The sequence below is a fragment of the Triticum aestivum genome, chromosome 5A, assembly GCF_018294505.1.
Source record: "Triticum aestivum cultivar Chinese Spring chromosome 5A, IWGSC CS RefSeq v2.1, whole genome shotgun sequence".
In the NCBI taxonomy this organism is placed as follows: Eukaryota; Viridiplantae; Streptophyta; class Magnoliopsida; order Poales; family Poaceae; genus Triticum; species Triticum aestivum.
The window spans coordinates 43,287,990-43,360,078 of NC_057806.1; the positions used below are offsets into that span (position 1 = coordinate 43,287,990).

A 72,089-nucleotide genomic window follows, 5' to 3' on the forward strand; every position below is an offset into this window, starting at 1 on the left:
TTTGATTTGGGCACCCATCTCCATTCTTAGAACTAACTGTTAAATATGGAAGTCCAATAACTATTGTTCCGTCCTCAATTTCTAGGATGATTTCTAGTATGACAAGGAGATGAGAGCTGGCAAAATTGTACTGTATAAATTAAAGGTGCATTGGCGACTTGCCTTAAGATCTTATTACATGTTGCCTCACATCCTGAAGCATCATCTGTTGAAATATATTGCCCACATTCCTCCATCAGTTCGGATTTTTGGATTAGTTCGCTGAAGCATGAATTCAATATGGTATCCGAACTAAGAGGTCTTGAGTTCAAGACCCTGCCAACGCAGTATTAAATAAAACGATTCTGCGGCCTACATATATCCCATGTCTAAGGACTAAAATAGCCTAGACGTGAGGGGAAGTTTTAAAATATATTGCCCACCTCCTTCCATCAGTTCAGACTTTTGAATAAGTTGACTGGAGCATGAGTTCAATATCATCAACAGGGTTTCCCACAGATGCAACCCCCCAAGTCAGGGTCATATTCAATATCATATTTGTCACAGAACCCTTCATTGAAACCATCGTCACGACTGTGCTGGTCGCATTGGTCCTAGCTCCATGCATTTAGGATCAGTGTAGGTTTTGCTATACCACCTGCGAGCCCACACATTCTCGCCTTTAGATCCTGTAGTAAAAATAAGAGTTATTTACCTAAAACCACCATACTTGGGGCTAGGGTAACCACTTAGTATCACATTGAAGGCAGGTCATAAAAAACCACCGGAAATGTGCCTAATGCGTAACGCAGAGCACTGATAGTCGTATAACCTCGCGAAAACAGTCAAACTGACTGGTTGGGCCCACCTGTAAGGCTGACGTGGATGCCTATGTGGAAATTTTGCTGAGTTGGACCTAGGTCCCACCTATCAATGACTAAAGTGTTTATTTTTTTCCACCTATTCTTTTTTATTTCTCTCTCTTTTCCTCTGTGGGCATTTGACCGAACAGGTTGTGGGCGAGCACTGGACACGGACATCGCCGGCGCCGCCGCCACAGAGGACATGTGCAGCGGTAATGCCTGGCCAACACCACTCCTGGCTGTTGCCGGCGAGCTCCTCCGGGAGACCTGCTCGCGTCCGCGGGCCGCGTCGTGGAAGTGGACGCTCTTCCTCCGGTGGACGCGGACATGGCCGGGGCGGGATCTCGCCCGAGCTCAACGTACGGCCCCGCTCGGCATGGATAGCAAAATGGAGGCGCCTTCTTACTTCGCCGTCAATGGCTGCGCGGCAAGGAATGAAGGAAGGAGGCAGGGACGCATAGAGCGGGAGCAGCGCTAGGAGCAGGCCGTGCGACTCCGCAACCGCACCATGCCCTCCCCTGTCGCGCGACCCCGCCTCCTTGCTCCCACTCAGGAGCGCCACCGCTGTATTCTGCCGCCACCGCGGAGCTCCACGCCGCCAACTCCGACCGCCGCCGCCGTTCAGCAACCCGGTCGCCGCAGCCACGCACTTGCCCTCCCTTTTTTCTCTTCCGGCCAAGTAGGGCGTGCGACACGGAGGAGCACCTCTCCACCACCGGAGCGTGGTGTCCTCCTTTTCTCTTACGGGAGCATGGTGGCCTGCACCGCTCCTGGCGCCGCCGGCGAGCTCGTCTGCAACTTCCCTGCCCCGCTCCTGTGTGCGTGACCTGTCGAAGAGATAAGGAAGAAGGTAGTGGGTGGATGACAGGTGGGACCTAGGTCCATCTTAGCAAAACTTCCACATAGGCATGCCACGTCAGCCTTACATGTGGGCCCAACCGGTCAGTTTGGCTGTTTTCGTGAGGTTATTCGACTATCAGTGCTCCGTGTTATTAGTTAGGCACAAAAACGGTGGTTTTTGTGCCCTGCCTTTAATGTGGTACTAAGTGGTTACCCTAGCCACAAATGTGGTGGTTTTGGGTAAATAACTCTAAAAATAAGGATATTATTTTGCATAACAACATCAGAAAAAAGTATAACATGACTGAATTATTATGTTTAGTTAATTATATCACATTCTCGCCTTCAGATCATGTAGTAAAAATTAAGGACATTATTTTGCATAACAACATCAAAAAAGTATAACAAGACTGAATTATTATGTTTAGTTAATTATATCACATTCTCGCCTTCAGATCCTGTAGTAAAAATAAGGATATTATTTTGCATAACAACATCAAAAAAAGTATAACACGACTGAATTATTATGTTTAGTTAATTATATCAGGCAAGGCTTACCATGAAGCAGCGGAAGTGCCATGAGCAATAGCAAGCACACACCCGTCATCTTGACCTTGAGGATCTCCATGCCTCCAGGAATAAACAATCAAGAAAATGAAATAAGGAAATCCAAATATGTTAACTTGGTAGTGCCACTAATTCCTTCTTATAGCCATGGAGGCTGAAACCTTGCAAAAAAAAATGTCATATTTATCTTGATGATGCATTGATGTGTTGTGAATTGCTACAAGACAGCCTAAGGCATGATATAAGACAGGATAGGTTGTTGATACATGCATGTGCTTTTGTCTGGGTGAGGTGTGGCATGATGTTTGTTTGTACTGCTCAAAATGGCGCATTTTTTGCTTAGATGGAAATCCTACAAAAAAACAAATAGAAAATGCCATACTAGGGTGCAAGGGCCACTTGGCCTACGGCAAGAGGGGCAAGCCATACCTGCAACATCATAAAAAAGAGACAGATTGCCAAAATCAGATTAAATAAATTTGATTATTGAGTTGAAAGTTGTGATTTGATATAGTTGAAAGCTATGGTGCCCCCTCCCTTTTTTACCCCATAAAACTCCCTCTCTCATGAATACAATGGGAAAAAGAAAGTGAAAAAGTGAAACATAGGGAGGCGACAAACTAACCACAACCGCCTACAGAGTAGGGACCCACGGAGAAGATGGTCGAAGCACAAGAAGAAATGAGCCAGCGATCGCGATCGTCGGAGGATGGAGGTGGAGGAGGTGATGGTCGCACAAAGGGCATCAACAAGGGTAAGGAAACATAAATCAAGCGGCGGAGGCACCATGAGGGAGGAACACCGATGAAGAAACACAAAAAGGAAAGTTAAGAAACCTAAAGGGTACTTCCTCCATTCCAGAATATAAGGTGTATTGATTTCTGTGCAAGTCAACCATTTAAATGTTTAATCAAGATTATAAAGTAAAATAACAACACCTGCAATACCTAATAGATAAAATATTAAACTACTTTTCATGATGGATCAAGTGATATAGATTTCATATTGCAGATACTGATATATTTTTCTAAAAACTCGGTCAGACATGCACTCGTTTGACTTTTGAAAAACGAATACATCTTATATAAAGGAACACATCTTATATAAAGAAACGAAGGGAGTACTTAAAATGAAAAAAAAGAAGAGAAAACCGGAAATATGGAAAGACGGAAACCGGAAACCGGGAAAGGCAAGTCTGGTTCCACGACGTGTCGAACCCGGACCCGGATGGCACCCCGTAGAAACCCTAAGCGCTCGGCCGGTAAGCCAAAATAAAAGAGCGATGGCGTATGGCGGCGCGGAAGAAGGCGTGGGCACGGCAGGTGAGGTCGAGGAAGAGTGTCCCTAGAGCCCAGAAGGGAGGTGGCCATGGACATGACCGAGCCTGAGCAGCAGATTTAGACGATCCGTGTGCAGATGCAGGAGGTGGCATCGTTCTTGATGAACAAGATGAACGCATCTCAGACCGTGCAACTCATGGAGAGGCAAGACATCTCGAACCACTTCTCAATTATGTGCGACAACTTGGCCAAATTCAGAGCATCACTCGTCGAGGTCGGATTCGATGCCGCGGGCAGCCGATCATCCATGAAGAAGAATGCTCAGAACTTTATGAAGGAGCATTCTGCCCGCATGCGCGAGATCCAGGAGCAGATTGCCGAGGAAAAGAAGGTCCGGCTCCGCGACAAGCTGCAGCTGATCCCTTTCCAGGAGCCCGAGGAGTACATGCATGAGTACTACAGGCTTCACCCTCTCCAGGAGGAGGAGGAGGAGACGGAGCTGACGAGATCTGTCGAGCAGCAGATTGCAATGGAGGAGAGACTGTATGCCACCTACCGCAGAGGCAGGAACGGTTTATCGGCGGGCTGGACCTTCGAAGCCAAGAGTAATGTTGATTCCTCACAGCTCCTTGCTTGATTTGCTTGCTGCCGCAGCCACGTTGAGCCCCATGTACTTTACACACTGCACGCCAGACAACCTTGATTATGCCACCGGGACCAGCTTGCAGATCTTCTCCGTCAAGATCGCCGGGATCAAAGGCGACTTGAAGTGGCCTCTCTATGTGTATGGCGTGGTCGCTGCCAGGGACAGAGTCGATTTCAAATGCAACATTCTCTTCCATCGAACAAGGGAAAATGCCCAACAAGTCACACAAGATGTATGTATGCTTTTGGTTTCCTGTTTTCTCTCCATTTTCCTTTTCTTTTCTTTTCTTTTCTTGACGTATGTTGCATGTCTCATTGTTGATTCGTTCGTTGCAATTAAGTGTATATAACCATGCTTGCAGGATCCTTTTTTGCGCTTGACTGGCCCAGCTCGGGCAATTTTGCCCGAGCTTGACCTTGAAGTCGAACTAAGGGTTAAGGGCAGAACAGAGTCTCGCGACAGAGCATTGATCAATCAAGCATACCCTTACACCCATTGCTGTGCTCGCCTCTACACTATTGGCTTTCACAACTGCCATTACAGAATCGAGTTAAGTCTGGAGCAACTTGAAAATTCAGTTCAGGCCACTATCTTGAGTGTCCGCGTCGTTAAGGGCGACCCGTGCACATTCAAATATGGGGGTCGAGTTGCGTGCTCGTCGCCACCTCATGAAGTTGTGATCATGGATAGTCAAGGCTCTGTTCTGGAGGTTACTGACCCCCCATCGATGCAAGTTGTGTTGCTTGATTCTCATTACTGCAATGGTGGAGAAATGCCAATGGATACTGATGGTTACTTTTTTTTGAAAGATCCAGGGATTCCTGGCTTTGCATTGATTTAGCAGAGAGCAATGGGGAAAACAAACATGGGGTGGGTGACCCGTAGGTCAAGGATTAAAGAGAAGAGAAAATAGAGAGAAAGAGGAAAAAGCTAGGGTTTAAACATGTTACATATCTCCCAACGTATCCCCGAACGGGGGCTCCAAGTTCGTCACGCCCGCAGCGCGCCACATCTCGATGTCTGTCCTGATGGATGTGACTATCTGAGAGGCGGATGCCACCTTGCCCCTAAAAGTGCAATCGTTTCTTTCTCTCCATATTTCCCATAGAGCCAGGAGGATGAGGGAGTTCACAGCTCTCCTGAATGCTGGGTTGGTGTTGTTGATTATCTTGGTAGCAATGCGCGTGGAGTTCGTCATCGGTTGCCATCTGACCCGGTCGACGACGTCACAACCGGTCCATATCGCCAGCTTCTGCCAAACCGCCATGGCCAGGTTGCATTGCCAGAAGAGATGTGTCGCCGTTTCGAGGTTTCTGAGACATAGTTGGCAGAAATAACCATTTGGCCATCCTCTTCTTTGTAGCCTGTCATTGCACCAGATTCGTTGCTTGCTTAATAACCAACAGAATATCTTGATTTTTCCAGGCGCCCAGGCCTTCCAAATTAGCTTGTGCATAGGAGATTTGATCCTGCCCAGGAGCTGCATGTTAGGCTGAGGCCGCGGTGTAGTTTCCTGATGCCATGAATTTCCAGGTGATCTCGTCCTTTGTCCCCTGTTGCAGCTGCACCTTGGCAAGACGGATGCACCTGGCCAACCGAAGAAATTCCTGGAGCAGGGCATCAGTGTTTCCATGGGCGAGGTCTCGGATCCAAGTGTCAGCCGAGAGGACTTCTTTAACTGTTCTGTTTTTTCTCCTTGCGTGTGCGAACAGAGCTGGGAAGGAAGCTTGTAGGGTCGATGATCCCAGCCACATACAGTTCCAGAATGAAGCAGTTTCCCCGTTGCCAATTGTCACTTTTGTTGCTGCAGCGAAAAGCTTCCTATCAGAGTCGTCGCAGGGCAGCTCCGAGCCCGCCCAGGGCCGATCAGGATTGCGCCAGCTGAACCAGAGCCACCGTAGCCTGAGCGCTCGTGCGAACTGCTGCAGATCAAGAATGCCAGACCCCCGTAGTCCGTCGGGGAGCAAACTGTGGGCCAGTTGATCTTGCATTTGCCCCTGGAGAGCTCATCGTCTTGAACCCAAAGGAAGCGCCGTCTGCACTTGTCTATGTCTTTGAGCAGCTTTTTTGGAGCCTGCAGCACCGTCAGAGCGAAGGTAGGCAGTGCCGTTAGGACGGAGCGGACCAGAACCCTACGACCTGCAATCGACATGAGGCGTCCTTTCCATGCTGCCAGTCTGGGTCTAATGCGATCGAGGATGAATTAAAGATGGACTAGCTGGACGCGGGACGTGGTGATGGGAAGTCCTAGGTAGCGCAGGGGGAAGTCGACGACCAGACAACCAAACCCATGCAGTACGTGTTGAAGATCGATGTCTTCACAGCTAATAGGTGCTACGGACGATTTCTCTAAATTGATGCGGAGTCTCGTGGCCTTTCCGAAGTTGTCTAGCAGCAGGAGCAGGTTGTCGATATCTTGACGAGAGGGGTTGGCGAAGATCATGGCGTCGTCGGCGTAGAGGCAAGTTCTTAGGGTTCCAATTCTACCCAGCAGGGGGGTGAGCAAGCCCTGCTCCTGTGCTCTTTCTAATAGTCGATGCAGAGCGTCGATTGCGAGGATGAACAACAAGGGCGAGAGCGGGTCTCCCTGCCGCAGCCCTCTATGGTGGTCGATAGCGTGTCCAGGGCAGCCGTTTAGAACGAAGGCCGAAGAAGAACTAGCTAGCAACATCGAAATCCAGTCCCTCCATCTAGCACTAAACCCTAACTTAGCTAGGAGTTGCAGCATGTATTCCCAGGAGACGTTGTCGAAGGCCTTGGCTATGTCTAACTTGATCAGCAGAGCGGGTGTTTTGCGACGATGCAGGGAACGGACGGCATTTTGAACATAAAGAAAGCTGTCATGAATGCATTTGGATTTCATGAAGGCTGACTGTGCTGGTGAGATTAGCTAGTTTATTACTGGTGACAACCTCAGCTGCAGCACCTTCGCAATGAGCTTGGCCGTGGAGTGAATTAAGCTGATAGGTCGATAGTCAGCAATAGTTTCAACACCATCCTTCTTTGGCAGGAGAGCAACCAGTGCCTTGTTTAGGGGTTTGAAATCACCAGCCAAGCGGTGGATGTAACGCCTCGATGCGGCTATATCTCCTACGTGTCGGAGCACGACTTAGAGGCATAACCGCATTGAAAGCAATGTCGCAAGTAAGGTAATCTTCACAACAACCCATGTAAATAGATAATAAGGGGAAAGGTACATAGTTGGCTTACACTCGCCGCGTCACACAAAGTACATAAATAGCATTACAATCATCTGATCACTCATGGTCCATCTACGGTACCAAAATAAAAGATCAACCCCAACAAGCGACATGGTCCCGATCGCCCCAACTGGGCACCACTACTGATCATCAGGGAAAGACACATAGTAACGGCGTGAGTCTTCGTCGAACTCCCACTTGAGCTCAAGCGCATCATCTGGAACGGAGTCATCGGGCCCTGCATCTGATTTGGAAGTAATCTGTGAGCCATGGGGACTCAGCAATCTCGCACCCTCGCGATCAAGACTATTTAAGCTTATAGGTAAGACAAGGTTATATGTGGAGCTGCAGCAAGCGACTAGCATATATGGTGGCTAACCTATTCGCAAGAGAGAGAGAGCGAGAAGAGGAGGCAAAGCACGAACGAATAACTAAAGAACAACCTAAGGCAAACATTACTCCAACACCGTGTTCACTTCCCGGACTCTGCCGAGAAGAGACCATCACGGTTACACACACAGTTGATTCATTTTAATTAAGTTAAGGTTCAAGTTATCTACAACCGGACATTAACAAATTCCCATCTGCCCATAACCGCGGGCACGGCTTTCGAAAGTTCAAATCCCTGCAGGGGAGTCCCAAGTTAGCCCATCACAAGCTCTCACGGTCAACGAAGGATAAACCTTCTCCCGAGACATTCCGATCAGACTTGGTATCCCGGTTCTACAAGACAACTTCCACAATGGTAAAACAAGTCCAGCAACACCGCCCGAATGTGCCGACAAATCCCGATAGGAGCTGCACATGTCTCGTTCTCAGGGCACACCGGATAAGCTAAGCGTACGGGAGGCAATGTAACCCAAGTTGCCAAGGGACGTCCCCGCACGGTGCTCTGGGTTGGACCAACGCTTAGAGAAGCACTGGCCCGGGGGTTTAAAATAAAGATGACCCTTGAGTCCGCGAAACCCAAGGGAAAAAGGCTAGGTGGCAAATGGTAAAACCAAGGTTGGGCATTGCTGGAGGAGTTTTATTCAAGGCGAACTGTCAAGGGGTTCCCATTATCACCCAACCACGTAAGGAACGCAAAATCCGGGAACATAACACCGATATGACGGAAACTAGGGCGGCAAGAGTGGAACAAAACACTAGGCACAAGGCCAAGCCTTCCACCCTTTACCAAGTATATAGATGCATTAAGATAATAAGATAATATAATGATATCCCAACAAATAAACAATGTTCCAACAAGGAACGATCTCCAATCTTCACCTGCAACTAGCAACGCTATAAGAGGGGCTGAGCAAAGCGGTAACATAGCCAAACAACGGTTTGCTAGGACATGGTGGGTTAGAGGTTTCACATGGCAATTTGGGAGGCATGATAAGCAAGTGGTAGGCATCGTAGCATAGGCATAGCAAAAGAGCGAGCATCTAGCAAGCAAAGATAGAAGTGATTTCGAGGGTATGATCATCTTGCCTGCAAAGTTGTCAGAGTTGACTGGATCCTCGAAAACAAACTCAACGGGCTCCTCGTTAGCGAACTCGTGTCCCGGCTCTACCCAAATAAGACAAACAAGCAAAAGGAACACAATCAACCACGTGCAAAGCTCAAACAACATGATGCAACCATGGTATGCTATGCGGGATGCGATATGTGATGCATATGCAAGATTTGATAAGGAATGATTGAACCTGGACTCCACTTGGAAATCCAAGAGTGCCGCTGGAAAGATGAGGTGATTTCGGTTGAAATCGATATAAAGAACACCGGAATCGGATGCACGGTTTGGAAATGGCAAGCAAAACAAATATGGCACCGGTCTGCGATAAACAGCAAGTAGCCATCTAAATGCATCAAGATAATTATGCTACAACACTCAAATAAGACAACAAAATACATGGCAGGGATCCACTCATGATGCTTGACAAAAGATGAACACTGAGCTACGGCCAATTCATCCATTAACAGGCTCAAACAAGCATGGCAAAATTGCAATTGATAAACAGGTTTCAGACTTAGAAAAATTAACACAAGCCTGGAATTTCAGATCAAGTAGCACACTTTGGAGCAAGAAAACTATATGCTACAGGAACTTAACATGGCAAAGCAAGGCATGGCATGGAGCTACTAAAGAGCTTAACAAAAGTCCCTTAGTGACCTTGAGCCAAAAGGGATCAGAAAAAACAATTGCAAGCATGTGAACATGGCAAAAACATAATCAGATCTCAGACTTAAAGAAAAACTAGAGCATGTAAATATGTTAACGAGTAGGCATGTTCATGAGCTCGATGCACTCACTACCGAGCAAGGCATGAAAAATTAAGCATACACCCATCAAGAATAAACATTATATAAGCTAGACATGGCAAGAACAACAACATAGCATGCACGGATCAACAATAACATCCTCGGCAAAATCGCTAACAAGTAGACAATCTGCTAGGATTCATGAAATAGCAAAAGTAGAGCTCGATTGACTCAAGCTAGGGTAATCCATAATTGCAATCAAAGACATGGATGGATAGAGAACCACAATATTAACAAATCATCCTTACTGATCATCCTCAAAAGAGGCACGGATCACTAGGAAACAACATGAACATATGGCATATTGATAAAAACAGATCAAGGACTTAGAGAAATTCTAAGTCCCTGAAATCAGCGTTAACGAATGCACTACTTTGTAAGCTTGTGCTAGTCACCACGCATATCACAAAAATACATGGATAGCACCTCTATAAAGATGGCAAAGCATATAACAAAACACATGTAGAGCTCAGGAGCATATCATGCACACAATAATCATGGCAAAAATGACAAATAGCTATTTGGTGCAGCAGATCTGACAATTAACTCAAATAGCTCTCTTCCAATAGCATTTCGGGCATCAAGATGAGCTCAAATGAAAATGATGCAATGAGATGAAATGATGTACTCTCTGAGACGAACATTTTGATATGCTACACGCTCAAATCGGAGCTACGGATGATGAGGTATAGCATGATGAAAAACGCAAAATATTAGGGTTTCGAGAGGAAAGTCAACCCTCTCAGATCTGGATCTGAGAACACTGTGGCAGCGCAGACTTCGAGGATGGTTGGGGGGGCTCGCCGGAGTGGTCGTTCGCCGGAGTTCAAAGCGGGGCGGCCGGAGTTCTCACCGGGGAGGACGCCAGCGTGGAGGAGGAGGCGCGGGGCCGGTGCGGGGCGGCGCCGGAGCCGCGGCGGGGCGGCGCCGGAGCGAGTGCGGTGGCGAGCCGACGCGGTGGCGGATCGGCGAGGCGGGCGGCAAGATGAAGATGGTGGCGCGCGGGCGCGGGGCGCGGCCCGGTTGTCTTGGCGGAGAGGGCCCGCCCTGGGCTGGGACGGGCCAGCGGCGGGAGGAGTGGCCGGTGCCACGTGATGGCCTCTCAGTGGCCGCGGGCGGCGGCGGACGCGGTGTCCGGCGCGGCGGACACGTCCGGCTCGCGACGAGGCGATTTTAGGGTTTCGGGGGAGAAGAACCATGAATTTCGGAGGGGTGCTATTTATAGGCATAGGAGGAGCTAGGAGAGTCCAAATGAGGTGCAGTTTTCGGTCACACGATCGTGATCGAACGCTCTAGATAATGGAGAGGGTTTTGGTGGGTTTTGGGCCAAATTGGAAGGGTGTTGGGCTGCAACACACACGAGGCCTTCTCGGTCCCTCGGTTAACCGTTGGAGTATCAAACGAAGTCCAAATGGTACGAAACTTGACAGGCGGTCTACCGGTAGTAAACCGAGGCCACTTGGCAAGTCTCGGTCCAATCTAGAAATGTTTAACCCCCACACACGAAAAGAAGGTAGAAAGGACCACCGGAGGACATAGGAGTGCCGGAATGCAAAACGGACAATGGGGAAAATGTTCGGATGCATGAGACAAACACGTATGCAGATGCAATGCACATGATGACATGATATGAGATGCATGACAACGACAACAACACACGGAGACAAAAACCCGAACTCGAGAAAATAAAATAACTTAGCGCCGGAAACGGCAAGAGTTGGAGTACAAATAAGGTAAGTTACATCCGGGGTGTTACAGTGGAACTGGTGGAAGGCCGCAAGGATGCCATGTTTGATCGTCGACCAGCAAGCTCTGAAGAAGACGTTGTTGAAGTCGTCAGGGCCCGGAGCTTTTTCCGGGGGCATGGCTTTGATAGCATTCCAAATCTCTTCTTCGGTGAAAGGGTTATCCAGGCCCCCACCCTAAATTGATGGCAGCTGGAGCCCGTTCCAATTGATCGTTTTTGAACAATCTTGCTTGGATCCGAGCAGGTTGTTGAATTGTCTTCATGTGCCGTGAGCACTCCCTCATTTGTTTTCAATGCAGCAACGAAGTTTTTGCTACGCCTTCAGTTTATCTTTGCATTGAAATTTTTTGTATTTGCATCCCCCACTCGCAGCCATGTAACTCTGGATGCCTGTCTCTTTCGGACGCGCTCGATAGCAGCGAGCCCAAGCAGTCTGGTTTTCAGTTTCTTTCTCAGGGCGAGCTCAAGCGAGGTCAGCAACCGAGTCTCTTGAGCGACGTCGAGGCGAAGAATGATTTCATAAGCGATGTGGAACTTCAGTCTTGCATGACTGAAATCTGTCTTGCTCCAAATTTTCAGATCTTTTGCCGTCCTCAAGAGTTTCAGCTTCAGCCTGACGAAAGCACATGAGTGCTTGACTGGTCTATTCCAAGCTCTGTCCACCGTCTCCTGAAAGTGGGGGAATTTGGGCCAGAAAGATTCAAACTGAAACTTTGCTTTTTTCCTTGGGGAGGTGGCGTCCACTAGGAGGAGAGGGCAATGGTCTGAGCAAGCCGTAGAAGCGGCCATCGGGATAACTGTGGGAAAAAGGGCTTCCCAACTGATGTTACAGAAAAACTTGTCGATGCTCTCAAGGGTTGGTCTCTCTCTTTCATTGCTCCATGTAAATCTTCTGTTTTTGCATTTGATTTCTCTGAGTTCAGCCGAGTCAATGGCACTTCTGAATCTGCCCACGATTCTGCGGTTTATTCGGTCGTTGTTCTTGTCTCTGGCTTCATAAATTGTGTTGAAATCTCCGTTAATCAGCCAAGGTTGTCCAGCTTGGGGGGCAGAGCTTCTTATTTCAGTCAGAAAATCTTCTTTCCTCTCATTATCAGTTGGTCCATAGACGGTAGTCAACCAGAAGGATTTGCCCGAAGCTTTGAGCCTAACTTGAGCTGTTGTAGCAAACTGTCCAATTGCATGGGAGTTGATCTCCACAACATCAGGGTCCCAGAAGATGGCAGCACCACCTCTAGTGTCTAGAGCAGGCAGCACAACGCAGTCTCTGAGCTTTGCACCTCCAACTTCTCTGGCCAAATCAGCAGTCCAGGTGGAGATTTTTTTTCCTGCAGACAGAGAATACCAAGGCGATGGCAAGCAGCAATTTCAGCAACAGCAGCTCTTCTTGTTGGCGAATTCAAGCCCCGAACATTCCAAGAGAGAATTGGACAGAGGTTTTCAATCATGAGGACACCATAGTTTCTCCGAAAGGCTTACTGAATTGATGATACTGAAAAACAGGTATACTGCCAATCTACCAGGGGGGCGCCGGCGACCACCAATAGGCCCCAACTCTCGCCGGCGCCAGCTACACAACGAACCACAACTATGATTATAGAGCATCATCGGGAAACTAGATCCTAACTCTAACTGACAGAAGGTCAGCCACCCTCGGAGACTACAACTAACGAAGACTACTAACATATGAACTACTGGCCATCAGTGGCAGCTCCGTCAGGTCCAGCAAGGCCTGCAGCAACAAGGAGAGCCGCCTCGTCCAGGCGAGTGAGCTTGGCAATGCAGGCGATGTCGTCGGCGGTTAGGGGCTCCTTGAAACGGCGGACGAGCGCTTCAGCGGCCTCCAGGGTCATCCTGTCCTTCGGTCCCAGCAGCCCCAGCTCCCGAACGATGCGGAGTGCAGCGCGCTCTGCCACCGGGATCGAGCAGTTCATCATCGCCTATCTAGCGCTCTGACGCACAGGGGCGGAGGGGGGCCCTTGTCCGAGACTTGGGTGGTGCAGACTTGCGCGACGGGGGCGTCTTGATGATTGGCGGCGGCGGGTCGATGAAGAGGGCGTGGTCTGGGGCAGCATTCTCCTTCGGCGCGATCACCATGTCACTAACGCGTCGAGTAACCGCGCCCAGCTGCACCTCCAGCGTCGAGGAAGAGGGCTGCACTTGGAGGGCGAGGGGCGGGCTCGGGGCACTGAAGACGAGCGGCGCGGAGAGCGTGGCCTCGATCGTGGTGTCAAGCTCGAACTGCATGCTGTCGACTCTGGGGGGCGTCTCGATTGGCTGTTTGGCCTTGGCGAAGAAGTCGACGATGGGGTCGACGTCGCAGGGTGGAGGCAGAGGCGGGGTCACGGGGCACGGCGGCAGGGGCGGGGTGGCGCCGGAGGCGGCGAGGTCGTTGGAGCGCTTCTCATGGCGCCGCTCCAGCCTGCGGCCACGCTGCGTTCTGCCGCGGTGACGCGGCGAAGGGGTACGGCTCCTGTGCCTGGACGAGGAGGCGTCCGCCGCTGGTGTCTTGTCGATGGAGGTACGGCCCCTGCCCAGCAGGGTGTTTTTCCAGGAGCGCCGCCCACCGCCCTGGCTCCCGTCTTCGTCGTGGTCGCGGCGCTGTCCGTGGAGAGCCAGGCCATGACAGCCAGACGACTCCACCCTCGGGGCCTGGCGACGGCCGCGCCCCTGGCCGTCTTCCACGCCCTTGTACCAGACGCCTGGGTCGGTGCGAGGAAGGGGGAGCCGTCGTCCGAGTCGGAGGAGGGCAGCCCGCTCTGGCCGGAGTGGGAGGAGCGCGGCGAGTAGGAGGGCGCCCAATCCTCGACGCGGTCGACGTGGATCAGCAGGTCATAGCGCTTGACGTTTGGAGGAGGGGCCACCTTGTGATCGGGCAGCGAGTAGCCAAGCATCTCCACCACCCGCCCGGCGCCGCGCTTGGTCACCCACAGGGTGCGTTTGGTCGGGATGCGAGCGCCATCCCAAACCCACACCCAACAGGCAAACATCTTCGTGTGGTCGCGCTCGTAGGTGCGGCTGTCGAGGCGGTCGACGACGCAGAGGTCACCCAGGGCCTCCTCGGCACCCTCGATGGACCAGAAGTGCATCGGCAGCTTCTCGATGACGACCCGAACGTGCAGGTTGAGCTTCAGGAGTGCGGCGTGGTCGTTGTCGTGCCAGGGAGCGATGTTGAAGCGGACGCCGTCCACCATGACGAAGCCGCGGGCCACTGCGTTGTCTCGCAGCGCCGGCAGGTCGAAGTGGACGAAGAAGTCCTCGGGGTCATGCTCCGTGACCCGCATCAGGTGCGGCGAGACGCGCACCTGCTCCTCGATGGCCTGGCCCACCATGAGCGGGTTGGTGATGCCCTTCCCACCGACGGCGGTGAGGGTGACGGCGTGGTGACTGAGGACGAAGACGGCATGGTCCATGGCTGGCGAGGAGACGACGACCTTGTTGCTTGAACGGGGGCGGCGCGAGGGGTCGACGTGGGAGACGCGACCACTGGAAGCCGTGGCGACGGGTGACGAGGGGGGTCGTGGAGGAGGGGGGGTGTGGGGAAGCAGATGCGGCTGTGGATTGACTTGGGGGGCTGCCGGGGGCCGAGCCGCTCTTTGGCAGAGCCGCCCCGGCCGTTGTTTCTTGGGTTCTGCGGGCACTGCTTGCCGGAGTGGCCTTGACGCTTGCAAATGATGCAGCGAAATGGATCTCTGCAGTCCTTGCGGCGGTGGCGTGTGCTGAGGCACCAGAAGCAGAGGCCGTCGAGCCTCTTTAAGAAGGCGAGCCGGCCAGGGTCGGAATGGGGCGGCCGTCGGTGGGTATGCGCTTGCGCGCGCTGGGGCGAGGCATGGACCGCCGGATCGGAGGAGCAACGCCGGTTCTTCCGGGACGAGACGGTTGTCCATCCACCGTCCATGCCCGAAACGGAAGCGCTGACAGGGGAGGGAGGAGCTACCACAACAGATTTAAGGCGGGGACGCCCCATTTGGGGTGGCACGGCCAGATCCACCGGGCAGGACGGGGCGGCCGCGCAGGATCCCTCGCCCCGGAGCAAAAAACGCGGCGCAGCAGCCGGATCTGGCGCTGCCCGGCACGGGGGCGGGGCCGCAACCGACGCAGCGGACGGACCGCCAGACCGAGCAGGGTCAGGCACGGAGGCAGGCGTGCCCCATCCCGTGCTGCCCGCCGAAGAGGAGCGCGAGGAGGAACGGGAGCGGGCGCGGGAGCGACCCATGGAACAATGGGGTGGCGCCGGTGCCGCGAGCGGGCAGCGACGGGGGCTGGTGGCCGCCGCGGGCCGGAGTGGCCAGCGGCGGGAGCGTAGCGTAGCGGAGCTTTCCCCAAAGCTCGTTGTCCGTTTGCTTCCCCCTAAGCCTCGATGGTTACCTTGACCTCACAAGGAGTGTTGTTTCTGTAGAATTACGACAAAGCAATGTCTTTTATCCAGAAACGTTTGAAGAGACCTTCAAAGTTGTCATCCAAGCGTATTCACAGTCTGGTGATGTTGCGGCACAAGGTCATGTCAAGCTCGCCCCCAAGCTTTGCAACATAAGTCAAGCTGTATGTGACCTTGGCGACTCCAAGGTGGAGATCACCGTTGCTTGGTCGGTCCATGTTGCAAGTATGATGTTCCTTTGAGGCGTGAAACTACACCCTTGTATTACTAGTGTACCGGTTTTTCGTATTTATGTATGGATCGGATACTTAAATATTTGTGCATTGTAACCTGTTTTACAAGTACTGGTTTGTTGATTATCCAACTATTTATGAATGGATCAGATATGTAACTATTTGTGTATCGAAATCAACTCTAATTTGTTATGTTGCATGAAGTATTTCTGTTTTGATTGTGTCCAGCAGCCGTATTAGGCTCTAGACACAATTACTTGGTTTCTCAGAAGATAGATTCCTTCTTCTATAAATAAACCCAGCTGATGGGTATGATGGATCTGCATTCGCAAAAAAAAGGTATGATCGATCTGCTGGTAAATGCTCTGTTTATTGCTGTGTGCGACGCCTAGGCCACCAGAAAAAGGAAGATGGTTTGTGACATCAATTTTCAGTTGTACAGTGTATGCAGGCATGTCAACTTGTTAATGGACTGCTGAGTGAATTGCTTGCTTATTATTATGCAAAAAAAAGGGAGTTCAGACTTAATCAGTGGTATTCAGAAAATTAATTAAATTGGAGCCCTAACAAACAGAACAGAGGCCAACGGTTCATTATTCACCAAACAAATCTGAGTAGAAAATAATGCCAAAAGGTTGATCTTCATATTAAAAACTCCAAGCTGCCATGAAAGAAACAAACCAGAAACATTGAGAATGATCTTACGTGTTTCTTGTATGCGGCCGTTTGAGTACATACAGTCGATTTGGCTATTTTCATTGACACATGAATTTCCCAAAATTTTGATCGATAAACAGCAAAAGTTTCGACAACTTTATTACACATACAACATCCAAATGTCTCAAGACTTAGGTTGCGCTCTAACAAGTAATAGCAACAACTACTCCAATGTATTCTTCCAACAAGGCAATAGTTACAATTCTTTAAGTTGAGCGTGCAGAGTTGTGCGATAATTTCAATCCCCCTCCCACATCAAACTCATCTTCTTCAAAGTCAGCATCATCATCATTTTCATCCCCACTGTCAATACCCTCCTCACCGTCGTTATCACCACCACCACCATCACCATCGTTTTTACCTGGATCGTCGCCGTCGTCCTCCTTCTCTGTGTCCCTGCGTCCTCCGGATCTGAATCATGGTTAAGGGGCCAGAATCACATGCACTAAATACTTAACGATTTATTGCAATTTTAGTATTATTCTCGATATTATGGGGTTTGCTGCTTTGTTTTCTCCAGAAGCATCTAACAAACGGAGCTCAGTTCTTGTTGATTTACTTATTGGTTGCCCAACAGCTTCACTCCTGTGTGTGTGATCGATCTGCTCATGAATAGCAATGCAGTAGTTGTTCACAGTATCATCAGACGCATCATGTGATTCTGGCCCCTTAACCATGCGTTTTTGCAAATAGTGGAGTTGATGAATACCATCACTGCGGATATAGTTTTCTATAAATGGATTCTCTGTACCGCTAGGCAATTGTGTGTGCTCTGCAGTCAAGTATCTTGGCTGTTTGTCAGGCAAAACAATACTACTGTACAATCTTTGTCAATGGAGTAATGCAGAGTAGGTCCGACTTCCAAAGACTGAAGTTCATGGCTTCCCAGCCTCTGGATATTATTTGCCTGGGGCCCTAGAAACGAGAAGCACTGACTGCTACCTATGTTCTTGTGGTAGCCCAGGAGTCCTATTTGGCGCGCGGCCATGCGCGCACCCCCAACTCCCCGCCCGTACATTTTCGTGCTGGCTCAACTAGCGTCCGGTTTTTGGAATGTTCTAGAACCTTCCTACGTGGTGTTTTCTCTATTTATGTGTTTCTTAGTTTCGGTTTTTTGCTTTTTTTTACATTTTTGTTCTTTCTTTTCGTTTTTCTTTTCTTTTTTCATGTTTGTATTCCCTTCCTTTTTTATTTTTTTGTTTTTCATTTTTCGAACATACTCAGCGTTTTTTCAACTAGTATAGTGTCAAAAACACTATTATATTATGGGATGGAGTGTTTTTCAATTTTTATGAACATTTTCTAGAATCATAAAAAGATTGAATTCGTGAACGTTTTCAAATTTGCTAATATTTTGTAAAATTCCGTGAGCATTTTTTAAAATTCTTATCATTTTTATAATACTTGAACATTTTTCTCAAATTCGCAAACATTTGTTTTTATTGTGATTTTTTTTGAAACTTTTGAATATTTTTTGAATTAGCGAAGATGTTTTCAATGAAGAAGGATTTTTTTGGGAATTTTTTTAAGTCATGAACATTTTTTGTTTGATGAAATTTTTTTTGTATTGCAATTTTTTTCCAAATAATGATTTTTAATCAGCAACGTTTTTTAGTTGATGATTTTTTTTGTAATTCACGATCATCTTTTGATTTTTGTGAACAATTTTGAATCTGCGAACATTTGTCAAAATCATGATTTTTTTTATTTGTGATTTTTTTTGGAAATCATGAACATGTTTTACAATACCAAGAATTTTTTTGAATTCAAAAACATTTTTTTGAACTCATGAACATTATTCAAATACAAGAATATTTTCTCAAACTCGTGAACAATTTTTTTGAAATTTGTTTTTTGTTTTGAAATCCCGAGCACTATTTGAAATTCAGAACTGTTTTAAAGCCCCGAACAATTTTGTAGAAGTTAAATAACAGAAAATAGCAAAAATAGGAAAAAAAACAGGGGCGCCCCACCCCCTATATGGGCCGGCCCAAAAGCACGAGCTGGGGCCGGGACCGAGCTCGAAGTCACTACCCAGCGACCCGCGCGTGAAATAGGAGCTCCCGTGGTAACCCTCACGTGTTAGCTGGTAGAGAGCGGTTGTTTCACCTGTGCCCATCCACAAGGTCCCGTGTCGTTTATTTAGGCCTTTAGTGTTTCCTGTTGCTTTGCCTGAGGACACAGGAAAGCCGAGGGAGACTAGTATGGGTCCCACATTAGGTGAGATCAATTATATTATTATTTTTGAAAATACAAAACATGTTCAAGTATTCTCAATTTTTTGTAGACACACATCAATGTCTGATTGACAATGTCAAAAAGTTTCAGCTCTTAATTCGACTTACACAAATAGAAAAAAAAAGACAAAATCAGATGTGAATAGTATCAAAACACTATTCACCCAAAGCTGCCACTATTCACATTCAAATTTGTCTTTTTTGAATCTCCACCTGTACATCGAGTTTTGAGTTGATTTTTTTAGAGTTGTAGACACACCTGGTAGATATGTTGTCAAATAATTTCAGAATTTTAGAAATGTCTAAATATAATTTTTTGTGGTTGTTCTCATTGATCTCACCTAATATGAGATTCTATACTAGTATTCCCCTAGGAAAGCCCATCATCATGAGTGGTGCATGTATGGTGTTGACGGTCTCCTGCAGGTTTAGGTGTGTTTGAAGGTTGAACACTGTGTTGTGGAGGGCTCGATGGTGTATCTGATGACAACTTGGTCGCGCTTCGCTCTGCATTTGTCTTGCCGGTTCTCCGGCTTTGTGTGCCCCTTCTCCCCTCCAATGTACCACATGTAGCAACAACACATCAACTAGGGTGCAAGTGCAAACATAATTTTCAACCTGTGAATCTCTATGTATACTTAGATCTGTTAAATGCGACTCCTTCGTGCCCTTGGTTGGGGTTACCATCTCTATGAACTGTTAAATGCGAAGTCTTATAATTATTGGGTTGTGCGTAGTTTTCAGTTTTAATTAGGAGATGATCAGTTGACAAATTTGTATAAATGAAACTTATTAGAGTTACCGCTTTTTTTGTGAAAAGGGGGGATGAAACCCCTAGCCTCTGCATCACAATAATGCACACAATCATTTTTATTAATTATTAAAAAGAGTATATGAAAAATTAAACCACGATCGAACCATTACAAGATATGAAAAAAAATTCTATCAACTTATTCCGCAATGTCTCCAAGAAGAGATAAACGACCACACACCATCGTCGTCACGTCCGATCGTACACGGCCTAAACAAGGATACTGGTTGCTTAGACGAGCCAATGAAGACCAACTAACCAGCAAGTAGACAACGACTTCAACAAAGTAATGACACAAGTTTGTCTTTGCTGAGACCGACAAATAACAACCAGAACAAGAGTTTTCACCCCAGACATGAAGCAGTATTCCAATCATCATCCCAAAGATGTGTCGGTCGATAGTCATATCTGCTAGTACTCCATGGTCCACGCCAAAGCCAGAAGGCACTAGTAGATGGGTGAGACATCTTCCCACCATGTATCATTCCCACTATCAGGAGATGCCATGTCTCGGCGCAGATGTGACCATTTAGCCATCGGAGCAGCTACCCCAATGCTAGATGATGGTGGGGAACCATCAGTCTGCCACTAGCACCACAAATCTTCTAGGGTGATGGCTACTGCTCTTGCGTCAGGAAGAAAAAAAATTCATTTTGCACCACTAGCGAGCACCCATAGCACCGCACACGATCACCACCGCCGTGTCTATAGGATATAGGTAAGCCAACATGCCTGCAGATGCACGTAGTTGCACCTCTTGATCTCCTTACCGCACTCGCCAAGGCCACTCACTTGGCCCATCGGGCTAGAAGGGAGATGCACGACGGTGCGGTGGCCTAGTGTGATGATCCAACCTTCATAGACATCGGACGCCCATATGTCTCACTTACAGCGAGACGAAGGGAACCTACTTGCGGTAGGGCAGCCCGATGCGCTGGAGGCCACATCCTCGTTTTTTCATGTTTCTTTGCTTTCTTTTTTCTTACTTTTTTTATACTTTCAAATATTCTAAATAATTATATTACAGAAATCACTTAACATAAAATATTTAAAAATGTTGACCAAGCATTTGAAATGTTAAATGTGTATGGAGAAAATGTTTATCACGTATTACAAAAATGTATGCAAAATAATAAAATGTGTAGGAAACAATTTGATCATGTATTTAAAAAATGTTAATCAACCATTTGAAAAAATGTTGAACAAAGTGTTTGAAAATGTTAATCAAGCACTTGGAAAATGTTAGATGTGTATAGAGAAAATGTTGATCATCTATTAAAGAAATGATGAAAAAATTGAACATGTATATAAAAATGTTAATCAAGCATTTGAAAAAATGTTGAAAAAGTATTTGAAAAATGTTAAATGTGTAAAAAAATTGACCATGTATTAAAAATGATGGAAAATTTTGATCATGTATATAAAATTGTGAATCAACCATTTGAAAAAAATGTTGAACAAGTATTTTAAAACGTTAATCAAGCATATGAAAAATGTCAAATGTGTTAAGAGAAAATGTTGACCATGTGTTCAAAAATGTTGATATTACATTAAAAAATATTAATCAAGCATTTGAAAAATGTGCATAAAAAATGTTTACCATGTACTAGAAAATGTAATCAAGCCTTTGAAAAAGTTTAAAAGTGTGTATAGGAAAAATGTTGACCATGTATTAAAAATGTTAACCTTGTCTTTGAAAAGTGTTAATTAAGCATTAAAAAATGTTCAAAATGTGTATAGAATAAATGTTGACCATATATTAAAAGAATATTAAACTCGCATTACAAAACTGTTAAACGTGTATTAAAAAATGTTGTTGACATATAAAAAAATGTAAATTGAAAGCAAAAGAAACAAAGAAAACCATAAAAAAACTGAAAAAGAAAATAGAAAACCCAAATAAACAGATGCAAAAGAATGTAAAAATAGTGAAAACCGATAAAGAAAAAAGAAAAGCAAAAAAACTAAGAAATAAACAAAACCGAAAAAGAAGGAAAAAAAGAAAGAGAAGAAAAATGAATAAAAACCATGAAAGTAACAAAAAGCAACTAAAAGGAAAACGAAAAAAGAAGAAAAAAAACCAAAGTATAATGAAAACATAAAAACCGGAGAAAAACGAGGAAGAACAAAATAAAACGTAAAAACCCAGAAAACCCAAATAAAACAGAAGAAAAAAAAGAAAAAAAACTAGTGAAAAACGAGAAATAAAAAATAAAACCAAATAAAGGGACAAAGAAAAAGAAACAAAAAACCAAAAAATCGTGAAAGAAACAAAGAAAACCGTAGAAAAACACAGAAAAAGGAAATAAAATAAAATTCTGTGAAAATCAAGAAAAATACCAAAAAAATAGTGAAAAACTGAAGTTATAACAAAGAAAAAAGGCAGTGAAAAAAGAAAAGAACCAAAGAAAACAAAAAAGTAAAAAAAATGAAGAAAACCTATAGCAAGCGAACCTACAGCGAGTGTGAGCGAGCGAAGTGATCGAACCTACGCTAATAGGAGGTGCCATATGCTCACACACTTCAGCGAGAGTTTCTTCCGTCTCGCTTAAGGCCAGATATAGCTCTCGCGCCAGACATCCCGGTGATGACGAGTTGAAACTCGGGCCGGCTTCATAGGTGCACAATCCTTGCCCCTTAGGCCGGAGCTGTCGCGAGAGATGCCTCTCCTCCATATTTGGTTGCTTCTCTCCTCGCGGCGGCACGGCTGCGACATCCCTCATCGTCGGCCGGCACCGGCACCCTAATCGGAGTAGCAACTGGACACGATGATGGGGCCTGCCACCACAGCCGCTATCCCCGACGCCTTGCCACGGTCCCGGCCTTCGTTGCGAGAGACGCTGCCCGGAGATCTAACGTACAACTTCTGCAACTAGTTACATGTTGCTTCACATCCTGAAGCATCATTCACACCATGTTATGATGGGGTTGAATGATGCCCTGTCACACTGCCCTTCAGTAGAGCCCTCGCCGTGGCAGTGTTGGAAGTCTTGCCTTCAGATCCCGTAATAAAATAAGGACAACCTTTTGTGTAATAACATCAGAAAAAGAATAGTACATTGAGAAATTGTTATATTCTTCAGATATTTATTTCAAGCACGGTTTTGGTGAGTGGTGTCGAACTATCAGAGCTGCACGCTCTACGGGTATGGACAGACTGAGTCGACCGAAGAGTGCCTAGGGACCCCCTATGGCCCTATCTCTAACAATGGCAGAAATGTTTCTTATATTCCCAGGTGAAACTCGGTAATGTATCGTGTTCCATCTCCTAACAAACGTTTTATTAACATTGATGTGGATCAATATTAATCGGGAGCGTATGATTTTAGGTTAAAACAACCCGTTTACTGGCTGCTTTCTTTCTGCCAAGGAGTGATGTCGCTACTTTGTGTATCACACAACGCCCAAGGTCGATTTCCACTGAGCTTCTGAGTCCGGAATTTCCAACAGGATGGCATCGTTCTCGTTCCAAGATAGAGATTGCGCGGTATGAAACTCAACCATCAACAATTTGTGTGACTGTCTTTTATTTATTTATTTGTGTGACTGTCCACTATGTAAAATTGCGCAGAATGTAACCGCAACTATAAACATCCTCTGTTGTGGTCCGCCATTCCCTGTGTTTGGTGGTTTATGCCTAAATACTATGGAATCTATGTCTGGAGACGTTCGGATTGATCGATAAAGCTTGTTGTTCCCCTCATGAATTAATCTCTGGATATATTACCAGAATTATTAAAAATGTGTAGTGATATTTCAGCTACTACTTTTGCAGCTTACAGAAACAACTTCTGCATCCCCTCAAAAAATTTATATCCCCTAAAAACCAACATTTCCAGCATCTGTATGAGACATTGAATCATTTAGAAGCCAACCTGTGGATATGGCAGATGGTTCAATTTTCCATTTGTGTCGCTACACATAAATTTTTCATAGGATCTGACAGTTTGTTGCAAGCACAACTAATATTTAGGTAAATTTTTTTTAGAAAAGGAGGAAGATCCCCGACCTCTGCATCTGGACGATGCATGTAGTCACTTTATTAATTATTCACATAAGACCTTACAAAGTAATACAACAGTAAGACTAAAGTCACTGTCTAGGCAACATCTGTCGCTACTCCTATCTAATTGATGAAGGAATGCTGATAGTCTGGGTCTAATACCAAACAGACCTCGCAGCCAAACCTAACATCTAAAACCTGAGGTCCCATCCAGGACGCCTGCCGGGTATGGGGCACCCACCGGTCCGGCGCACTCCTCAATCAGGACGCCTGCCGGGTATGAGACCGCCGCAACCACCTGCCACCAATCCATCTTCAGAGCTGTACTGATGCATCTACCTTGCCCGATCTAGCTGCCGTCGACGCCAGACCGCGTCACCCTCCTACGCGAGTCCATCTCCGCGCATTGGACGCCGAGTCACCACAACGCCATGCCGTCGTGATCCGCCGCCATCAATGAGTGAGATGACACACCGCTCCACCAAAGGATCCTTCCTCTGGTCCCTCGATCACGTGTGTACCTCCAAGAATGACGCTCCAAGGGGGGAACGACACCAGAGCGCCGCCGTCATCCGATCATCCGCTTTAGGGTTTCCCCCGGAGGTAGCAGAGAGTGGCCTTGAACTTCTCCACAACGATGCCTTCAAGAAGGGAATGATGCAGATAGCACCGCCACCGCCGGCCTTGACAGTAGCCGAAAGCAAGTTTTCACCCAGATTTGTTTGAAGGAATCTAACTCTCGTGCACGGCCGCCGCCATCCCCAGGCTGAGCACACACCGCCGCCGGCACCTCCACGATGCCCAGAGGCCGCGAGACTCGCCGCCACCACGCCTGACAGGCAGCCACGGCCAGGCCCGAGCACCACCCAGATCCAATCTGGGGTCAAGAGCCCTAGGCCGCAGCCGCTGTCAAGGCGGCACCACCAGACGGGGACAAGCCCTCCAACCTGTCGCAAAGCGAGCCGCCGCCGGAGCTTCGAAGCGTCGCGCCACCAAGCCCACCGGGAGTGACTAAGCCGCCGCGAGGAAGAAGGGAAGTCGGGCCAGGGGAGAAGCCCCGCCGCCGCCGGCACTGCCTGGGCTTTGCGCAACGGTGGCTCTCGGCGGCGGCGAGGGGGGGGGGGAGGGTGGAGGGAGGCCGGCAGCGGGGGCGGCTAGGGTTCCCCCGTGTCGCCTCAGAGAGGGACGCGGGGGACGGGGCTTCAGGTTCAGGACCTTAAAAATTTGGGGAGAATTTAATTTCCCCGGCCACTGCACCGACTAAGGATGCATAGGGCCATTTTAGTATGAGTACCAAGATAAATATGGTCCTCATACTTTTTTTAAATGAGTATCAAGATATTTTGGGATGAGTGGTTTCACCACATACCAAACTTGATTCTCAATAAATGGGGAAAACCCCTGTGCATCACCTGTCAATTCTAGGAATTGAACTCTGATTGTTAGGCTGCACAACCGCATGCCCAACCACTGAGCCAAGGCTCTCTTTGCATAAAAATGGGGGAGAATTTTACTTCTCCGGCCTCTGCACCAACTAGAGATGCATATGGCCATTTTTAGTATGAGTATCAAGATAAACATGGTCCTCAGATTGTTTTTAAATGAGTATTAAGATATTTTTTGATGAGTGGTTCCACTACACACCAAACTTGATCCTTAATAAATGGGGAAAACCCCCTGTGCATCACCTATCAATTCTAGGAATTAAACTCAGGTTGTTAAACTAATATTTAGATTCCTCAGATTATATAGCTTGCAACTGGGAGTTGACAAATTTTTAGAGAAGGAAATTTGTTGCGGTTACAACTTGCGCATCAACACTTTTTTTTTTTGAGAAAATGCACATCAACACTTTGATGCATCTTATTAGTTATTACTCGTTGCATCGCTCGCAACATCCTGAAGCAGCATCGTCACATTCAGCAGGGCCTCTTGCAGAGGCAGCGCAGCCAGTTGCAAAACCCTCCCTCGGCGAAGCCCTCGATGCGGCAGTTGTCGACGCATGCGTGGTGCTCGCAGTAGAGGATGGGGCTCCTCTTGCTCAGCTCCGTGCATGTCCTGTTGTTGCCCTCAGATGGCCCTTGGGTGGGATCAGGACGAGTGGCAGCACATCCTACAAAGAAAATGTGATTAACTTGTGTTAGTTCGATGAACCTTTCAACTATTTTGGCATGCAGTTTATTATAAATTTATAATCCTTTCACTCACATACCAGATCAGCAATAAACTGGTCTCGGAAAGAAAGAATATTAGAACATGGAGGAAGGATGCAGAGTGTCATATTTGTAAGAAAGAAAGAAGGCAAGACTGAGAAAGGAGGCAAATGCTTACCAGGAGGAAGTAGGAGTGGTGGCATGAGCAGTAGAAACAAGCAAAAGCCTGCCGGTGGCACCATGAGCTTGAGCTTGAGTGCCGCCATGTCTCTCTCTGTCTCCCGCTCAACCAAGAAAGGGAGTAAGGAAGATCAGATTCAGAGGAGAGGGTGCAGATGCAGATAGGTTGGTAGTGCCATCATCCATCAACCCCTCCCCTTCTTATAGGCAGCCATGGATGGCTGAGAAGGAAAAAAGAGAGAGAGACAAATGTGAGTGGGATTATAATGCAACTATTATATCTTCAAGACGCGATAATGTGCTCTCATTTGGAAACCCTCTGAAAGAAGATGTGGTGGGAGGCTGCGCGTCTTCCAGAACTGGCGACTGACCAAAATTGTGGCGGCAGCTGCGGTTACGATGCTCTGCTATCTTCTTGCTCTTGTGCAGTCCCAGTGCGCGTTTTGAGCCGGGCCGTTGGACTTTGCACCCATAGATAGCAAGATGGATAGACTTTATTCCTCTGATCCTGAGCAATGACACGCAGATGGATAGATGCATGCATGTGATGTGTGTTCAGCAAAAGAGAGAAAAACAACGGGATCCATTTCCACAGGGTGGATGATCCTTATCTTGGTCTCAAAAAGCATGATTGGTTTGCTGCCAATATTTGGCTAGCCAAATGTTGGAATTGCCAAATATTGGCAATACCAAGGCTTGCCAAATATTAGCAACTTTATGTGAGATAGACAAGACAACTCGGGAATCAATCAAGTAGTAGCGAATATTTGGCACACTGTCAAACATTGGCATGCTTATTTTTGGCATCAAACCAATTATGCTCTAAGTGCTAATGTGAATGGTGGCGTACTATTACGCACATCATTCTTCATGGGCATCTTCTCTAGAAACTTCCCTGGCTAAAGCAGTGTACAACACAACAGATAATTGCAAACCAAGCATTGTTGCTGCAATCCTGAAAATTTGTTCGACGCCACAACCAGTGACTGTTTTTTTTTTTCTTTTTGAGAAGGAACCAGTGACTGTCTTGTCAAGCCTTGTTCGTATTTATGAACTTTCTTTCAAATTTGCGGGCGCACACCCCCATGACTGAGCGGGTTGGACCACTTAGGACTGCCCAGGTAGCGCTGTTTTCTGCCGGTTTCCACTAGGGCCGGTTTCATGTGTTTTTCTTTTTTTGATCCTTTTTTGTTTGGGTTTTTCTTTTCCCCTTTTTATTTTTCTTTTTTATTTTCTTTTTTCTTTTAATTTCCATGAAAATTTCTGTCTAAATTCCTCATTTTTTTCAAATTCATGACCATTTTCGTATTTATGAACTTTATTTCAAACTTTTTCAAATTCATGAACATTTTAAAATCTATGAACTTTGTTCAAATTTGCAAACTTGTCTCAAACCCGTGAACCTTGTTCAAATTTGTGAACTTCTTTCCAATCCTTTAATTTTTTTTTAAAAATTCCATGAACTTTTTGTTAAACTTGTGAATATTTTTTTAATCCATGAACATTTTTTCAGAATCAATGTTTTTTAGTTTGCAAAAACAATCAAATCCAAGAATATTTTTAAGTTTTCATGAACATTTTCAGAACAGTGAACTGGTCAACATGTCAAAGGTGAACCGGTCAACCAATCAACTCTTTTTTTAGCAACAGTTGGCATAGAGTGTGAACTCTTTACCACCGCACACGTGCATGAGCCGTCGATCCTTTTTTGGGAGGGGGGAGGGACGAAGAGTGCTCCTCGTCAGCGTGCAGTGCCAGTGTGTCTGGGAGCGAACACGCAGGTCGTCGGGCAATCATGTATGAGAGGAGCGAGGCAAGGGAGCTAGCGAATGTTTAGGCCATGGCCCGCTAGGATTGCGTGCGAGCGCCGGCACACTACGAGGATCCACAATGTTGAGTTTCTCTGCCTCTAAGGTCGCCTCTAAGGCTTTTGAGGTTGCCTTCATACATTTGTGAAGTTTACTTTAAATACCTCTAAGCTTAGAGGCTACCTCCAGTGATTAAACTTTCAAACGGCCCCACTTGTAAGAGGGAGAGAGGAACAAGGAGAGAGAGGATTCTAATATTCTTTTACTCTTAATGGGTCCACCTTAGAGGCTGGTTTGGAGTCACAGACATTGGAGATTGTATTGCTCATATTAGAGGCAAGGATATGTGACCCACGTTAGAGGTAGTGTTGCTTCTATACACTAGTGGCGCTCTAACGGGCGCCAAAGGTGGTGATTAGGAACACTCAGACAAGCAACGGTCGGCTCGCGTGTGGTTGGCCAGAGACTGCAACAAAGCATGCATGAGTTTAGGACCAATCCCATGAGACTGAGGTCAACGTCTAGGTTTCGAGCAAAGGAGTCGGGGTAGTTGTATCTCGTCTAGGCCAATCCTTTTAGTTTTCTTTCTCATAGACCAAGCCCTCGATGAGAGCGAGGGTAGGTGGGTGGGCACAGTCAGCACCATGCGTGATGTGTTCCTCGCTTCGGTTTTCTTCTTTCCTTGTTATTTTTTTCAGTGGTTTTCAGTGTATGGTTTATTGTTTTGGCTTCTTACTTTTCATTTATTTTCCATTTTCTCTTTTTCAGATATATTTTCCTTTTTTTTATGTTTTTATAGTGTTTTCAATATGTGGTAAACAGTTTCTAATACACTGATTTTTTAAGCACACTCTAAAAAAATTAGTATATGGTGAACATTTTTAAAAAATACACAATCAACAGTTTTTTAATGTACGATGGATTTTTAAAATTATATGATCAGCATTTTCTAAATAAACACTCAACATTTTCTAATATACGGTGAACTTTTTAATAAAGAGAGATACGGTGCAGCGTCTAAGATATAGTTATATTTTCCGTAGGGATTTAAATATCTAGGTCCTTCAAAACAATAACCAGTGTTTTTGGGGGTGAAAAGTCGAAAAAAAGCTAAAAGAAAAAACCGCGCACGGGGAGAGTGGGCCGGCCCATTTGCCCTAGCTCCAGGCGGAGCCTCCTCTATTCGCCGCTTGTGAGCGTCTAATAAGCCAGCAGCATGTTTCTTAGAGCATCTTCAACCGGCGCGCCAAACTAGCGCCGCGCCGCAAAATCCCCCCTTTTAGCGCGCGCGCAACCGGAAGAGCTGCTCCAGCAGGCGCGCGAAAACCACGCGCGCGGCATACGTAGTCCAGCGCGCGGGCTGAAACGCAATCGCGCGCCGCTTTTTTGCTGCGCCCGCTCCCGCGCGCTGGACTCTCGCGCGCTCGCTCGCACCTCCCACCCCCCCTCCAGCCGCGCCGCCGCCGCCGACCGCGCCACCCGGCGACCGTTCCGGCGCTTCCCGGGCCTATCCCCGCCCCGCGCGCGCTTTCTCCGGCCCCCCTCTAGGCCCGCCGCCCCGCGCACGTGCTGGTCCGCCGACGAACAGCGCCCGCGCGCTCGCTGCCGCTCGGCGCCCGCTAGGTGTTCGACAAAACGCCTAGAAGGTATGTATTGCTCAAAAGCCATGAATTTCGTGCATGTTAATTGTAGTTTTTTATTTATAGCATAGTATTCAACATTGTAGATGAGTTCATTGTATGATTCTTCCGAACGATAAACTGTTGTTGAACTATTTGTATTGTTGAACTATTTGTTGTGTTTAATTGTACTATTTGTTGTATTGAACGATAAACTGTTTGTTTGAGTTGTAATAAACGAAATTGAACTATTTATTTTTGTTTGTTTTTGATTTTTTTGCTTTTGTTTTTGAATGCATATGTTGTTTGTGTGAGTCGCGCGCGCTGCATTTTAACGCGGCTGCTGGAGCCAGCGCCGCGCGCCGCGCCAAACCAGACGATGCGTGCGCGGCATATGTGTTTTTTGCGCGCGACGCGACCGGCGCCTGTTGGAGATGCTTTTTTTTTTGAACAACTCATTTCTTTTGATAGTACTCAGGGTACTGGGTGGGTTAGCTGGGCGAGGGCCGAGGGAGGGAGGGACGACGGTGATGAATCGCCAGTTCGCCAATATGATAGTGCGCGACGGCGGCAGGGGAGTCTACTCCCTGTGCCGTCTCGACCTCGCGCGGCATCTCTTCCACCCTTCCACAGCAGCCGCACAAGCAGCAGCTTCTGCAAAAGCGAATGAGAAGAAGGGATTGTTACTGCCAACGACCTCGAGCTGCGGCGACCATCTGCCCAGGCCCAGCATCAAGTTCTCGATGACTCCGGCCATGGCCGGCTCGCCGTACATGCATTTCTTCTCGCTGCTGAGAGGGCAGGCAGAGGCAGAGGGCTCCGTCATGTTCGTCCCGTGTTACGACAACCCCGTCATGTACGACGTCGACAAGGAGTCCGTCGCCGGCGTGCCCCTGCCCAGCTTTCCCAAGCACAGCGACTCCATCTCCATGTCCGTGGCCGGGCCTCGGGGACGCGTCAACCGCCGGTACGACGACGGCGGCGGCCAGCAGCAGCTCTATGTCATAACCAGAGGAAATGGCTACGATGGCTTCTTCGAGGTGTTGAACTACACGAGTGGTGTTGAACTACACGAGGACCGGCTTCCCTTGGTACGGTCGATCTCATGCTGGGCCCCTGTGGTGGAGCTGGAAGCCTCTGCCCTCCCCGCCGCTCTACTCGCCGGACATCGGCAGGAAAGTGTTCTCCCCCTCCGCGGCGGCGGTGGTGGACGACACGACGATCTGCGTGTCGTCCGTGGACGCCGGCAGCTCCTGCGCCTTCGACACGGCCAGGGGCGAGTGGAGGCAGGCTGGCCGCTGGGTGCTGCCCTGCGACGGCGCGGCGGAATACGTCCCCGAGCTCGGCGTCTGGTTCGGCGTGGAGCACGCCAAACGCAACCCAGACCACTTCCTGCGCGCCTTTGACCTCTCCTCCTCCTCGCCGCCGGTGGTGCGGCAAACCTGGAGCTACCTCGACCGCCTGCCCGGCGAGTGGCTGACGTCGCAGAGGCACCTGGTGAACCTGGGCGCGGGCAAGTTCATCGCCACCAGCTTTCAGAGCATCGAGAGGCACCCAAGCTCATGGGGCTACCGTTCTGACGACGGGCTGGACGATGACGTAGTGCTCCATGACCTCACCGTCTTGACAGGAGTGGAGGTGGTGCGCCGTGGCGATGAGCTCCACATGATCAACCACAAGCGCAAAATTTACAGGTTCCAAGACGATTCCATTATCCACTGCGTGCTCTGAGTCAGGGACTGGACCGATCCAAACGAAAATTTGCATGATGTGCATTTATGCATTCTTGGAGATCATTGCTATTTTTTTTGTTGGAGTTTGAAGATTGTTGTAGATGCCTTCATCCTGTTAGTGTTGATCTCCTCTTAGTTGGTCCAACGGCCAACTGGACCCTTGACTCAGTCCTGATCGGGGACACTCAACTCAACTGGGTTGCGGGCCCCTGTCGCGTAGCTCCATATAAGGGAGATGGGGGCCACGAGTGCAGAATGCCGAAGAATGGTTCGCACCCCACCTGCCCTGCCTACTGATCGAGGCGGAGCTGACAGCGACGGGAAGCTCCGCCACCGCTATCTCTCTGTCCACTCATCGCCGCCGTCACCATCCCATCATGGCCACTGGCGGCAGTTCAACGCACCAGGAGAAGGCAATACCTATCAGTACTACCGAAAATCTCAGGCCGATCTGATCCAGAGGGATCTATCAATGATATCAGAGCCACACTTTGGCTGAGTTTTTCGGGTAGCAAAAGAAATCAGAGATAGAAAGATCCCTCCCTTCCCCCCAAGAACCCTAGACAGGGCAAAGTGCATCACCGGAGAAGGGCCTCAGGTCTCACCGGAAAAGAGCGCCGCCGCAAGGCCGCGCCGTCCCTCTTGATTCAGATGCACATCGGCAAGCCGAGGCATCTGAAAGAAGGACATCACCCAGCAAAGGGCAAAGGGGGCACCGCAGCCACGCTGTTCGACGGCGGCGCGCTTCTGCTAAGGAAACGCGTCACTGGCGAAGGGGAGGCAACGGCGCTACGGTTCGTCGTCGTCCATCGGGTGCTGCAAGAGGCCGAGGACGGCGCATCTCTCTCTATCACAGGAGAAGAGGAAGGGGAAAGTGAAGAAACGGAGATCGCGCGGCGTCGTGCCGACGCCGTTGCCGGCGGACGGCGGGGCCCTAACCCTCCTGCCACTCGGCCTCTTTCGCTCTTCTTCTCTGTCGCGGGAGGCGGAGGAAGAAGGGGATTGAGGAAGGGAAAGGAAGAGGACGCGCGCGCGGCATGGTGGCTTTCGCCGCCGCCGCCGGCGGCCGGACAGGGCGGCCGGGGCGCAGCTCCTTGCTCATGCCAGTGGGAGAGGAGCGATCGGGCGAGAGAGACGAGAGCGGCGCGTGCGGGATCGGTTCGATCCGGGTGACCGTGTCGCTGGTTTTGATCCAGCGAGAACAGCGGTGCGCCGTTGGATCGTGATCAACGGCCCTCGTGAAACCCTAGTCCCGCCCCGGGCCAAGTGGGCCGGAAAAAAAGTGGAGGAGGCTAGCAGCCGGCCACTGGGCGCGAGCTGGGCCGACGCCGCAGCCGCGGGTGGCCCAGGCCGAGTTGAGGCTGTCGTTTTTGTTTAATTTATTTTTTGTCCTGTTTTTTGGGCAAATTACAGTACAGTTTTCTGTTCAAAATAATCCAACGAAAATTTGTTCAGAAAATAGAATAGTAAACAGGAAAAAGTTTCTGAAAATGAAAATAGAAAAATTTCAGAAAAAGAAATGTTCATGAATTTTATAAAGAAAATTAAAAAGTTCATGATTTTTTATTCGGTCAAAGAAAAGTTTCTATAAAGATTAAAAAGTTTGTGAATTTTTATTCACGTTTTTCCGCTGCATAAATAATTAATAGTGCTCTTTTACAAAGAAAATAAAAGTTTAGATAGAATTAAATTTAAAGAGCACATTAAAGTGATTATTAAAATGAATATGATTATGTTATTTTTATGACCAACGTTGTAAATAACATGATCATGTTTTATTATTGAAACTAAATGTGCATTTATTTCTATTTTTGTCCAACGGTTATATAGTTTTAATTGCATAAACAGTAAAGGCCTATGCGGGCGGGTGCATATTGACCATGGGTCAATTTTGCGGCTGGGCCGCATGCACAAAGTACACCTTGTCAGTCAAAGTCTATTCTTTCAGAAGCATATTTTTGATGAATTATTGATCTCTACTCAAATTGAACCAACGAGATATTTGTTTAGAGATTACAGAAGTAACACAAATGCTTCTGAATAGTATGTTTTTTTTTTCACGATCTAAAGATGATTTAATTATGATAGTACAGATGAGTTATTTCCTGTGTGGGGAAACAACTTTTAAGCTTAAAGTTCATAAAGGCTTCCGCTGTTTTAAGTGAAAGAAAAGTTGAGCATTAGTTTGTTCATACAGTTAAATCCATAAAGATGATAAATTCTCAAAGAAGAGAATTTTAAAATTAATTATGATGTTGTCGTTTAATGATCATAGCTGATGATGACAACATTATTATATGATATTCGCAAATCCTGTTTTTGCCCAACGGTGATCTAGGATTCAAAGTACAAGAATATCATATGTTTTAATTTTGATCAATGTTAAATTAAAATACAATATTTTTCCTGGAAGAGAGAAATTTTGCAAACAACAGTTGATTTCCATCAACGCTACAGTTAAAGTTTTAGTACTTACTCGGCTGCACTGCTGATGTTAAGAAAGAAAAATCGAGCGTCGTTCTGATTTTTTCTCGGTACGATAAAAGACAAAAGGGAACGAATATGTTCCGGAAATGAGTTATCATTTCTCTCTCTCTAAAGTTTTCATGATGTTTCAGTTTGTTATTTTTTTCTGATTAAATTGGAACAAACGAGAAAATTTAATCGGAAAAATAAAGTATAAGTGCATTTTTTAAGTCATTATGACTAAAGGTAATCAACATATTGTCCTTCAATAGTGATTGAAATAAATAACATGCATGTTCAGTTTGACCAACGTTGAATTAAATATGTGCGTTAGCAGTGCATTGATTGTTAACAATGCATTTATAGTTTAATACCGCATGTCGAAAAAGTTTTGGCACTTGTGTCATTCATAACTTTGGATGGCAAAGAAAGTTTTAGCGAGGACTCATGTACTACTTCAGTATCACATAAAAATGAAGAAGTCTGGGGGAGCTTTTAAAGCTATCCAAACAAATCCCATGCATTTCCATAGTGTCATGCTGGATAGTGACTTCGAAAGAGCCGAAGGACAGAATAAAGTTGTATACGAACAGAAGTCAAGATTGCAAGCATAACTTGCAAAAGTGTACCAATATCAAGAACTCTAATGGGTTCTTGAAAGTGCAACAGAATAAAGAACTCTGATGAGTTCTTGAGGGGAATGAGGAAATAATACTCCCATTGTTCTTGCATGACTTGATCATGTGACCACACCAAGTAATAAAAGACTCCTCGTTCACAAGTGTTACAAATAGTTTCAAAATTATGGCCGCAAAGTAGTTTGTGCCATATTTCGAGGGGGAGAAAGATTAGGAAGATAAGAAATTCTCCTCAAAATTGAATACGATGCATACAATGTATGTTTAAAGTAAGAATGATCTATTAAAGAAGAATATGATCGAGAAGGGAGTACATCGCTCATATCATTGATACCCCAAATCAAATAAAGCCAAACGGAAGCTAGTAAATATACCATCTTTACAATAGATGGGATAATCTGGGGAGTAAAGTATGTTGAGAACTAAAGCTTGAAGAGAAGTGGGACCATATGTTCACTTCGAATGATTCAAGCACAACAATTGTTTCGGCGTTGTATGAACGACAGAAGTTGAGATGACAACAGATGTACAACACCTGTCGTTAACTCTTCAAAAGAAAATAAAGTCAAGGGAACTCTTGTTACTCAGGACTCTGTAGTATCAACCGTCTCTTGGCAATGGAAAATAGAAACAACCCCAGATAGAAAATAAAGTGATTCCGCCTTTTTTGGTGAAGCCATGAGAGGCGCTCATTCATCGAAATGGCAAGAACCATGGAAGACGTCATGAGACCTAGAAATTCCTACTCGTTTTGGAACAAAGAATAAGTTCCCAACGGAGCCAAAACAGTAGGCTGTAATAGGTCTACAAGATTAAACTGTGACTCCTGAGGGAATATGAAAAGCCACTAAGCGCGACTTGTGGCAAAAGGCTTTATGCAAAGAAAAGATAAGTGATAATGAGACATCATATGCAGTCTCATAAAAGGATTGTCTTAGAATCACAATGGCATTAGTGGCATACTAATATTTTGGAATTGCATCAGTTGGATGTAGAAACAACATCTCCCAAAAGGAGATTTGTATGAGAAAACCCTTACACAACACAACCCAAGGGTTTTGTTGTGAAAAGAAAAGAAAAATATGGGATGCCACATGAAGAAATCCATTTATGGATCAAAGCACGCCACTGAACAGTGGCATCTAAAGATTAAAGAGGACGAAGAGAAGTTTTGGGTTTTAAGGAAGGTCAGGATGAAAAATTGAATATTTGCAAAGTTCAAAGATGGGAAATACTTTTCCCGCTTTCGACGTGTAGATAATGTACTACTTACTAGTAGTGATGTTCAATCTACCGTTGAAGAAAAAGAAGATTATTTGTGACATCAAGTCATGATCACAGTAACCTCAATGAAGGTCTATTCGCCCAAAGAATGGAAATTCACCGGGATAAAAGAAGAGGGGTATTAGGATTATCGCAAAAAGCATACTTAGAAAAGAATTCTAATGAGATATAGTATGCATGCGAGTAAGTTTATGCCTGTCTTATAGTCAAGGGTAATAGTTTGGGAATATTAAGTATTCCAGGAACCAATATGAGATCGATCAAAAGAAAGAGGTTCCATGTGCTTCAGCTGTTGGAAGCAAAATCAGTGCTATTTACCCTGACATAGCTCAATTATCCGGGAAATTTTTGGCAGAAGTCCAGTCCAGCAATAGATCACTGGAATGGAGTTAAAGAACGTTTTGCAATCTTACAAAGTATTGTAAGCCTCATGCTAAATAAGAAAGGGACACGTACTCTCAAAAGTTGTGAGTAAAAGAACTAAGTTTTGGCGGGATGTTTAGTGAAGCCCACACTTGTAGCTAAACACTCGTACCTTCGGAGTTTTATTGTGGAAAAGCTCCAAAAGCAAAATAGTTGCGGTGTCATGAGTTATGTATACCGCAAAGTATAGCATGATATGAGGCTACATGACAGGCTAAATGGTTAAAGAAAACCTTACCTGGAATTGATGATGATATGCAACAGCAATATATCATCCAAATATTTTATCTCCTACGTCAACATGTCAGGTGTACTGCCAAACACATTGACAAAGAGTTATATGTTGTGAAGGAGAAAATCGAGAATCATATGATTGCACTAACGGTGTAAGTACCAAACATATGCTTACAGATCTGCTTATCAAAGGTCTACCACCCAGCGTGTTAAGAGAACATGCAGTCGACATGGGAATTATGGGAGGTCTGTGATTTCTGGATTACTAAAGGGCCCAAAGAAAGGTTAAGGTCTTGTTTCAATACAGAAAGATGCATTGTGGCTGTTAATCTGACGGTAACTGATAACTGTTATGACGAGGCACGCCCTACGTATTGATCTGCACTGAGACAAGGACCAAGAGCAAATTAAGAGAAAGTCAAAAGAGTTACGTCAAAGTGTGAAGTTAAAAGTATAAGGTGAGATCAAGGGGGAGAATGTTAGTGTTGATCTCCTCTTAGTTGGCCCAACGGCCAACTGGACCCTTGACTCAGTCCTGATCGAGGACACTCAACTCAACTGGGTTGCGGGCCCCTGTCACACAGCTCCATATAAGGGAGGTGGGGGCCACGAGTGCAGAATGCTGAAGAATGGTTCGCACCCCACCTGCCCTGCCTACTGATCGAGGCGGAGCTGACAGCGACGGGAAGCTCCGCCACCGCTATCTCTCTGTCCACTCATCGCCGCCGTCACCATCCCATCATGGCCACTGGCGGCAGTTCAACGCACCAGGAGAAGGTAATACCTATCACTACTACCGAAAATCTCAGGCCGATCCGATCCAGAGGGATCTATCACATCGTAGTCCCAGTCCAGTAGGCTTGGGCCAACTCTGAACATAAATGTTGGGCGACTCGGGCCGCTTCCTGACAAGCCATCGTCTCGGCGAACCAAGCGTGAAAGCACACGGCGGCCTTGTACACTCACAAAACAAGAATAGAACACCTCTGAGGAAGAACGCAGTGTCATCTGTATATTGTTGAAATCAGATAGATGTTGTTTTTTAGGCAAAGGATATAAGAAGAAATATGCAGATATAGGCTATTAATGCATGTCATCATCAATACCTTCTTATAGGGAGCCAGGGATGGTTGAACAAGATTTTTTTTTAAAGGTGACTGTGATTATGATGCAATTGGTAATGATATTATATCTGGATGACCTGGTGATGTGCTGCCATTTGGAAACACTCTGAAGAAAAAGATATGGAGGAAATTACCGTGGACACATGAACATGCGAGTCTTCCAGAATCGGCAGCAACGGTAATGATCCTTGTTGTTTTCTGGGTTTTGTGCAGGTTCGGCTTGGGCTTTGCACCCGCAGATAGATAGATCATATAGGAGTAGATAGATCATATAGATAGATAGAAATTCCTTTTCAACAGGAACGAAATGAAAAGAGCGGAACAAGCGATCCATTTCCGCAAGCTGACGACCAATCTCTTAACTGGGGAGACGAGCAGTTGAAAATAAAATTGGTACAGATGAAACCTATTACAGCTACAAACTTGTGCGAGTCGCGCATCGACGACGGCTCGCCTTAGCTAACATCTTATTACACCCCGGCCCGAAGCAATGCGCCGTCGCTGGCGGCTCAGCAGTTTTTGTTGCAGAAGCAGAGTATCTTGTAGGGGTCGAAGTAGCTCCCCTGGCACACCCCGCTACCGTAGCCCTCCACTTGGCAGTGCTCCACGCATCGGCCGGTCTCGCAGTTGGGAGAGTCATAGGTCTTGCTCAGCTCCTTGCAAGTCGCCCCTTGAGATCCTGCAGGTGAAGGACAGCATAGCATCATCAGATTTCCTTTTTTTTCTTCTTTGCACGATGAGAAAAGGACAGCATAACATCTGCTCAGGAACAGGAACACCGATGAAGTGCCGTGTTCTTCAGATGGATGAATTTCTTTCAGGCAAGGCTTACCAGGGAGCAAGAGGAGCGGCATGATCAGCAGAAGCAGGCACAGGCCTGGCACCATGAGCTTGGGCGCCGCCATCGCCATGTCTCCAAGGAATGAAGGAATGAAGGGGGGAGGGAAGGAAGGAAGGGGCTAGGAGAAGGCGCAGATCCAAACTGGTGATTGGCGTCTCTTCTTATAGCCAGCCATGGAGGATGAGACCTTAGGATGCATTTACCTGCTGCTTGGTAATCCAAAATGTTGTGCTGTGCATTGGAAAGCAATCTGCTGGGAATTTACTGAAAATATATGGACCATTTAAAGCCCACATGCTGAAAAGATACGGGGACAGCTTATACTCCTCTCAGTCACACACTCCTCATTTGAGCAGAATGAGAGAGATTTTAAGATGGTCCCTTTTAATTACCTTCTAAGAAAGTATTGACCAGAATAAGAGAGAATTTAAGAAATAAGCGAGAATTTAAGATGGTCCCTCTTAATCACCTTCTAAGAGAGAATATTAGGGGGTGAAGTGCTAATCACCAACAGTTCCAGGTGAAGGAAGACACTATGGTATGATCTCACTGCATAATAGATAGTTATAACCAGATTGAAATACTTTTAATGTTTGTGTCTACTGGAGATTGGTCTTTGGATGTTCAAGTAACACTAGAGATGGATTCACATACAAACAATCGAGTAGACATAATCATGTCACAGCAGCTATGTCCATATCTCTGCATTTGTAGCATGCTCTGTTTTGATTCCAATAATACAAGAGACAAAGGCATCAGTCTCTACTTATTCACACCAATAAAAGATTTCATCAGCAGAGAGGACCATCAAGAGCTTAATATGATTCCTGCTCATCAGGATGAACCCAAAAGGGAGGCAGACTATTGCAACTTCACCTTTATTATACTGATCTGCTCTTCACGGCAAATACGACATAGAAGTTCACATGTACACTTCCTTATAAACACACAACAGTATTATTACTTCACAAGCATCATCAGCAGGGTTTCCTGCAGAAGCAGACTAAGGCGAGAGGTTCTAAGGCGACGAACTCACACCACCCACGAGGGAAGCCCTCGTTGCGGCAGTGCTCAGCGCATGGGTTGTCCGCACAGTGAAAAGTAGTGTAGGTCTTGCTGAACCACTTGCAATAATCGCCTGCTTCAGATCCTGCAGTCAAAACAAGGACACCATTTTGCTTAGCAGCATCAAACAAAGAATAGAACACCGAGAAACCGTTATATTCTTCAGATAACTATTTCAGGGAAGGCTCACCAGGAAGCAACAGGAGTGGCATGAGCAGCAGCAAGCACAAGCCTGGCATCTTGATCTTGGAGACCTCCATGTCTTCAAGAATAAACATCCAAGGGAGAAATGAAGCTAGGGGAGAGGAGACGGTACAGATTCAAATAGGTTAGTGCCTTCTCTTCTTATAGTCATGGATGGCCAGACCATATAAAAAAACTATGTAGAAAACAGAGAGTATGATGCAATTATATCTTGAAGATGCATTTCTTTCTGGATAATGTAATCATGTGTTGCACCTTCAAAGTTCATAGCAATCTTGAGACTTTTATGGATGAAAACAAACATAGGGATGATGCAGCTCGGTTTTGTATACATTGGCAGATGCTGGAATTTTTGGTCTAGATAGAGCTGACCCATTTTTTTTTCCAAAAAGAAGGATAACCACCGGCCTCTGCATGCAGCGATGCACACAACCATTTTTTATTAATTATCCAACAAAGCCTTACAAAGTAATACAACAATTAGTCTGAAGCCACCTTCCTGACAACACTGCTGGCAACATCCGTCGCTACTCCTACCAACCTGATGAAGGTGGTGCACATGATCAGGGCCGCCTGCCCATACCTCACACCAATCTGCCCAACAGCGGGTGATAAACCAGTCCAGTGGGCTCTCAGTGGGCACCGCATAAGCACGCTCCAGAGGCTGCCACCACCATCTTTCGCCGATCCATCTTCAGAATTGGTATCAATGCATTGACCTTGCCAGGCTGCCGTCGACGCCGCCACGCCGGCTAACGACGCCACCTCCCTACGCAAGTCTATTATCACGCATTCGTCGCCAAGACCCTGTTGTGCTACGCCGCTGAGACTCCACGTCGTCGATGCGTCAGATGCAACGCTGCTCCACCACTGAAACCGTCCACTGGTCCCTCGAGCCGATGAACACCTCCAAGAATGACGCCCCCAAGGGGGGAACGATACATGAGAGCCATCATCATCCGGTCGACTGATCAAGGGTTTCTCCTGGAGGTAGCGGAATGACCTCGATGATTCCTTCAACAAGGAGATGACGCCTAGGGCTTCGCCATCACCAACTCTAGCCACCGGCCGAAGATAATATCTTCACCCGGATCTTCCCCACGAGTTCCCAATGGACAACCTGCGCACCGGCCAGACCACCTTCAAAGCCCTAGATCTGGCCGCCCAGATCTAGTGACTACCCAACAACACTGTCACCGCGGGAGCCTTGCCACTCCGGCCACTGCCAGCGTGCGCCACCACTGGAGCCTGGGGGGAAGGGCCGCAACCCCACCGCGCTGAACCGCGAGAGCTGCTGGGAAGGATCCCGCTCCTGATCTTCATTGTTGCTGAGCCGAACCAACCGGAGCCAAAGCCACCAGATGGCCAAAGCAGCTCCGCCTTGGACTTGGGCACCACCATGCCATGCCGCCGAGGGCCACCCCAACTTCACCTACCGCCACCAACCAGAGCCCCCCTGGGGATCTAGGCCAAACGTCACTGCCGCCACTGGCCACGCCCAGCCACAACCCTACTTTCGGCCATCGATCCCCACTAGCGCCATAGCAAGCGCCACCGCCGGGAGCCGCCGCACCGTCGTGGGCCGAAACGAAGGCCACACTCCCATGAATATGGCTACCTTGTGCCATCCTTCGACCTAGGAGAGGGAGGAGAAGCCCTCCGCCGCCGTTGTTGCCCGCCGCCGACCATTGGCGGCGATGAAGGGGAGGGCGTCTGCCCGATGGCTAGGGTTTGGGTACTCCTGTGTCGCCCGTGCACGGCCGCGGTGGCGGGGGGGGGGGGGGTGGACGTGAGAGTGAGGACTGAAAAATGTGATGGCCACCATGTCTGAAAATGAGAGAGAATTTCACTTCCCGGCCTCTACACCAACTAGGGATGCACATAGTTATTTTTAGTATGAGTACCAAGATAAGCATGGTTCAAGATATTATCTTAATGAGTGGTTCCACCACACACCAAGCTTGTTCCTCAATAAATGGGGGAAAACCCCTGTGCATGAGTTGTCAATTCTAGAAATCTAAATTTGGTCGTTAGGGGTCAAAACAGCATACCCAACCACTGATTTGGTTTGTTTATTATTAAATAATGATTATGTAAAGCGGCTAGAACTTGTATAGTTTTGTGTTTTAGCTGTTTTCGTGCATTCTGTTGTCAGCTCATGGGTTTGTTTTCTCCTGATTTTCCATTTACTGTTCCAAGTCACCGACAAAGATTACGGGTTAAGTGCTAATGCCAATAGTTTGAGAGGGGGAGGGGGGGGGGGGGGGGGGGGCTATGTGTTTAATTAGGTTGCAATGTTTGTCCATCTAAAATTGTTCTTTAAATGTTCAAGTGACATCAGACATAGATTAGCATGCAAACAATGCAGATGATATAATCGAATCAGAGACGTTATGGCTAAAACGAAAGTTCACTGGAAAATACCACAGGGCAACTGTGACGCCCGAATAATCAAGCTACAATAACCACTCACTAATGATGCCATGTCATCACAATTATTTTTCTAAACCTCACTATGTTCCAAACCGAATTCAAATTCAATTTAAAATAGAGTCAAATTAATATTTATTCAAACAACAACGAAAATGTTCGTTCTTTTCCAAATATTCACTAACTAATTTTCATGAGTAAAACAACATCATTTGGGATATTTAAATGACCCTAAAATATTCAAAACAGAACCAACATCATTTAAATCAACCATTTAAAGTTAAGCAAATATTTAAACTATTCGAAAATATTTGAAACTTGTTGCGCTAGGTCATTACATAGTCTAGTATTTATATACTAAATTTTGAGTTCAAGTAAATTCATTTACTAGCTCAAGTAAATGCAAAACATGGGCAAAAGAAATGAAAACAGAGAAAGTAAAAGCCCATCTGCTACAGTGCCACTGGACCTAAGTGCTACAATGCACGAAGGCCCAGCCCACACTGGTTTTCTTCAACCTGTAGCAGTGAGGCATCGTGGAGCACATCCACGGATGCCATGGCACCGTGGCACGCATCCACGGTCCTCTCTCACCCTACTTAGCAACAGCACCCCTCACCCGAACCCTAGCACCCCCTCTCCCTCCCCCCTCGTCGCGCCTCTTTCTTCTTCCTTGCGCATAGCCAAGCGCTGCATCGCCGCGCCACCTTCCTCAACACGCTCCGAAGCCACCCCGCGCTGCAAGGATACGTTCAAGAGGATCCCCGACGTCGACCACGTCGTCTACGCCAGTTGATTTGGATCGAGGAGCCGCCAAGACGTCGGCCGCGACCTTCTTCCCCGACGACGACTACCGCTTCCCGGCGTCGATCCGTACTTCTCCGGCTATCCCCGACCTCCCCGAGCATGCCTCCGAGTCGCTGTGAGCCTCCGCTTATTTTCCTCCCTTTTCCCTCGTCGGATTCGGCTCCTTAGCGCGTCCGCTCATAACCGTAGCCACCGTCCGCCATGGCCGCGTGCTGGGCCTAGCCGATCTCACCTAGGACCCGTCTACCTCGCCTGTGGGCTCCATTGGACGAGGTCGCACCTGCGCACACCCCCGTAGTCTCGTATGTGCTCATGAGCATCCTCCCGTGCCTCCATGTGTGCGTGTTGTACGTCCGCCATCCTCCGGCGTGCTGCCGTGCGCAGCCTGCTTCCTGTGTGCCCTGCGGTCCGCCCATGTCTAGCGCGCACCACGACGCGTCGCCCCTCCCGCTCGCCGCTGCATGGCGCAGCTCCTGCAGGCTGGCATCACCCCGTCCGCTACGCCGTTGTGTCGCCCGCGTGTGCGCGCGCTTGGCTGCCTTGATGCGCCACTGCCGCCGCTGCTTCAGATCCCCGCACCTGCTGCTGCGCCTGCGCTCCCGCCGCTGAGCCTGCTCCGCTCGCCTGCCCCGTCTCCCGCAGCTGCTGCATTCTGCTGCTACTCTGCTACAGTAATGTTCAGTTACTGTAGCAGTAGCTAGGTTTCGTATTTCTCAATGCCAAGCCCTCTAGAACGCCACTAGACAGCGATAAGACAAGTCCTAACATGGGTAAAAATTATATAAACGAAAAGTAGACGTAATAAGCCTCATTTTGTTCCATTGGACCTGCTTCAGATAATGCATGGATTAAATCCTACAAAAATCACAAAATGCTATCTTATGTTAAAAGAAATAGCATAGTGTGTATACGTGAGTGCGTAGTGTGCAGGCACCACAGCCGTGTGTGGCCGGCTATGCCACACCCTGGCCAGCCTTTTAGTTACTTTATATAATTAGTAGTGCTAGCTAATTTATACAATAGTAGATGACATGTGGACCCACTAATGGTTTAGAGAAAAACAAAATTTAAAATAATTGTCTAAGTCAACGACACGTGGCCCCGTACACTGTTCATATGTTGACTAGTTAACCTTTGACTGGGTCAACCCAACCCCTGGCCCTACTGTCATACACTATGCTAGAATAACACCAGGAGACAAAATTATTTTACTGTGTAATTTCTAAATATAAATAAATTTAAAAAATAATATAAATTAATCCATAACTCGAATGAAAATACTTTGCACATGAAAGTTGCTCAGAACGACGAGACGAATCCGGATACGCAACCCATTCGTCCGCCACGCATCCCTAGCATAGCGAACACGCAACTTTCCCTTCCGGTTCATCTATCCGAAAACGCGAAACACCGGGGATATTTTCCCGCATGATTCCCCCTTCACCGGTACCACCTCATACCGCGTTAGGGCACCCCTAACACCGATACTTGTCATGTCATGCATCGCTATGCATCTGTTTGCTTACTATTTATTGTTTCTTCCCCCTCTTCTCTCGCTAGACACCGAGACCGACGCCGCTGCTACCCAGTACGACTACGGTGTTGACGATCCCTCTCTCTTGCCAGAGCAACCAGGCAAGCCCACCCTTGATCACCAGATATCGCCTACTCTCCTCTATACTTCTTGCATTAGAGTAGTGTAGCATGTTACTGCTTTCCGTTAATCCTATTCTGATGCATAGCCTGTCATTGTTGCTACAACTGTTGATACCTTACCTACAATCCTAAATGCTTAGTATAGGATGCTAGATTATCATCAGTGGCCCTACACTCTTGTCCGTCTGCCATGCTATACTACTGGGCCGTGATCACTTCGGGAGGTGATCACGGGCATATGCTATATACTTTATACTGTTACATTACTTATGATACTGTTCGAAGATGGGGGCCAAAGGGGCAGGTGGCTCCATCCCGGTAGAGGTGGGCCTGGGTTCCCGACGGCCCCCGACTGTTACTTTGTGGCGGAGCGACAGGGCAGGTTGCGACCACCTAGGAGAGAGGTGGGCCTGGCCCTGGTCGGCGTTCGCGGTTACTTCAAAATAACACGCTTAATAAGATCTAGGTATTTGATCTGAGTCTGGCTACTGGCCTATACGCACTAACCATCTACGCGGGGACAGTTATGGGCACTCGACGTCGTGGTATCAGCCGAAGCCTTCGTGACGTCAGCGACTGAGCGGCGCGCGCCGGATTGGACTGGAACGCCTGCTAGGCTAGGCCTGCTTCCGGCCGCATTCGCAACGTGCAGGTGTGCAAAGGGCGATGGGCCCAGACCCCTGTGCCATAGGATTTAGACCGGCGTGCTGACCTCTCTGTTGTGCCTAGGTAGGGTTGCGACGTGTTAATCTTCCGAGGCCGGGCATGACCCAGAAAAGTGTATCCGGCCAAATGGGATCGAGCGTGTTGGGTTATGTGGTGCACCCCTGCAGGGAAGTTAATCTATTCGAATAGCCGTGATCTTCGGTAACAGGACGACTTGGAGTTGTACCTTGACCTTATGACAACTAGAACCGGATACTTAATAAAACACACCCTTCCAAGTGCCAGATACAACCGGTGATCGCTCTCTCACAGGGCGACGAGGGGAGAATCATCGGTTAGGATTATGCTACACGATGCTACTTGGTGAACTTATCATCTACTCTCTTCTCCTGATGCAAGATGGAGGTTACCAGAAGCGTATTCTTCGACAGGACTAGCTATCCCCCTCTTATTCCGGCATTCTGCAGTTCAGTCCACATATGATACCCCTTTTCCATTTGATACCAATGCATACATATGTAGTGTAGCTCCTTGCTTGCGAGTACTTTGGATGAGTACTCACAGTTGCTTTGCTCCCCCCTTTTCCCCTTCCTATACCCGTTTGCTGCGACCAGACGATGGAGCCCAGGAGCCAGACGCCACTGTCGATGACGACTACTACTACTCGGGAGGTGCCTACTACTACGTGCAGCCCGCTCACGACGACCAGGAGTAGTTTGGAAGGATCCCAGGCAGGAGGCTTGCGCCTCTCTCGATCTGTATCCCAGTTTGTGCTAGCCTTTTTAAGGCAATCTTGTTTAACTTATGTCTGTACTCAGATATTGTTGCTTTCGCTGACTCGTCTATGATCGAGCTCTTGTATTCGAGCCTTCGAGGCCCAGGCTTGTAATATGATACTTGTATGACTTATTTTATTTATAGAGTTGTGTTGTGATATCTTCTCGTGAGTCCCTGATCTTGATCGTATACGTTTGCGTGTATGATTAATGTACGGTCAAATTGGGGGCGTCACAGCAATGCTACCCTGTGTCGTCCAATCGAACGGCTATGCAGCATGCTTAAGGTCAGGATGATATCATGGCAAACGTGGCAAATGTTGTGGCGTAAGAAAGGTCTACATAACTATGAATTCAAAGAGGAACAGACTTAGGCCCCGCTTGGAATGTAGTTTTTCTGCCACCCCTGTAATCTTTTACACCTGTATTATACTAGCCTCCAACCAAATACATTCCGAAGGGTGGTATTTTCTATCCGGTTGTAATATGTGCTTGGCTCTCCAGGTTTCAATCCACTTGTAAAATATGCGTGAGTACACGCATATTCAACAGCACAGACTACACAAGCAATTTCCAATACAACTGCACTTCGACACAAATTGGACAAGTATAAAATGAGCTAAAATTTGCATTTATATTACAATAGCACAACATCAGTAAAAAATCATATTCTTGCAATCTTCCATTTGAAAATAGTTCCGATAACTCATAGTGCTCAAAGTCAGCAATTTAAACTACAATTCTATTGAGGCATACTTGTCTTGTCTCGTTGGCATGGTACATAACCAAAGTTAGGACTCGGCAATTGTTGAATCGGTGTGCGTCTAGACATAAAATATTTCTGAAAGATTATGACTGCTTCATGGACTCGGGTAACCACAGAATCATGCGAAAGGGCGACCTGAAAAAAAACATTAGCTATATAATGATCACTTTGTGCTCTAAGAATGATACCAACCACGGATGTTGAGAACAACCATGCATGTCAAAAACATTAGCACAAAATCCTGAATTACCAAGGAGAGCCAGATGGTGCAAGGTAGCCATAGCATGTCACTCAAGTTTAAAGTAACTGCATTATTTTTCAAGAAACACCGATGAAGAAACAACATGGCAGCAATATAAACAAAATCTTGAATAAGAAAAATGTTCTAGGCAGCAACAAGTCTACACATGTCTAGAATATTATGTTGCAAAGGGGGATTGGAACATCAGCACCAACAATATAACTCTGAAGCTGAGACCATTTGTAGAACCCCAATAAACAGGGCAAGCAATCATGCAATAAACAGGGCAAGCAAAAATGAAGATTGGGATACATTCTATTGATTAACCTAGCGAAAATAAAAGGAGCACGGACAATACCTTTGATCAGAGCACCAGATTGATTGAAGGAATAACACCAGATGAAAGCCGAGCTGCAAAGGAATACTCGCTCAACTAAGCCTTACAAACTTATCTTTAGTGGGGAGAAAAAATGCAGAAAACCAAGATAATGGTACTTACAAGGAGGAGGCTGAGGACTAATCTTGTCGACTTCCTTCTTTAGCCACATACTCCGCAATCTTGAGTTGTAACCCAGGAAAATCTCACGATTTGCTGCATCCTTGAAAACATCAGAGGCAAAGATTTTGACCTCGTCGGGAACATCATCCATGTCATTCAAGACCTGCAAGCATTCTGCAATTGAGGGTTGTTTTCCTTGCTGTGACACTTTTTCCTTCTTGGAAGCTTGATCTTTCTTGAAATTCGCATAAGCCATCATGAAATCTTCAAGCCGCTGTACAGATGTGGCACCTTTTTGTTTCTTAGTTTTTTTCCCTTTTGCACTTGATTCACTTATTTGTGGTTGATCGCCATCAGCATCTTCACTGGCTAATTCTTCCTCGTCATTGACAGTGTTCTCTCTTTCATCCACATCATCTAATGTAGGAGTATCATTGATGTCAATTATTGAAGAAGTCCTTACGTTGTCATCTCTTCCATGTCTTGTATTTTTCTTGCTAGTGCTTGCAACCATCTTATCCTTCGCTCCAAAGTTGCTACCTATTTTTGTGCCAATCGGAGGCTTCCTTGATGTGAGGCAGTGTCTTCCTTGCGCAATGTGTCCTTCATAGAGCACACCCAATGCCTCGTACAATGGAAAGCTCTTTCATTCATACATTTTGAGCTTTGGGTCCTCCTACATAATTAATAGAAAGGTGTGAGAAGATCATGCATAGGCATGAAAAGTTCATGCACATATAAGGAAATCAAAAGTTAGAAGGAATAAAAACTTACTGCAATGATCTCTTCCCATTTTTCAGGCGTGGTGTTGATCACACATGCAATATCATTCCATGATATTCTAGAGCGGTTGACTATCAACTTGATATTTTTTTAGTGCTTTTTCAACTGAGCTTCCTTATCTTGAACCTGATCCTTGGTAAACCTTGCCTCTGGATATAAATTGTTCAGTTCCTTAACAACTTGATTCCATCCTTCGGTAGTCCACCCATTTTGGCCACGGTAATGAGATAGATTGTACTCTGTAAGTACCTCCACGAGACCTTTCTCATACCTTGCTGTCCACTTAGCCCTATTTTGCGTCATATTGAACCTATGACAATGTAACTTTAGCAATAAATCAATACAAGAATCTGATCACATTAAGCAACATAAGAATATGAAAATCCAACATCACATTAAGAAATATAAGAATCTGAAAATGCAAAATCACATCAAGTAATATGAAATGAAACATTAACATAACTCAAATGTTGCTAATATATAGGATCGATCCTAATAACACAACTCAAATGTCATCCTTACATAACTCAAATGAAACATTAACATAACTCAAATGTCATCTTTATATCTCAAATTCCACATCATTACAATAAATTACTTTGACAGAATAAAAACTTAAATTATTAGCTAGTAGATCTCCGTGAAGATCTTTCACTTCGAATTCTTTGATAGTCCGCCCACATCCTGTTGGCAATTTCATCTCTCATAGAATTACCAAGGTCCCTTTGATTGCTTGAGGATGTAGGAACATGTCGAGGTCTGTCATCTCCATCAGGAAGAGTGACAAATAGAAGAGGGTCAATTTGCATTTGTTGCGTATCTAGCCATTGTTCATCACCTCTGTGACTCCGGATTATATTGTGAAATACAGCTGCCGCCATAGGAATTTTGACTTGTGTAAATTGGGTAATGTGTGCCAACTTTTAAAATAGGAAATCGCATTTTCCATACACCAATTGTACGCTCTATATGGTTCCGTAGACGGGCATGCCTTAGATTGAATAGTTCTTTGGGGTTCTTTGGACGAGGGCCACCTCTACCGAAATCTTTTAGATGGTAACGAACTCCACGGTACGGAGCTAGAAACTGTGGTGTGTTTGCATAGCCTCCGTCAACCAAATAATACTTGCCCGGAGGTACATGGAAGCCCGATTGAATAGCAGATTTCAATACTCCGGCATCTGAGGCAGACCCCTCCAAACCAGCTGACACATAAACAAAGTTGAGATCGAAGTCGCAGGCGACCATCACATTTTGGGAGAGGGTCCCCTTTCTATTCCTGTATGGAGCAGTCTCGTTGGATGTAATGGTCATGGGAACATGAGTCCCATCTATTGCGCCTAGGCAGTTCTGCATTAAACAAGCTATGGTTACTATATGTGTTATACTAAGGGAGGATATAAATTCCTAAAGTACATAGCAAGGGATGGCGTGTACCTCAAAGAAAGGCCAAAACTGGGGATTTGTTGATATTTTCCAATGAGTATCTAGCGAACTATGCTTGATAAGGTCAAATGCCAATGATCTCATAGCGTTGAAGCATCCATTGATATGCCTATGCACCGTTTCAGGACTGTGCTGAAACCTATCAGTCAACGTACGATAACTCGCATTCCTGGATAGCATGTAGATAAACATCCCTAGTTGCTCTTCAACACTGACTCCTTTTGAATTTTTTAGAAGATTTTTGGATCTAAGATGGTCACATAGAAGTTGGAAGATATGGGATTCCACCCTAAGAATATCAAGGCACCGTTGAGGGTGGCCATCCAATATTTCTCGGATATACTTAGCTCCCGTAAGAATGGATGTCTTCACTGGAATCTTTTCCCTCCTAGAAGATATACAATATATTGTCGGGAAGACAAGAAACATCATCTCCTCCTCCTCCTCCTCCTCCTCAGAATCAGTACATGACTCATATCCATCATCATGGTTACTCGTATCCATTATCTAGCGAGAAGAGATTACAAAATAAATACCGCAACTCTCCTTCAAAGTAAACACAGTAGTATATATAATCTATGTTATGACATTGGAATAAAAGGAGCACTAGCACATCAAGATAACGAGATTAGTGTAACATGAAAAGATATTACCATACTTTTATTGATTGATGTAACAGTTGAGTATAGATGTATATAGACAAGCACATGCGCAAAACAATGAAGAATAAATCAGTGACACACACACAAGCTGGACTGGATGCTTTTGAGTTTATTAAGTACCTTCAGTTCTGAGCTTTAAATGTCAAAAGAGCTTCACAGAATCTTGAATCCTCCAAATCACTCTTAACAGTTCTGCATTGCACAAAGGTAGCAATGAGTCAATGATATCAGTAGCAATAATAGGTGTTGCAGTTATATAACTTATCAAACAGGCCCAACTTAGTTAGCATTCTATTTGCACAACTGGACAAAGAAAATAGATGAACTATTCATAAACCCATGGAAGTTTATTGGACCCTGTTCATAAACAAATCATTGGACCATTGTTCATCTATTTGTTTATCAGTATTTCTAGGTTTACATCAATCTGAACTTCGACAGCAGCTAACGAACTGAATTCTTGTGAAACTTTAGCAGCAGCTGTTAACTGGCAGGAGGGTTCGGGCTAATCATGACCAAGCAGGACGGCCACGTCGCCAAGGAGTACTCCGCCGCCGGTTGAACGGGGAAGGGGCGGGGAGGGATGGCAGAGGAGGAGGGAGGATACCTTGGTGGAGCAGAGGAGGATGGGCGATTCGCCGTCACGGTCAGGTCACGGCTGCCGGCCAACGTCGCCGTCGCGGCCAGGAGCGAGTCGCCGTCACTGTCGCGGCCAGGAGCGAGTCGCCGTCACCGTCGCGGCCAGGAACGAGTCGCCGTCGTCGGCGCGCCTAACCCCCGTCGTGGCCACCGTCTTCTGCGCCTCACCACGTCGCCGTCGCGAACGCCGTTGCTTGACCACCTCGTGGACACCAGCGCCGACGCCTCCCGGCGGTGCAACTCGATCTAGGTCTCGAGCGAGAGGCGAGGTGGGGGAAAACGACGACCTCTGGTCTGTATCGGATACCGGCTTGATACGAGTGTAAACGAGAAAACCAGTGTAAAACTTACAGCCCAAAAACGACATGCCAAGCATCAACGACAGGCCCATCCATTTTTATTTTACAGGGGTATATTTTACAGGTATATTGGGCCCTAAAACGAGGAACCAAGCGGGGCCTTAAGATTCTAGGTCTTGCGTGCATATCATCTTTAGTGAGAAAGATCTCTCGCTTCTCTGGAGGCCAAAGAGGAAGCTGACAGAGCTAGCACCAACTGTCTTCATGTTTTGCTTTCTTCTTTTTTCAAATTTTACAGCTCTCCATTGTACAAAAAACTAGAACACTTTATTAATTGGCCTACACAAAGTTTATAATATACATGAAGCAAGTCTGTTCATACCAGAGGAGATGAAATCTCAGTAGTTTTGTGCAAACTCTAGTGTCCAATTGTTCATGCTTACAAAGAATTGAACCAAGAGATAACACCATGATCTTATAGGCTTGGTTGAGACGCTGACGGAGCTCTTATTCTATTTACCGGCACGCTTTAAATCCTATTGAAGGAACTCTTATTCTATTGATCAGCACGCTTAAAATCTTGATAAAAATAATTAGAATCAAGGGATAGCTGCTTGATTGGGGGTTAGGTAGCTTTCAGATTATAGCTTCACGTCTAGCAAAGACGTGAAGGGGAAACGCCGACATCTAGCTGGCTTGGTTCTTTTATACTATTAAGCACATTCAGCGCCAACTACAAATTCATTGCACAAACTCGCCATGCAGACACAATTAACCATGATTTGCAATTGGCGGCTGCTACAAATCAGTCGAATGATTTCCTAGATAAATCATCCAGCTGGCTAGCCGTCCGATCTGAAGCTAGCTGCCATTCGATCTAAGCAAGGCAGCTCGCTTGCGTCTTCTCTCTCTCTCTTTGATCCCTTTCAGCTCTCATCTTCTCTCCCTCTGATCCTGTTCAGCTCGTGACTTCTCTGAAGACAGCAATGTCCCCTCCACTGTGCAAGGAGGCCATGCTGTTGCTCCTACATGTGCGCTCGCCGAGACGGGAGCCAGAACATCTCCCTCAACTCCGGCGGCCGCCGTTGCCGTGTTGTGTTGCAACACCGCTACTGCTGTGGCGAGGCGTCTGATTGCAAGGGCTTCTGATGTGTGCTCGCTGGGACGCGCCAGGGAATCTCCCTCGTCTCCGGTGGCTCGCCACCGTCGTGCTGCGTTGCAACACTACCAGTGCTGCGGGTGGACGGAGCCGCCGGCGAGCGCTGCAGCGCAACTCCCAGATCCCGCCGGCAACCGCTGCGGGAACCACCAGGGACTGCTCCATGGCAACACCGGCCGCGACGCCCCCGACGAAGCTTCATTGCAACTCCGCCGAAAGCTTCAATGCAGCTCCGACGAAGCTTCATTGCAGCCTCGGTGGAGTCCGTTCCGTCCCCCGTCGCGGCTTCAGCAGCCTGGCGGTGCTCCAATGTAGCCCGACAGTGCTACAAGAAAGCTTCAACGCAGCACCTCCGGCGTGTGCGTTGCAGCACCGACGACGAGCGGCGCCAGCCTGTGGCCTTCGTTGAGCATTTTAGCTTCAATCATACAAATACAAAATACATCTAGCACACGTTATCCAAATAATTTAACAATGACAAACACTAGAGATAGATTCACATGCATGCAGACACTCCAGAAGATATAATCGCATCACAACACGCTATATCTATCTCTTCATTTCTAGCTGCTCATCGGGATAAAACACAAAAGGGCGGCGAATTCTATCGCAATTCCACCTTTATTATATTGCCTTGCATGAATTCTATGTTGATCCGCTAATCACAGCAAATACAACATAAATGTCCACATGTATAGTTCATTAAACACACAAGCAATATACTAGTGCTCCACAAGCATCATCAGCAAGGCTTCTTGCAGAGGCAGATTGAAAAGGGAGGGTCGAAGGAGGTGATCACACACTTCGATCCAGGGAAGCCCTCCTTGTGGCAGTGAGTAGCACATGTGTCGTCCCCACATAAGAGAGGAGTGTATGTCCTGCTGACCTCCGAGCAAGTCTTGCCTTCAGATCCTGCAGTAAAAATAAGGTCATCTCATTTTGCGCCACGGCATCAAAGAAAAGAATAGGACACCAAGAAGATGTTATATTCCTCGGATAATTATTCCGGTCAAAGGAGTAAATTGCAAAAAACCAGCACAATTAGGGACCCTAATTCATAAAACCGCCATCATTCGTATTTTTTTTCAAAAAACCACCAACATTGAGGTAACAGTTTTCAAAAAACGTTAATATGCCGCTTAGAGCCGTTTGACGAAAAATTAACCGCTGGGTCCCAATGTCGGATGTAACGTGGCCGAGGTGTAGACGGCGCCGGTCACGTACGTACTAACGACGCTATCTGGTCAGGTTTAACCAGTCAAAATCGCACTCGTCGCCGCCCCGTAGAGCGCCCGCGCCTGCATACTAGTCGCCACCGCCAGCCGCCGCCCCGCGCTGCTTTGCCGCCATTACCGCAAACAGCAGCCTCCTTGCGCGCCACCACCTGCTCCAGGCCAAGTCACCCGAAGTTGTGGAGGTGGCCATGCACGCCATGGGAAGGAGCAATAGGCGCTGGAGGTTGCCATCGATAGGACCCGCGAGGAGAGCTCGTCGTGCTCTCGGCGCCCTCGGGAGCCCCGGCATGCACCGGAGGCGGAGCAGGGCCATGGCCATCGCGTCCGCTGTCCCCGCTGCGACGCGCCCGTGCTCTGGAGGAGGCGGGGTGCGCGGCGCTGCTGCTCGAGCGCCCGTGCGCAGACGGGGCCGCTGCTAGCACGCCAGTGCGTGCCTTGCGCGACCATGGCTGATCGTGCCCATGCGCGAACGGGGTTGCTGCTCGCGGGCCCCTGCGCGGCCGTGGCGGCTCCCGCTTCTCGCGCCCGTGCGTGGCGGCCGCTGCTGCTCGAATCCCCAAGAACGGCGGGGCGGCAGCGGCTTGCCTCACCGGCGCCAACCGGTGGTTCGGCGCGGGATCCTTCCGGATCGGAGCTGGCCCGTGCGCGGGACCCTGACGGCAGACGCCGGATCTGGACAGCAGGCACCGGAGCCAGCCCGTGCGTGACCCACGGTGGACGCCCGATCCGTACCATGCGCAGGAGGCGGCACCGCATATGTTCACGCCAGTACCAGGAAACGGGGAGGGGCCGGCTTCCCGCACCGGCCGCAGGTTCGCCCGATGCGGCTCCTGTCCGCCAGATCCAGCGGCCTGGTTTTCGGCGTCGCCGGAGCTGGAGGGCCCCTGCTCGCCGTTGACCTCAGCTGCCCCCCTCCACCGGCAGCAGCTGACGGGTGGCCCCTTCTTCTAGTTTAACAGACAAGTGAACGATGACGAGTTTTTTGCCACATCAGCACTTACAGTGGGTCCCATCCGTCAGAAATGATGTCAACATGTGTTTAGTGACAGATCAGCGTCTTTTGAAAACTGTCACCCCAATGGTGGTGGTTTTTTGAAAAAATAGGTACATCAGTATACTAGACTTTAGATTCAGACACTAATTTACGTGGTGTGGCAAGATGGTATACTGATGTACCATTTTCCAATTATGACTAGTAGCACTGTAATCTTCAAACACCGCTCAACCCCATCCACTAGGGTCTAGGGGCAGTGGGTGCTGCCGTCCGGGAGGCACAAGTAATTGTCGTCTTCCCCTGCGTGACGTACCTACACTACAGGCTGGTCACGGCGTCCCCGTTCGGTTTCAAATGCCATAGCGCTACGTGGTTGACTGGTGGGTCCAATCCGCTTTTACTATATCTCATATACGGGACACCCACCCAACCAATACACCTTTTGCTCTGATCCCAAAAGAAACGAACGAACGTAGATATAGGAAGCATGCGAGGACGAGCACTCCTCTGAGTTTTCGATGGTTATATATATATATATATATATATATATATATATATATATATATATATATATGACAAATTTTATCTAGAAGCAATGGTAGTTACCTCCTATCTCTCTGGCTGCCATGTGTCATCTCACGCAGCCAAGCCAAGCGGGTTAGCGAACAAAAAAGATCCATTAATGTCCCATCGTCTAGTTAGTTGCGTATGGTTAGTTGAATAGCCTACTAATATCCCGGCCGCATGCACCGCATCTATTGCATGGATAAGACTTATTTTTTTAAAATTGCTGGATGAGGGCTAGCTTGCTTGATCGCATGTACTTGCAAAGGAAAACAAATCTTGGCATACATACTCGTTTTTTTCTACTTCATACTTCCAAAATTATCATAGGACATATATTCTATTTTTCAGGAAAATTTCGGTATGCTCCAATTTTTATAGTATATATGCTATATTTCCCACATACTATATACTACAAAATCATAGAATATATACTATGTATACTACATAATCATGAAGAGTATGATGTATGTCTTGTACAGTCGATGGAGAGGCATGTTACATGGAGTATGTACTTATCGAGTATGGAGTATCAAGGGAAGGAGTATGTCAATGGAATTAATCAAGAGGGTATTTAATAGTAATAGTACTATATGGATGACATCCATGAAATTTCTCAAGCACGTCACGTGCTTGCATGTAGTATGTAGATTAGAAGAAAGGAGTATATGACAAAAGTAGTATGGAGTATCATAAAAGAGGTAGTATGGTAGTATGGAGTATTATCTAATCAGAAGTAGTATGTCAATGGAACTAAACAGGCGTATAGGAACGGGCATAGTGTGTACATGTAATTTCACAGTCACCTAACGTACATGTAGTATATAGATTAGAAGAAAAGGAGTATATGACAAAAAGGTAGTATATTGCATGATATACTGTAGATAATGTACGTGTAAACCAATACAAACTGTTCGTCCATAATTTCTATATCTCTACATGATACTGAACTTTTGATATACACAATATAGTCTTGTTTCCATCGATGCTTGGGGTCGATGCAGGAGTAGTCAGCTCGTCGCCGACGGCTAGTTGCGCCCGTGGTACATCCAGTGTAAAACCACACACCAGTGGAGGAAGTTGCCAATCAAATCCGGAGCGGATGGATGCGCCGTCACCAGCGACAGCTCCATAGAGGTGACGCCTTGCGTACGCTCCGAGGAGACGTCGTTGGTCTTCCTCCGGTTGCCTCACCGAACGCCTTGCTCCTGTGGTCGCTTCGGCATCTTCAAAATCACGGTGCCGCTGACATGAAAGAACCGCAGCAGATGATAAGGTCAATGAGGGGGCATGAATTCTTTAGAGTTGAAAATCTGATAGATTATGATATCGTTAATCCAACTAAGCAATAAAGAAAAGAAATTGGACGTAGATAACTGGCTTGTGTGGTACTCAGAACCAGTGGCGGAGCTACACCTCAGGCCTGGGGGGCCTAGGCCCGGGTCGTGGCATAGAAAGTCTTCATCCACTGTAGCATTTTCTACACGGTTTCATACTGTAGATCATTGTAGCTCTGAAGCAGGCCCTCTGCCTCGTGCTTGCCTGGCTCCGCCCCTGCTCAGAACGACAACGGCCAGCTATTATTTCACCATCTCGCTGGCGGCAGGAGAATACTCACAGGACGCTGATCCTCCGTCTACAGCCGGCGATGAAAGTGTCGCCTCGGCAAAACGTAGATAGTTAACAAATCTGTTTGCTGTTGTTAAAGAGAAGATAGAAACAATACTATTTTTACGTAAAGAGAAATGGTAGGTTGGTTAGTAAGCGGATAAGGATGTGAGACGACTAGATAGAAATTGCCATTCAAAAATTGGGATAAGCTCACGGCCAGATCGACGTGGATAACTACCAAATAAACTAATCAAAATAATTAATTTACTATTCTAAATGGATCGGGTGGAACCTCATCTAGCCCGTTAGGCATTCTCAAAAAATAGCACGCTCAATCTAGGTGCGTGAGATGAACGGTGGATTCTTAGGTGGTAACTACCACTAGGTGGTAGTATCTATTTTTTCTCTCTCTCTCTATATATATATATGATGTACTGAAATAGAACTGCTCCTATTTAGTTAGATGTTCTTATTTTGAGGTGGGAATTATGTGTTCTTTAAATGTTCAAGTGACATCAGACACTGATTAACATGCAAACAATGCAGAAGATATGATCGAATCAGACAAGTTATGCCTAGAACGAACAAGCGTTCACTGCAAAATGCCACAGCGCGGCTTTGCAGCATGCTTGAGGTCATGATGATACCACGGCAAACGTTGAAGTTGTTATGGCCCTAAAAAGGCCTGCAGAACTATGAAAACAATGCAGAGAGGAACAGACCTAAGACTCGAGATCTGAGGTGGATACCAACTTCAGTGAGAAAGATCGCTCGCTTCTCTGGGGGCCAAAGAGGAAGCTAACGGAGCTAGCACCAACTGTCTTCATGTTTTGCTTTCTTCTTTTTGTCAAGCACTGTGCTAGCACACATTATCCAGACAATTTAACAACGTCAAACACTGGAGATAGATTCACATGCAAACACTCCAGAAGATTTTGTTTTTGGAACGAAGGCTCAAGTAGAGCCCGGTTTTGAATTAACAAAGCCATCAACCGGCTAGGATTACACAAGGCCACCAAGCATGAGCGATCGAAAGATACATGGGAGCTGGCTGAGCAGCACACAACGCAACGCACACTACTGCACACCAAGAAAATACACGAGAAAGTCCTGCAAGTAATGTCGAAGCCCGCTGCACCCCGGGACCAAAGACAGGAAAACAAAGAAGCATCGAGGTTCGGTCAGTAGCATGGAGGCACCGGGGGTCGCCTGACCATGGAGCATCCGACAAAACGAGCACTTGTCTTCCAACGCCGAAGAGGAACCCTATCCTCTCGCCTAGGCTCGAAGGCGCCGCACCATCGGATCGTTGGGAGCTCACCCGAGAGCTAGAGCAGGCGCCGGCCGACACACCAGAGCAAGTAAACTATCGGTCCTCGCCACACCAAAGACACACCACATCCGCTGCACTGCCACCTTCCTTGGACACCGAGAAACAGAAGGAAAGCTGCCAGGAGGATCGTCGAAGAAGCAATGCAGAGCACCAGGGAAGCAAGTTGGAAGCACCAGGTGCCGCTCCAGTGTCCGCACAAGGGAAGAGGCTTCTGCGGTGCGCGTCGTGGGGCTGTCAACGGGAAGAGTAACCCTATCCCCCTCCAACCCGGCTCAGGAGCAGAGCCACCATGACACACCACGACCTTGCCGCTGCAGAGCATTACTCCGTCAAGGCATACACCTGCAGGAACACACACCCTACACAAAAAAAATCACCCCTTGGGCTCGCCGCCGACGAGCGCTCGCCAACCTCACAACCACTCTCCCGAAGAACCAGAGAGCCCCAGGCAGCGTCTCCAAGGAGAGAACGACGCGCATGGCGCCTCGGCCGCCCAACCCGGGACAGGTTTTGGGCTTTCACCCGGGATCTGGGACGGGGGTGGAAAGAAACAGGTCCTCAGCGGCGCCTCCAGGGAGGAAAACCACGCGCGCACGCGCCGTGGCCGCCGTGGCCGGAGAACCGGCCAAGGGATTACCCCAGACGCAGTCCTATACCACTATCACCCCGCCAGCACCGGATCTGATAGCCAAAGCCACATATCGGACACCGCCAGAGGGGGGAGTGGAGCAGAGGAGGAGAGAAGCACGACCTTCAGATCTGGAGTGGAAGAAGCCCACACCACGACCACCTCCTGCCGGCTCCTCGCTGCCCAAGCAGCCGAGGAGGCCGTTCGCCGCATCCCGCGCCCACCACCTGCCGTGAAGGTGGCGCCGCCTCGCCGTCCGGGGCCGCCGCCCCGGCGTCCAGGGTCCTTCGCCAAGGGACGAAGCGACGGGAGCCTCGCCGCCACCTTCATCGGCAGCCTCCTAGGCTGGCGTACCTCTGGCGGCGGCAAGGGGAGGGGGCTGGAGGGGGTGGCGGCGCCGGGGGAAACCCTAGTCGCCCCCGAGTCGCCCAAGGGGGACGACGCGGGAGCCGCGCGGGGGGGGGGGGGGGGGGGGGGGGTCAGATCGACTCCATACCAGATCAAACACTCCAGAAGATATAATCGCATCACAGCACAGCTAAATCTCTATCTCTGCATCTGTAGCTGCTCATCAGGATGAACCGAAAAGGGCCGAGAACTCCATCAAAACATTACCTTTATTACATCGCCTTAGGTGAACTCTATGTTGAACTGCTCATCATAGCAAATACAACATAGAATTTCACACATGTAGTTCCTTAAACACACACAAAAACATTACTGCTTCAGAAGCATCATCAGCAGGGTTTCATGCAGAAGCAGACTAACATCGGAGGTTCCAAGGAGGTGATCACGCACTTCCCTCCTGTGTAGCCCTCGCTGTGGCAGTTCTTGACGCACGTATCACGCACACATAAGAGAGTAATGTAGGTCTGGCTGACCGTCGCGCAGGTATGATCTTCGGACCCTGCAGTAAACAATAAGGACATCATTTTGCACAGCAGCGTCAGAAAAAAGAATAGAGTACTGAGAAACTGTTTTATATTCATCGCATAATTATTCCAAGCAAGGCTTACCAGGAAGCAACATGAGTGCCATGAGCAAGAGCAAGCACAAGTCTGGCATCTTGACCTTGGGAGCCTCCATGTATGAAGCTGTCGGAGAGGAGAGACAGAGCATTCTCTTCTTATAGCCATGGATGAGCAGACCGTATTAAAAGAAAAGAAAAACTATGTAGAAGAAAGTGAGTATGATGCAATTATATCTAGAAAATGCAAAGATGTGTTGTACCTTCAAAAGCACTATTGAGGCTTGATGGAAGATATGCATCATTTAATATGTGGAGAGTACATTACATGGATAGAAATGCAGACATCTTAAAGCTTTAACCAATTAAAGTTGTTGCACAATGCACATCAGATAAATAAAGTATTGGTTTTGCATCAACTTTTGCACAGTGCAATATTTTTCCATGCTAAAAAACAGTGACATGAAGTCGTGTCTACACTAAACAGCGGGTCATAATGCGAAGCATATTAAAGAAAATGGAACGAAAGAAACATGATGTGTCGACGAACTAGGAACAATGTGTCAGATCCTATAGAGGGAAACAGCAGATGACAGAAATATCTGGAAGGCGGTCAAGCTGAATGGTTTTCTTATATTTTGGCACACATGTTCCTTTTCGAGGTTTAAATGATCAATAAAGTTAGATTTGCCAGCAACTTTTGAGCAGCTTGAAGAAAGTGTTTACAAGCTGCAAGCAGATCAAAATTTCCATAGGGCCCATGTATGTACCAGAAGCTAACATGTGTGGGTCGATGGTCTGAAGATCAAATGAAACTCTCTGCTGAACATTACTGAATAATAATTATGCAAAGCGGCTAGCACGTGTATAGTTTTTGGCTTGTTCCTGCATTATGTTGTCATTTACAGTTCCAAGTAAATATATCAGCACGTGGATATATCAGCGCTACATTTTCTCCCGATTTTCCATTTACAGTTCCAAGCCTCAGACAGATGAGGGGGTGACTTTAAGGGAGTAAAAAAGGCTCTTCATGTTCTAGGTTAAGGAAAACAAAAATAGTACACCATGGACTTACTATATACTGTATATGATTACAACTAAATGTAAATTATTTAGTTAAATGTTCTCATTTTGAGAGGGAAACATGTGAGTTTAGACTGTAAATAAACATTTGTCCATTAGAGATTGTTATTTAAAAATGTTTAAGTAACACTAAACATAGATTAGCATGCAAACAATGCAGATGATATAGTCAGCAGCTATGTTTGTATTTCTGCATTTGTAGCCTGTTCCATTGATTCCAGTAGGAGAAGACAAGGGCATCATTCTCTCCTTATTTAGATCAAAAACAATTACATCATTCATGTGCTTCCTGCTCATCAGGATGAACCCAAAAGGGCGGCGATCCCTGTCGCTATTTTACCTTTGTATCACCTTAGGTGAATTCTAAGCTGAAGTTCACATGGTTCCTTGAACACACACACAAAGTTTCTACCATCCTATCTAAAACAGTAAAACTATTACTGCTCCACATCAAACAAAACACACCTATTTCCACAGTAACAACAACATTGCATCTAAAAGTAATACTGTTGGCTAACAAGTTACAAGACACTTCTGATTTAGCCCGGTCTCAAGCACCCACCAGGAAGTAAGAACCTGTAGCTGTCCGCGTTCCTGATCAAATAGGATGGAAGATGAACAGCGGACGCTGACCTCGGTATCCGCCCCATCTTCTTGAAGAGATCACTAAACGTGTACTCCTCAGGTAGCATGTCAAAAATGTTATCCCCATTGCATATGACTCTCTGGATCCTGTCAGGGTTCAGGAAGATGTCATGTTTCACCCGGTCTGCATGGCTGTATGCCTTCATCTTGAAAGCAAACTCCTTGATCTCCCTGAAGCAGAAGCTGCAGTGCCAGCCCGCGTCGGCCAGCATCAGGTCGGTCTGGCGGGAGTGTTGATACTTGGTCCGCTCGGTGAACACATGCGCTGTCGTTCTCCAGCTGTTTTGATCCACATGAAATTCAAAGGAGTACATATAGTTTTTTAGCTCGAGATGCATGATTGGCGGTATTCCATCACACCACTTCAGCAACTGCACGGTTTCAGGACTGGGGATCTCATCGGCATCAGCCATGATCAAGACATCCCCCACAGCAATGCCTGATCTTTTTAGCAGGTTGTTAAGTGCACGGCGGTGACCGGCTTCTACAAGGAAGGGCATTCGGCGAGAATCAGGATCCAAATCTCCAATGGGAAGCATGTCATAGACAATCTTTGAGCTAGCAAATGCGAAACGGTTGAGGTTTTCAAAGAAGGTGAGTGACTTTGGGATGCCAGTGAAGGTAGCATTCGCTTCAAGGATGACAAACCTGTCAACATACGGAAAGAGCTCATGGTAGCGGATTTCCAGAATATCGAGCTCATTGCTGAAGAGAACAGCATCAAAGACACGGCGAGGGAAGGAGAGAATGCCCCAGCCATGGAGCTGACACAGCTGGTCCATGGACATGTTAGGGGCATAGTAGTGCGGGATACGGGAGAAGGGCTTTGGTGGTGTGTCCCACAGCGGCCGCAGAAAGTAGGAGATACTTTGGAAGTACTGGGTGACAGCAATAACAGAAACTGAAAGAACTAGAACGAAGGGTATCAGGAACTTGAAAGCCAAAGTACTTCTTCTTCTAGTTGCATGAGGCAGATTCACCGAGTTTCCCGCCATGCGACTGTCTTGTTTCATTGGCAAGGAAAGAAATGAGCGAGTCTCGGAGAAGCATATGAGAGTGCCCCAAGCACTCTCTCTTCCTGGGGAACACGGCAATATCGGAAGCTGAATGCAACCTGCATTATGCAAGAGGGAACAGAAAATAAGTAAACAAGGAGAAGAAAGTGGTACAGGAAGCAACATAACTTAGACAAAATAAACATACAGGTAAGATTCTCAGTCTACGAAGTAGAATGGGGATGAGTTACAGCTACACACAGACTCTTGTGAATTTGTGATGCAACTGACTTGTTCTTTAAATGCACACATTCATATACATGTACGACAAGACAAGGAGCCATGAAATTGATGCTTATATGCCAAGATAAACAAGCCGCTATTGCATTTCAGCATTTGCATCAACCAAATAAGGAAGAAAATGAAAGTGCAGCATAACACCAGAGCAGAGCTAGCATCATCTGTTGTCACGGCATTCTTGCCAGTAAACCCCAACAAGCATGATCTAACTGCTCGTGTACTGTCAACAGCATAGCCACCCCAATCTATCAACCACACAAACAAGTACGTATTTGAGATTCCAACAGCTAGGACCCATTGCAGTCTGGTGATCCCTCCTATATGCCTGATGGGTCACCGCGATGCGGAAAACTCACACCCATTCTGATAGCAACACAGGTAAGATGGCAAGCCCCTGTTGCCCAGATCAAACTGAAATGCATCTGTATGCCCAATTTGGTGTCCAACCAATCCGCATCCCCACCTCCTGTTACCATCATTCAGAAGCAAGCAGCAGTCTCGCCCAAATCAGACTGAAACTGCACCTTAGATCACACTGCCAATGCCATGCCATGCCATCGGTTTTCCCCCATTGCTGTTTCTATTATAGAACGAAAACAGCATCGTAGTGACCGCAAAAACAAGAGAGGCCGCCTTACCCTACCCTACACGCCGCCACCTAGCGACTCCCCGCCCCGATTGGTGGCTCGGACCGAATCCCTTCTCAAATCGGCAGGCGCCAAATCCAACCAGAGCCAAATCTCGCTCTCTGCTCCATATCTCAGAGCCGGAGAAGAGGCGGAAGAGGCCGTACTGGGTCTGGGCGGGATGTCGAGGAACAGAGCAGAGATGGCGGAGCGAGTCTCACCTCAGGGGAGACGACGACGGCGGCGGCGGCGACGAACGAGGAGACGAAGACCGCGACGGAGACGGAGACGGAGACGGGGGCGGCGACGAAGGCGGAGGCGGGGGGCGCACCGCGATCTGCTGGCCTCATTTAATCAGCGGCCCCCATGGATCGCTCTCGTCCCCCTCCATGCTGCTAAATTTAGGGAGGCGAGGAAGGAAAAGCAGGGGATGCGGGGTGGATTCGCTTTTGGCTTGGCGTTGCGGGGCGGTGGGATGTGCGACTGGTGTTGCTTTGGCCTTGGGTTTGGGTTCGCCACTCCACTCCCCCTCGGGAACGGGATGGGATGGGATGGGAAGGAAGAACACGAGGAGGGGTGGGTGGGTGGGTGGACGGGGGTCGTGATCCTCTGCATGCGTCAACCGTGTGACAACTAGGTTGGTAAACTCGTCACTCGTGCAAGACAAAAGTCCTCATGTTTGTAGCCGGACCACTCACCAACAGGCCGGGCAAGGCTGTCTTTAAAAATAAATAAAAAACAGGGAACTCAGGTTCCATTAAACTCCAGGGACAGCAGTTGAGCGGGCGTCCAAACCCGCCTCATACGTCTGGACGGGCCATCCAGTTATCGGTCATGAAATTTTGATTCAGACGAACGCCTCAAACATGACTCAAACGTCCGGGCTAACCGGCACCCTTTAAATTCAGCTCAAATATGGGATGGATATGGGGCGCCCGGACACGTCATGTCGGACCCGACAGGCTGACCTCACCGCAAATTGCATCAAATCCATCAAATCGACCTACCGGATCCATTCGCTCTCTCCTCTCTTCTTCCTACTCCTCGGCGTCCGTCTCCCCGCTCCGCTGCCGCCTGCGCCCCGCAGCCGTTCCTAGCCTCTACGCCGCTACCTCCGGCAGAGCAATCCTCTCTCCCGTCCTCACCGCCGGGGACGTCGTCGTCGGCCCGCACCCCACCACGGTACGTCTAGCAACTCTCTGGCTCCGCCTTTGCACTCTATGTGTTTGATACATTGTCTGACTGTATTTTTTGTGATTCTTTAGGGAAAACGATGAATTTCCATGCTTCGCCGGGCGAGGGGTATGGACCCACGGAGCTTGATCAAATGATTCAAGATGAGTTCTTCGATACCTCATATTCGGACGAAGAAGTGGACGCGATCATGCTCATGAGCATGCAAGAGGAAATGGGTCGGCAGGTGGAGCATATTATCAATTTCAAGGGCTCAATCGAAGGGGAAGAGTGATCAATCGAGATAGGGTGTCCGGAGCACAGCTATTGCAGAATGACTACTTTTCTTCGAACCCAACTTTTTTGGATGATCCATGGTTTTGTCGCTGTTTCCGCATGCGAAAATGTTCTTACACATTGTGGAGGGAGTGGAGGCACATAATGACTACTTCAAGCTCACATGATGACTACTTCAAGCTCAAGAGGGATTGATGCGGCCAACTTTCTTTCTTTGCTAAGTGATGTGTCCATTTTGCATCATGTTTTTGTACTGTTATTTATAATATTTTTATTATTATTTTCTTTTATGATGTAATTCTAATGCATCTTCTCTCTTAATTTGCAAGATATACATGGAGAAGGAAATTACCGACAGATGGAATTTTGGACCTAAAAAGCGACATCAGACATACCTATTCTATAGAGCTACAAATGACCTAAAACTTCACGAAGATAAATACTAGAGGGGGGCCACCCGCTGCCCACAAGGCAACAGGGCGTGGTCACCCCCCGGGCGCACCCTAATGCCTTGTGGGGCCCACAGCTGGCCTCCGGCCCCTTCCTTCTGCTATATGAAGTCAATTGCCCTAAAAAAATACACAAAGAACTTTTGGGACGAAGCACCGTCGTCTCGAGGCGGAACCTGGACAGGAGCACTTTTACTCTCCAACAGAGCGATTCCGTCAGGGATACTTCCCTCCGGGAAGAGAAAATCAAAGCCATCGACATCACCAACAATCCTCTCATCATGGGAGGATCAATGTTCATCAACATCCTCACCAGCATCATCTCATCTCAAACCCTAGTTTATCTCTTGTATTCAATCTTTATATCAAAATGTCATATTGGTACCTGTGGGTTGCTAGTAGCTAGTGTTGGTTACATCTCGTAGTTGATGCTAGTTGGTTTATTAGGTGAAAGATTATATGTTCAGATCCTTAATGAAATTTAATACTCCTCTGATCTTGAACATGAATATGATTGTGAGTAGTTACTTTTGTTCTTGAGGACATGTGAGAAGTCTTGTTATAAGTAATCATGTGAATTTGTTATTAGTTCGATATTTTGATGATATGTATGTTGTTGCTTTCTTTAGTGGTGTCGTGTGAACGTCGACTACATGCTTCATCATATTTGAGCCTAAGGAAAAAGACATCGTGGAGTAATAAATAGATGATAGGTTTCTAGAGTGACTAAAGTTTAAACCCTAGTATATACGTACTTCTGTCACTACTAGGAAAAGGGCTACAGATGGAAATGACACTAATGGCGCACTAGACATGTGGTGCGCCATTACTATATACTAATGGCGCATCATTTGTTGGTGCGCCATTAGTGTGGAAGATACTAATGGTGCACCAGGCACACGGTGCGCCACTAGTAACAAAATGTTTTTTTTTCATTTTCTCAAACATACTAATGGCGCATCCGGGCAGAGTGCGCCATTAGTAGTTAAAACTACTAATGACGCACCAGCCCTAGAGTGCGCCACTACTGTATTTTTTTTACTTTTTTGCAAAACTACTAATGACGCATCGTTGCATAGTGCGCCATTACTAGTTTAAACTAGTAATGGGCATTTTTTTTTACTTTTTGATATCACGAATATTTTTAAATTTCATGGGCACTTTTTGAATTCATGAATATTTTTTCAAATTTGATGATATTTTTTCATATTCCATATGAAAAAATATTGGATATTCATGAGGACACTCGATCTCGATCCCCCTCCCTCTCGATAGCTATCCCCCTCGCCAGATCCCCCTCGCCGCCGAGCACCCCCCGCACCCTCCCCCCGCTCCACCGCCGCCGCCGACCCCCCGCACCCTTCCCCGCTCCACCGTCGCCGACGACCCACCGCACCCTCCCCCGCTCCACCGCCGCCGACGACCCCCCGCGCCCTCCCCCGCTCCACCGCCGCCGTCGATGATATTTTCAAATAACAAATTTGATGATATTTTTAAAAAATTATTACTGTTTTTATAAAAAAATATTACTGTTTCATATTCATATTCATTTTCTAAAAATAATTATAAAAAATTGTAGACTACAATTGTTGTTAAACAACAATTATTACTGTTTTTATAAAAAATATTACTGTTTCATATTCATATTCATTTATTAAAAAAAAATAATAAATATACTAATGGCGCACCGGCCTGGTGGTGCGCCATTGCTATCTAAAAAAAGATTTCTAATGGCACACCGGCGGTGGGTGCGCCATTGCTATCTAAAAAAAGATTTCTAATGGCGCACCGACGGGTGGTGCGCCATTAGTAAGCTTCCCCCTATAGCTAAGTCCTCCCTCTCCCTCGCCAGAGATCCCCTTTCGTCCCTCTCTCCCTCGCCAGACCCACGACGCCGCCGCCCCGACCCCCGCCGGACTCCACCCCCGCCGCCCCGCGCCCCCGTGCCCCCGCGCCCCCACCCTCGTCGCCCCCACCGCCCCCGCGCCCCCACCCCCGCCGCCCCGACCCTCAACGTCTTCGCCTTCCTCCTTGCCGTCGGCGCCGAGCAGCAACGCAGCACCGTACGCCCCCCGACCCTCCCCCTCCCCTTCCCCTCCTCCTCCTCCCCTTGCCCCCCGCCTGCGCCGGGGCTGACGGCCCCTTCTCTGTCTCGCAGGGCAAGGTCTCCGGCACCTCTACGACACCGACGCCTCCACCGTCTAGGGCGTCTGTGCCTTCTTCCACCTCCGGCCACCGCGGCCTCACCGTCGATCCCCACACGAGCTCGCCATCGTCTTCCTCTCGGTGAGCTGCACCGGTTCCCCTTCCCCCCCTTTATGTTAACTGAACATTGTCAGGTTTAGGTTCTGTTAACTGAAAAAGTTTAGATTCAGAAACATTGTTGGACTGATAGGAAGTTTGTTGAACAGAGCAATCTACACTTGTAATTTCTACTGTTATGCCTCTATTGATTGTGATCTCTGCACATGTTTAATGTCTATGCTGTTGTGCGGCTGTTATGTGTGTCTATGTCGCTGAGCTTGTGTTATGCACTTCTGCGTTTTGATGTCCCCCCTTACCTTAGTTTTTTCATCTCACTGGTCCTTTTCATTGTATTGGTCCTTTTCATTTTTGTCAAAGAGGCCCCGAGTTCTCTCTTCACTTGTGTGGTGATTGTCTTGGTCCTTTTCATTTTTGTCATGGCATTCTTGAGGTGCTGATGTGTTTGAGGGCATGAACCATGATCAAGTTGAGTTCAGATTTCATTAGATTAGATGGATTATCATGCCTTGTGTCCTGATAGTTGGATATTTGAGTAGTATTGTCAACAGTAATAACTTTTACATGTTTGCATTGCTTCCAAGAGTAACAGCAGGTGCTTATGACACCTTTAGGAGATCTACTCATCTCTAATCATGCTACTCAAGGATAGGAACCGTAGGCATCTCTATATTTTTTTCAGTGTCCTTTATTGGTGGTTCTATGATGTAGTCCAGATGAAACCAATTGCATGCATTGAGAAATAGAGTATTAAAACAGGACTTGACGTGGTTTTCCAATTAGCTATCTGAATTGAGAAAAAACATAGCTTTTGCGGTCTCTGAGGCAAAACTTGCTACTCCATATACAACTAATACTACTACTAGACAAGATACTACTCCATATACTACTAATACTACTACTGTATTTCATTTCAAAGTTCAAAATGCTGGTACTGAGATTTTCATTTCCAATGAGTGATGTTTTTCCTAGCAGTAGAAAAAACATAGCAACTTCTCTGTTTTTATAAAGTTGTTCTTATATGGGTGAAACTTCACTTGTTTTTAGGCTAGTGCAGGGTGTTGCTTCTTCTGTATGGGCCAACTATGTCACAAATAAATTGTTCCTTCTTCTGTATTTGACAAGTAATGACTTTTAAAGATGATGATCATCTTGCTAGTTTGCTGGGTTTTGTCTCCGACCATTGTGTCATGATGAATTTGCAGGTACCCCGAGAGGCCCTTGAGTTTGCCGGAATGTCGATTAACTTCTGTTCCGGCAAATTCGGGTACTCCATATGTCCTATTTTTAGCAAAGGCCATGCCGAAATTTTCCGTGAATTTTAGCATGACTTTGCTAAAAATAGGACATATGGGGTACTTGCGACTAATGCATGCATCGGCGTCGACAAAACCTAAATGATGAAAGCTTAGGCTTTTAGGGTGCCTCGACGTCGACAAACCCTAAATGATAAAACCTTGGCTTTTAGGGTGCCTCGGTGTTGATAAGAACCTAAATGATGAAAGCTTAGGCTTTTAGGGTGCCTCAGCGTCGACAAACCCTAAATGATAAAAGCTTAGCTTTTAGGATGCCTCGGTGTCGACAAACCCTAAATGATGTAGTTTTGAATTATGAACGTAGGATATGTCGTCATCATCATCGGACGACGAAAGTCTCCCGGCGGAGTGCAACTGGTGCCACGGCAATCGAGGTCTGTGCGACATGCCTCACTTGGACAATGATCGGCGCTTCAGCATTAAGCTCGAGGAGACCTTCGAAGTTGAAACGGTACACAACGACGACAAGTGTTATTTTCATAATTAAGCATGACTTCAACTATTTCAATGTGTAATTTTCATCTTTTACAATTCGAGTATAGCTTATCCCATGCCATGCAAGACGCTATGTCTTGGAGAGGATGGATTTTGAAGACCATGAAATTTCTGAAACAAAGAAAATTCACCTAAAGACTCATCACGATGTGGACTTTGAAGTAAATCTATATGATTCTGAGAGCGTAACCCATTTTGGTTGCAAAAATTGGGAAGCATTTTGCAAGATGTATGGTTTTGATGAGGGTATGCTTATCACCATGGATCCTGGTAATCCTGACATCAACCAAGACAATATGGACATTTGGGTCCTTGTTGATACGCCTCCAGTTCTACCGCTATGTGAGTTTCTCAAACATAGTTATTAGCTAATTTATATTGTTTATTTCAAAATAGCTGACAGCTTATTTCCATTGACAGCTTATTTTTATTGTTCAAAGAATGTGCGGGAGATGGTAGACAAAACCCACTACACCGATGGCTCCGAATTAACAACTTACAAGGAGAAAAATCATCTGGTCGGATTTTGTACTGACATTGAGAATTACACTATCCACAATCAAACTCCTCAACATTATGGTAAATACGTGCCACTAGTGCATGTGTTCAACTACGGTAACTACCATGGAGATACCCTGGTAAGATTTTTACTATTACAACATCTGTGCATCTTTTGCATACTTCTAAACTAGTACATCATTGCTAACTATGAAGTTATTACTATGTTTTTCAATAGATAATCCCAGAGAATTGTGTGCCTCATATGATGTATCAGAAAGGTAGTGTTAAAGATTTGAACATACAGCCAGGTCATCCTACGAATCTCAACTGTCCATACGAGATTTCTAAAAGAAGTGGAGACATGAAAATCAAAGGATGGAAAAAATGTATGGACAGTCATAAGGAGCTTCTTGGAAGCAAAAGGAAGCGAAGCGCAAGAATTGGAGACAGGATGTTCTCCATTCTCCATAATGGAGAGTCAAGGTCTATATTGTTTTATGCTATTTTAGCTTAAATAGGGTATTTAGGTCCTGCCTAATACTGATGATCATGTGCTAAGAACAATTAAGTAGGGTTGGTTCGATGACTATCAAGATGATGATCGTATGACTTGTTATGAATAACGAGTAGAAGTTGTATGATGATGATTAGTAGGACTTCTTAGGATTAGTATTACTTCCGACAAACTCGATACTCGCGATCTTGAGACTTGTAATGTTTTATCTTTGTTCGGTCTTTTGAATTCGGAGACTAATATGATGAATTGTATTCGGAGACTAATCTTCTATTGTATTCGATGAATCTGCTGTTGCTGTGTGCTACTGTCTATATTCAGTCAAATAATATATTTTGTAACCTATGCAAAAATCAGAAAAGTAAAAAAAAATAAAACCTAATATTCATACTAATGGCGCATCACTACAGAGTGTGCCATTAGTATGCCAAGTATACTAATGGCGCATCCATCCGCAGTGCGCCATTAGTGTGCCAAAGCACATGGTTAAATATGGCCCTGGGAGGCATACTAATGGCGCATGGTGTTATATACTAATGGCGCACTGGGTGGTGCGCCATTAGTAATAAATACTAGTGGCGTGATACTAATGGCGCACCAGTGATGCGCCATTAGTAGGCGAAACTGGTGCGCCATTAGTAGGCATTTTCCTAGTAGTGTGTAAGGGGCTGATTTGGATCCATATGTTTCATGCTATGGTTAAATTTATCTTAATTCTTCTTTCATAGTTGCGGATGTGTGGGAGAGGGGTAATCATAAGAGGGTTGCTTGTTCAAGTAAGAACAACACCCTAGCACCGGTCCACCCACATATCAAATTATCAAAGTAGCGAATGAGCATCAACTAAACATGATGACGTGACTAGACGACAATTCCCATGTGTCCTCTAGAACGCTTTGCTTTATATAAGAGAATTTTCCGGCTTGTCCTTTGCTATAAAAAGGATTGGGCTACCTTCCTGCAGCTTTGCTACTATTGCTACTTGCCACTTGTTACGAATTACCTTGCTACAAAACAACTTGTTACCTCTACTTTCTGTACTTGCAGAGATTACCTTGCTGAAAACCGCTTATCATTTCCTTCTGCTCCTCGTTGGGTGACACGTCCGTTTTGCATATGTTTTCCTACTGTTATTTATAGTGTTTTTATTCATTATAACACTTTGTGGAGTAATTCTAATGCCTTTTCTCTCATAATATGCAAGGTTTACACAAAGAGGGAGAATACCGGCAGCTAGAATTCTGGACCTAAAAAGCTACGTTAGAGATACCTATTCTGCACATCTCCAAATGAGCTGAAATTTTACGGAGACTTATTTTGGAATATATAATAAATATTGGAGAAAAGAAATACCAGAGGGGTCCACCCAGGTGCCCACTAGGCACCAGGGCGCGCCATCCCCTCCAGGCGCGCCCTGGTGGGTAGTGGGGTCCCTGGCCCACTTCTGGTGCCCATCTTTTGCTACATAAGGTCTTTTGACCTAGAAAAAAATATAAGGAGAGGACTTTCGAGACGGAGCGTCGCTGTCTCGAGGAAAAACTTGGGCAGGAGCACTTTTGCCCTCCGACGGAGCGATTTCGCCGGGGGAACTTCCCTTTGGGAGGGGAAAATCGAAGTCGTCGTCATCACCAACAACCCTCTCATCTTTGGGAGGCCCATCTTCATCAACATCTTCAACCGCACCATCTCATC

At 46.8% G+C, this 72,089-nt stretch overlaps 2 protein-coding genes and 3 long non-coding RNA genes across 5 annotated transcripts; all 5 read right to left on the minus strand.

Moving 5' to 3' along the window:
* Nucleotides 1-25,526: 25,526 nt before the first annotated feature.
* Nucleotides 25,527-26,399, minus strand: LOC123106516 (uncharacterized). Its single transcript, XR_006451365.1, has 2 exons — nucleotides 26,140-26,399; nucleotides 25,527-25,921 (listed from the first exon to the last, which is right to left on the minus strand). It is a non-coding gene; the product is annotated as an uncharacterized lncRNA (long non-coding RNA).
* Nucleotides 26,400-39,173: 12,774 nt separating this feature from the next.
* Nucleotides 39,174-39,731, minus strand: LOC123106517 (uncharacterized). Its single transcript, XR_006451367.1, has 2 exons — nucleotides 39,567-39,731; nucleotides 39,174-39,461 (listed from the first exon to the last, which is right to left on the minus strand). It is a non-coding gene; the product is annotated as an uncharacterized lncRNA (long non-coding RNA).
* Nucleotides 39,732-47,671: 7,940 nt separating this feature from the next.
* LOC123106518 (uncharacterized) lies at nucleotides 47,672-51,193 on the minus strand. Its single transcript, XR_006451368.1, has 4 exons — nucleotides 50,920-51,193; nucleotides 50,433-50,504; nucleotides 48,196-48,528; nucleotides 47,672-48,097 (listed from the first exon to the last, which is right to left on the minus strand). It is a non-coding gene; the product is annotated as an uncharacterized lncRNA (long non-coding RNA).
* An 8,318-nt stretch (nucleotides 51,194-59,511) lies between these two features.
* Nucleotides 59,512-59,860, minus strand: LOC123101196 (defensin-like protein 10). The gene is made up of 2 exons (XM_044522760.1): nucleotides 59,791-59,860; nucleotides 59,512-59,681 (listed from the first exon to the last, which is right to left on the minus strand). Exons 1-2 carry the CDS (start codon nucleotides 59,858-59,860, stop codon nucleotides 59,512-59,514), a joined length of 240 nt encoding a protein of 79 aa, XP_044378695.1.
* A 1,189-nt stretch (nucleotides 59,861-61,049) lies between these two features.
* On the minus strand, nucleotides 61,050-63,971 carry LOC123102207 (beta-1,4-mannosyl-glycoprotein 4-beta-N-acetylglucosaminyltransferase). Its single transcript, XM_044523513.1, has 2 exons — nucleotides 63,612-63,971; nucleotides 61,050-62,583 (listed from the first exon to the last, which is right to left on the minus strand). Exon 2 carries the CDS (start codon nucleotides 62,480-62,482, stop codon nucleotides 61,364-61,366), a length of 1,119 nt encoding a protein of 372 aa, XP_044379448.1. The 5' UTR covers nucleotides 62,483-62,583; nucleotides 63,612-63,971; the 3' UTR covers nucleotides 61,050-61,363.
* Between the last annotated feature and the right edge of the window lie 8,118 nt (nucleotides 63,972-72,089).

Coding starts and splice junctions, on each gene's coding strand:
- LOC123101196 (XM_044522760.1), bottom strand. CDS start 59,860: ATGGAGGCTCCCAAGGTCAAGATGCCAGACTTGTGCTTGCTCTTGCTC. Junction 59,682..59,790: donor GGCACTCATGTTGCTTCCTG/GTAAGCCTTGCT, acceptor TGTTTACTGCAG/GGTCCGAAGATCATACCTGC.
- LOC123102207 (XM_044523513.1), bottom strand. CDS start 62,482: ATGAAACAAGACAGTCGCATGGCGGGAAACTCGGTGAATCTGCCTCAT.